Source organism: Canis aureus, chromosome 13 (assembly GCF_053574225.1).
Source record: "Canis aureus isolate CA01 chromosome 13, VMU_Caureus_v.1.0, whole genome shotgun sequence".
NCBI classification, from domain to species: domain Eukaryota; kingdom Metazoa; phylum Chordata; class Mammalia; order Carnivora; family Canidae; genus Canis; species Canis aureus.
In genome coordinates, this window is record NC_135623.1 from 9,828,021 (window position 1) to 9,888,792 (window position 60,772).

Here is a 60,772-nt window from a genome sequence, read left to right on the forward strand (position 1 = left end):
GAGACCTACTAAGTCTTTGGTCTAGCACCAAGGCCAGCATCCACTTTGATTGGCAATGCTCACGTCTGAATGGATTGTTAGATATTTTTAATGGCAGTGGTCATCTGTGGGATTAAGTAAGATGATACAGACAAAGGACTTGGCAGAGAGTTTAGTACATAGTGAAGCAACTCAGTCAATGTCAACTGTTTTTGCTTTACACATCAAACCTAAAGGCTGAGGCAGGATCAAGATCAGGGTCTCAAGTTTTATAAGCAGGTGAAGATGGGTTATGCTTGGCAGCTCAGGAACAGTCAAGACACCTGAGATGATTCATGGGCGAGGCTGCATGGGTGGTCGTACCTGGTTTAAAGAGCTAGAGCAAGACCAACATGTCCTGCTTCACCAACTGCCGCTTGCCTGCCTTCTCTGGTCACCTGGGATTCCTGGATCCCATGCTGATTCCAGGGTCGGGGACCAGGAAGTCAGGGGCAGCCACACTCTGGCCCTCTTGCAGTTCAGAGGAGCTTCTTTTTGCTTTCATGATTACCAGCTCTACTATGTCTTGACCACCTCAGAGTCAGAGAAGCTGTTCCCAACAGGTTGGGCTTTGCCTTTCTCATGGCTTGGAGGATCAGCAAAGAATATTCCAAACCAAGGTTTCTGCACTTAAGGATTTGAAAAATCTTAAGGAGAGGCACTATTGTTTTCTGGCTAGGAGTGTGGGTTCTGGAGCAGATTGCTTGGGTTCAAATCCCAGCTCTGCCGCTTTACTAGCTTTGTGACCTTGGGCTAGTCGCTTAAATGCTCTGAGCCTCAATTTCCTCATCTGGTATATGGGGATCATAATAGTATCCATGTCACTGTGAACAGGGGTGAGTTTTTGCCTATCCCTAGGTCTCCGGGGCCCACAGCAGAGAAGGTGCTCAGGAAGTGACAGTGTCAGGGCTTTCGAAACACCTGTTCCTGTGAATCATCAGCCAAGGGGCCAAGGAGGTGCCAGCTAACTGGAGGCCCAGGTACTGCTGTCATCCTGTGAGGGCTCCAGAGAGAAGACAGCCTGCAGCCGGGAGAACGCCACCGCAAAACAGGTTCCAGAGGGAATGGGACAGTTCCTTTAAAAAAAAAAAAAAAGACGTCGGCTGGTTCCTCCCCAGGGAGCCTGGCCCCGGGGGTTTTGTCCACCCTTGGCTGGCCTGTCCTCATCCCCCATCGTCAGGACCATCTCAACTTTTGCTCTTTGGCCAGTTGCCGGGCCTCTTCCCGCCGCGGCGCTTCAGCATCCCAGCTCCCATTGGACCAATCCCCAGACGCCCCGCCCCACTTTTGACAGCGGCCTAGAAGTCCCTCCCCCGCACGTGGCTCAGTCGGGGAGCGACCTGCTCTCCTCCCCCTACCCCCCCAAGCCCAACCCCCCCAAGTCGGAATCAAAGGGTTCCTTCCCGCCTCCTTGGGTCAGGAGTTCCCAGCTGCCAGAGCAGCCAGGGCAGCCCGGCCGGGCTTTGGGGAGACCCCCAAGTGCAGGGAAGAGGTGTTCCCGGGGCCCTGAAACCTTCCAGACCCACTCAGTGTAAACCGCCTCGGGCTTGTGTCAACATCCGAGGCCGGAGACTGGAGACTGGCGGCGGCTGGGGACCGGCTCCGTCTGCGGGACGGGAAGGTGGGAGGGTGGGGAAAGGAGGGTCCGCGGGGCAGGCAGCGGGACCCTCTGGAGGAGATCCCGAGCGGCCCCCCTGGGGTGGGGGGTCCGTGAGCAACAAGCAAGGCCTGTCTGGAGAGGACGGGCGTTAGGGGCTGTCGGGGGCCCACGACGAGCGTGGGGCCAGGTAGGGCTGCGCTCGGGCGCCCCCCACCTCCGCCCCGTCCCGCGGTGCAGCGGGTGTGCTGCGGGGGCGATGAAGGCGTGGGCCGCCCCCCCCCAGCTCTCCCCAACCCCGCTCCGCTACTCGGCAGCTCCTCGTCGCCCTCCTCCCGTTTCGGGTGGGACACGGAGGGGGTCCCATCTTGTGACTCATCCCCTCTTCCATCCCCACCCCCGGCTGGGGCCCTGGAAGGGAAGGGCTTAGAGACTCGGCTGTGGCTCTCCCGTTTCCACAGCAACCGTGCGGTTGTTTTCGCGAATCCACTTCAATCATCACTTTTGGCCCCAGACGGCGGCCCGGGCCCTGAACCCCAGGGCGGGGCACCGCTGGGGGCACAGCACCCCTCCGGCCCCCGCCGCCACTTCCTCGCGACTCGGAGAAGGTCAGCGCGGGCGGGCGGGGCGCGCTCGGGCAGCCGGGCCTCACTGGCCATCCCGTCCCCACCTGAAACCCCGCCTGCCACTCCGCCCCAGCGGAGCCAATCAGCGCCCGACCTGCCCGGGGTGAGGCGGGGCTTATGCAAATCGTGTCGCCTCCGAGAGACATAGTGATACAAGAGCTGGGAGGCGGCTCCGGAGCGGACCTCGGAGAGCCTGGCCGCCAGCCCGCGAGCCAGTCTCGGTCCTCGCGGCCCGCCGAGGCTCACGGCCATCCAGCGACCCGGCGAGCGGCCTCAGGTAACGCGGGCGGGCCGGGCAGAGGCTCTTGTCCCCTCCCCCTCCACTCCCCGTTCCCGCTCCCCTCTCCTGCCCCCCTTGACTCCCGGTTCCCCCACGGCGTCTGGGGGGCCGCCCCTGGGCAGGGGATTCCCACCCCGTCCAGGTCCCTCGGGTGCCAGGGCGGAGGCACAGCCGCCTCCTTACCCCCAGCTCAGGTAAGAACACCCCCTGCTCTGACCCCCAGCACACACACCCACACCCACACCCACACGCACACACACACCTAGGGGTGTGCTCGAGGAGGCACCGAGCACCCTTCCTCTCTGGAGATGGGTAGTGGCCCAGCATCACGGCAACCTCCCACCTCCACGGATAGCCCCCACCCACACCATCCGGTCCCACCAGCAGCTAGCTGTGCACTTCACATCACCAGGCCCCTGTCCCCCAAGACGGCCCCACCTCCACAGAGGGCCTATTCCCACCTCCCGTTGTCCCTCTCACTGTCCCCACCTCCCACCCCTCAGGCGGACAGAGCTCGCAGCATATTTGGGGGAGGAAAGAAGCTCCCCCCCTCCCAGTTCTCCTCCTCACGCTCTCTCAACAGCAACACCCCCGCCCCATGGTCCCAGGGCTAAGCAGAGGCCCCCTGTTCGGATGAGCCAGGGGCACCACCCCCCAGCACACCAGTCTGTCCCTGCTGCCAAGGTCCCCGCTGTCCCCTCTCCCTTCACCCCTCACAGGCGCCAAGTCCTCTTATTCTACCTCAAACATCTCTAATTTGGATCCTCCCTGGCCCTCTTGTGCCCAGCCGCTCCCTCTCTGTGTTCCTGCTGTTCCACAAGGACCTGCCAAAGCTCCATGTGGACTGTGTCACTCTATTCCCTAAGGTGGCCTGAATCTGGAAGGCAGAAGAGCTGGGTTAAAGCTTGCTTTTGCCTCAGCTGCTGTTTGCCTTTGGCCAAGTCACTTCCCTCTCTGATCCTTCATGAAATGGGGAAGGGGCAGGACAGAGGGTGGATCGGAGGAGCTGATCTCGAACGGCCTTCCAACGCTGACACGCTCTGGCTCTGTGGCTGAGTACGAGCAAATGGGACCATTGCACTATTACCCTGAGCCATGAGGACATTTCATAGAAGGGGCCCGAGGGCGTTAGTCCTCACCAAGGGGACATGGCTCCTTACCCGGGCCTCCCCCTCGCACATGCTCTCCAGGCCTAGGCCCCTTCTCAGCTGCTTTTAAGTCCCTCCCAGGCCACCAGCCCATGTGGCATGGACACGCTTTGTTTATCATGCCCTGCCCCTCGGTGAGAAGGAGAGGGAGAAGACCTGGCTGCTGCCGCTATGGCTGCTGCTTGGAGGAGAGCAAAGGGAGGAGAGGAAAGAGAAAATCTCCTGACCAGGGAGCTGTTGTCGCCATGGCAACCGTCTCAGCACCAGCTCCTCTGAAGCTGGGTGAGGGTGTGGGATTATCGCCTCCCTCAATCCCTCCTACCCTCACTGTCACTTCCTCATTCGAAGCCCACGAAGCCCACGACCCTGAGCTCTGCCCTCTGGAAGGAGCCTCTGAGCACAAAGGGGTGGTGGCTTTGGGGGGGGGGCAGTGCCAGCCTCCCTCAGAGCTGGAGGGCAGCCCTCCAGAGGTGGGCAAAGAGGCCTGTCCATGTCCTGCAGGGCAACAGCCCCAACAGAACATGCCATGCCCCCAAGGCCTGGGCCTTGTACTGATGGGCTGTGGTTGACCTTGGGCGACCCCATCCTTTCCCCGGGTCTGGGTTCCATTGTCTCTGAGCTGGGCGCAGTGGCAGGAGACTGCCGCCATCCCAAGGAGGAGGAAGGGGCTTCTGTCCCCTGGAATCCACCAGGGGACATTCACTGAACGTCTCTGTGCTCCAGACACGGCCTCTGGGGCTCTGCAGGCAGTTTCATGCAGGTACCGAGGGGAGAGCGGGACCGGTGTGGGGCAGCTACGAGAGGGCACACCTTGGGACCATGGGAAGAGGGCTTTTCTCACTCTCCCAGTGCACTTGGTTGTACGGGGAGGCCATGAGCCCTTTGCCATTGAGCAAAAGACTTGAAGAACTTTTTTTTTTTTTTTTTTTTGGCTTGGGCCGGGATTTCATACAAAGATCTCTCCCAAATCAGGTTCCATTCTGGAATTCTAGGGCACCAGGTGAGGGTCAGAGAGTTCTGGAGTCTACGCACTTGTGGGGCTCAGGTCCACAGCCCTCAAATACTGGATCCGTGCTGCTGACTGTCCACTGTCCAGGCGGGGGGAGGCTGATCATAAGGAAGGCCCTTCAGGCCTAAGGAGAGAGCCGCACCAGCCCAGATGGAAAGAAAGGGTATTAGGGGAGGGGAAGGCAGCTTTGCGAGAGGGAGCCAGGTCCTGGCCTGTGAGGACTAACTGGGAAGCATGTAGTTGTGAGGGGAGCAACAGGAGGTAAGGTGGGCACCTGTCCAGATTTTACAGGGTTCTAGAGTGTGAGGGGCCTCATGGGCATGTGCACCTCTAGCCTATGTCATACTTCTGGCCAAAACCAGAAATGGCCTTGCTTCAAAACAGGGAAATCAGAAGAAAGGCACTCCCTCTGAGGCAGCTGAGCCCAGGGGCATGGCTTAGCGTGCAGCATTGCAGCAGGAGGCTCTCAGTCCCTAGGCTGTGCCCCCGGCCCTGACGATGGGGAGACAGAGGACACGGTGGAGGTTCCAGGAGTGCTTCAAAGGAAAGAACAACAGAACTTGGTGCCAGTTGGCCCTAGGGAAAAGCAAGAGGGGAAACTAAAGGTAACAAAGATCACATTTCCCCCTTGGGATGAGGGAGGGGAGGAAGGAAAGGTTGATGCAGTGGGACAATGGCCACAGGTTGAGGGTGTCTGCTTGTAGATGAGTGGAGTCAGGGGAGCTGTTGGGTCACCCCCAGGGATGGATGTTTCCTAGATGTCAGATACGGTGGCCTGGAGTTCAGTAAGAGGCCAAGAGGGAGAACAGAGCTAGGGTTTTCCCGGAAGGCAGGCAGGAGTGGGAAGGTCTATTCTGGATGAGAGGAGCCATAATTTGGAGAGGGTGGCAGGGATTCAGCTTGGGTGTTCATCTGGACTCTTCCACTGACCTGCTACGTAACTCCGAGCCAGCTTTCTCCTTTCTCCAGGTTCCAGTTTTCACTAAAATAAGGAAATAGCTTAAAGGGACTGCCAGCATCCTTGTGCCCAGTGTAGCTGTCCTGGACTCCACCTCCAGGTTCCTGAAGATGGTATGCCTCCCCCTCCCTGGCTTCTCCTGGGAGCATGGAGGATTCCACATCCTCTGGGGGTGGTAGGTAGAGGAGAATGTTGCTACTCCTGCTGCTACTTGATCTTCCTCAAGGCCCCGTGGAGGAATCTGAGGCCCAGAGATATCCTATAACTAACTGGAAGCCACCTAGCAAGGGAGGGGGCATGGAAGAGACCAATCTCAGATCTGGTTGTTCAGGGCACTCCTAGCAGTAGGGATGAGAAGCCACCATGCTGGCATGCAGCGGGCTAAGGAAGTGGAATCCTTCTGCTGGCCCGACAACTTCCTTTTCTAGAGTATCTTCATGATTGGTTACCCCGGGGTCAGAGTCTGGTGCCCTTCCAGAGAGACCCCAGACAGGTCAAAGTTACCTCTTGGGCCATGTCCTAGGAATCTCAGGCTTCCTAGGAAACTCAGGATATTCCTCCCATGGAGGTCAGACGAGAATGTCCACCTTCAGGGCCTGGTAGGGCCTCGCTCCCGATATATCCTGGGGAGGTCCTATGCCTCCTGCAGAAACTGCCTCCATCACAGGCTACACAAGCGGCTTCTGTTCCAGTGGGGAACAGAACCTGCTTCTCAGCAACACCACCTCCATTCATCCAGCCCCAAATCTTTTTTTTTTTTTTAAGATTTTATTTATTTATTCATAAGAGACACAGAGAGGGAGAAGCAGGTTCCCTGTGCCTGATGTGGGACTCATTCCCAGGACCTCGGGATCATGACCTGAGCCAAAGGCAGATGAGCCACCCAGGTGCCCCCATTCAGCCCCAAATCTAAGCATCTGCCTCAACTTCTCTGTACACCCCCCACATTCAGTCACCAACCCAAGCCTTGCCACCACCTCTCCTAACGTGTCTCAATCCATCCACGTCATCCCACAGCCTCTGCCCTAGTGTCACCATCTCTCACCTGAACTATGCAGCAGGCCCATCTCTGCTCTCCATCTTCCCACCACTCGGCCGTCTTGCATACTGTAGCCAAAGGAAAAAATTCTAAACACATTCCTTCTCTCTCATCCCCGCACCTAGTTCAGGACCTGCTGCTGAAAGCGTCTGTTTGTGCACTGAATGCTATCTTCCTAGCCCTTGCTTTAAAATCCCTATAGGTAATGGCCAAGCCCCTTAGCATGGATGGAAGGCCCTTGACAATCAGCCAGCCACCTCTTTGACCCAAGTATGAGTTACTGAAGGTTGGCCCGTATCTACTTTATCCCCATCATGGAACAGGACTAGCACCCACAGTCAGCCTCAATAATTGCTCAGGGACTGAATGACTAATGAAAAGCAGGATGAGTCAAGGCCTTCAATGCGACTAGGACTTCTATTTGTACAGAGGAAGGAGGGAGAGAAGCTTCCTGCTGGGGTGGCTCCGAAAGCCTCGAGGGAGAACTTGGGAGATAATGCCGGGGGGGGGGGGGACACATGAGGAACTTTCCTCAGGTCCCTGGGTGGAGAAGAGCCTGCAGAGGTGGCTAGGGGCTGAGGGGAAAGCTCTAAGTTGCAAGGAGACGATTAAGACTCTGTTCTAGGGGTGTGGGGAGCTCTGGCAGGTGTACGGAGAGAGGGAAGGTATGCAGGAAGACTGTGCATCAATCAGCACCATCAGGGAGAAGGTGGGGCGCTGAGACCTGGGGGCGGAGATCCTAGGTGCTGGGAGAGGAAACCAGCTGTGAGGAGGGGGGTGCTGCTGTGGAGAAAGGAGCCCTTGCCATTGTGGGGTGCCCGTTGATAGGGGGAGAGATTCCCGTCTGTGTTGGGGCCGGGAGGCAGGACCTCCTACGGAAGGCGTGTAAACCATAGGGCCTAGCTCTAGGAAGGTGGGCTTGTTGAGGGCGGTGGTGACAGGAGGGGACACACCCTGCTGTGGAAGGATGGATCCTGGCTGTGGAAACGTAGGGTTTGTTATGGGAGGGGTTGTTGTGGAGAAAGGGAACCCTGTCCTATGGGGTCCTGGGGGATCGCTGCTGAGGTGAGGGCCTTGCCCTAGATGGAACTGAAGGAGGTCCTGCCCCCCAGGCCCTGCCATGGGGAAGACCAACAGCAAGCTGGCCCCAGAGGTGCTGGAGGACCTGGTTCAGAACACCGAGTTCAGCGAGCAGGAGCTGAAGCAGTGGTACAAGGGCTTCCTGAAGGACTGCCCCAGCGGCATCCTTAACCTGGAGGAGTTCCAGCAGCTCTACATCAAGGTGGGCGGGCCGGCGGCGGGGGCGGGGCCAGGGAACTCCAGGGGGCGGGCCGGGGGGGGGGCGGGGGCGGGGCCAGGGAACTCCAGGGGCGGGCCGGGCGGGTGGGGGCGGGGCCAGGGAACTCCAGGGGCGGGCCGGGGGGCGGGGGCGGGGCCAGGGAACTCCAGGGGCGGGCCGGGCGGGTGGGGGCGGGGCCAGGGAACTCCAGGGGGCGGGGCCAGGCAATCGAGGAGGCGGGCAGGGACAGCAAGGCTGGGGCTTCTCCCCAACGTTCCCTCCACGTCTTAGTTCTTTCCCTACGGCGACGCCTCCAAGTTTGCGCAGCACGCTTTCCGCACCTTCGACAAGAACGGCGACGGCACCATCGACTTCCGGGAGTTCATCTGTGCCCTTTCGGTCACCTCCCGCGGCAGCTTCGAGCAGAAACTCAACTGGGCCTTTGAGATGTACGACCTGGATGGCGACGGGCGCATCACGCGCCTCGAGATGCTGGAGATCATCGAGGTGCGCTGGGGCCGATCCGGGGAGGCCAGGTTGTGCTGGGGTGATGCCCCTCCTTGTCTTCGAGGCAGGTCCTCTCCAGTCCTCTCCAGGCACCCTCCTGTCGGCCCTCAGGAGCATCCTGGATGCACTCCACCTGTCCCCACACCCCGCCTCCCAGGACCCAGTGGCTAACTAGCGTTGGTTGGGTGCACAGTGTAGGACAGACCTTGTACTAAGTGCTTTGCCCAGCAATCCTATGGGGTAGGTACTAACAGAAACCCCATTTTACAGAGGAGGAAACATAGCAAGTGATGGTTCATGATTCAAATCCAAGGAGTCTGACTCCAGAGCCTAAGTTTCGAACTCATTATTTTTTCACCGAATATGTATTGAGTGGCTACCTTGCGCCAGGCACTGTTCAAAGTTCCTGCTTAATTATTTGGACACTCTTTTAGTGAGAAGATTTAAAAGCAACAAGAAAAAAACCTGTGCTATGTCAAACAGAAAGTGTTATGAAGAAGAGAAGCAAAGTAAGGGGAGGGAGAAGGATGGAGGAGCAGTATATGGGGTGAAATGTGAGCAGCAACCTGAATAAGGTGAGGGAGCAATTATGTAAATGTCTGTGGGAAGAGTGTTCTATGCAGAGGGAACAGTAAATGCAAAGTCACTGAGGTGAGACTGTTTCTGCAAGTGTTCAAGGAGTAGCCAAGAGGCCAGGATTCAAGAGAAGTGAATGAGGGGAGAGTGGTAGGAATTAGTCAGACAGGAGCCCAATCACTTAGCTTCTCACAGTCTGGGATTGAGACTTGACTAAATGGGAAACCATTTTCCCATTTCCCACCAAGAATAGCTCTCTATTCTTGGTGTGGAGAACAGACTAAGGGTGCAGGAAGGCAATAGAAGCAGGGAGACCAGTTAGGATGCTTCCACTGCAGGCCAATCAGGAGCTGATGGGAACAGCAACTCTGGAGGAGCCATGGAAGTGGTTGGATATTGGATATGGGACCTATTGCAAAATTTGGGCCAACAAGTTTTGCTGAAGGATTGGACATGAGGGAGAGTTAAGAAAGGTGTCGAGGTTTTTTTTCCTGAACAACTAGAAAGATGAATTTGCTACTTACCAGGACAGGGAATGCTACTGGAAGAGCGGGTTAGAGGTGAAAAGCTGGGTTTTAGACATGTATGGGAAATACCCATTAAATATTCAGTCTTAATGACCATACATCACCTTCTAGTAGCTTCACCATCTCCCAGTGTTCGCCTTGCCCATCCCCGGCCCCTTCATTCATCACTGATCATCCCTGCCAGCTGTCAGTGTTCACAGTTCCCCCTGTGCCCCCCACCCTTACCAGGCTATCTACAAGATGGTGGGCACTGTGATCATGATGCGCATGAACCAAGATGGGCTCACACCCCAACAGCGTGTGGACAAGATCTTCAAGAAGATGGACCAGGATAAGGACGACCAGATCACTCTGGAGGAATTCAAGGAGGCGGCCAAGAGTGACCCATCCATTGTACTGCTGCTGCAATGTGACATGCAGAAGTAGAGGCTGGTGAGGGGCAGGGCCCCTGGCCAGGAGGGGCGTGGCCACCTCCCAACCCGCTGATCTCTCAGGGGGAGGGGTACTCTAGCCTCACTCTCTGGCCCACCCACCCCTCTGCCCAAGCCCTTGCTCCCCTCAGTCAAGATCCTTGAGGGACCACCTCACCCTGGAAAAGAGACAGATCCTCAGGTATTCTGTGGTCTAGCCCCACCCCCAATCTTGGCCCAGAACCAACATCCACTGGGCATAGGGAGTTGGCTTTTGCCCCAAGAGGCAGGATTGAGGAAGGGGGGCTGAGGGTCTGCTTTGGAATTCTGTTCTTCCTGGGATTATGCTTTACAGGATGTGGTCTCACAGATCCCAGTTAAAGGGCCAAAGTGGGTCTGTCCTTTGCTGAGGACCTAAATTCCTTGAAGGTGGTCTCTGCCCTGCCCCCTCGACTCTACCTGGCCCCTCCGGCCCCAGCCTTTGGAGCATTCATTCAGTTCTTTCTTCACTTAACATTTATTGAGCACCTGTTTGATGCCAGGCACCTCTAGGTGCTAGGGTTATGGTAGTTTACAAGACACATTCTGTGCCCTCTGGAAGCTCCTAAGGGAAATGAGGCAATCTTCCAGTGGTCAGAGTCTCAGATGGGAACGTCCCACACAGCTGAGCAGAGGGTGTGCTAAGGCCAGTTAGTTTGAAAGGAACTATTAAATCTTTCAGCTCAGCTCCACCCAGAGCGGCAGAGGGATGAAATGAAAAGTATTTGGGTGTCTAGGAGTGGAAGGTTTGTGAAAGAAACACTGATATTTATGTAATACTTATTTTTTTAGCACCCTTTAAAAGAGCTAAAGTCATTTTATTAGTTTAGGATATTAAAGCATACTTTATATTACTGGGTTTCTTGTAAAATGGTGAAATGAATATAGAGAATGCTAACTTGGGGGGGCGGTGAGGGAGAGCTGAGAAAAAAAAAAGAGGGAAAATACCAGCAAACTTACCAACTAACACTTTTTTCTTATCAGACTAAGTCCCGAGGTGTCACCATCAGCAGCTTCTGCTGCTTCCTTTTTAATGACCTTTTTCAATTCACTGAGTAACTATCCTGCACTTGCCCTGGTTGGATGCTGACTTCAGAAACAGAAAACAAAAAACAAAAAACAAAAGCAAGGTTTGCTGAGCCTGAGACAAGGGTAGCTTCCACATCTTGGTAGTTCCTTTCTGGATTTGGTCTAGTTTCAAGGGTGGGCTTGTTCTTTCTGCTATAGAAACAGAAGGAGCTAGGAGAAGAGGACTGTTTAGGTTGCCAGACTGCGTTTATGGGACCAAATGCCTAAAAATGTGCTGGGGACATGCTCTTTCTAACCCCAAATCCTCAGCCTGCCAGGTAAATTCATCATCTTCCAGGTGCACTCACTGGCTTTGCTTTCTGCTTTCTGCTTTTGGTCAATGAGCTATACAGCTGCATGCTTTGACTGCCAGAAAATTAATCTTGCTTCTTCAAGCCTTTCACTTTATTTCCTCCTGTACTTGTGATCAGAAATTAGCTTCGATGTACAGTGACAGATTTCCTCTTGAACTGCTGATGAAAACAGTCTAGCACACAGGTGCTGTCAGCCCAGGGTAGGAGCAGGGAGTGATCACTGAGTCAGCGGTGAGGGATTGCATCTCCGGGAAAGAGACGTGACGTCTCTTCTGAGTGCTCATCTGTCCTCCCTCTCTGCAGGTGGAAACTCTTGGGGACTCTGATCTTTGGTCCCAAACTCCCTTGGACCTTCCTTCTTGCTGCCCTTGGAGTTAGCAAGGCCACTTTGTTGCCACTCTCTTTCTATCTTCTGCCTATGACTGGCCATGTGGTAAGGCCGGGAATTCATATCATCAGGCCGTAACCAGCAGATTTTTATCCAGTAATGCCTCAAGGAATGTTCCATTGCTCTAAAGAGCTGGTCATTAGATGTTCTTGTGCTACCAGTCAGCACCGCAGACACACAGATACTCTACAGTCTGGCTCAACTGAGACTTCTGGTAAAGGCTTTTTACAAAATGGGATTCCTGCGCCCCCCCCCCCAAATGTTGAATCTAACCTAACTCACAATCACACAGAACTTCAAAGCTTTCAAAGGCCTGCCAACTACTCCATCTCATCCTATCCCCCAGCCTGGAGAAATAGAGATTTTCATTCCCTCTCTCCAGACTTGGGAAGTGAGGTACAGAAAGTGGGAATCTCTTGTGAGATCAAACGGTCGGGGATGGCACGGTGCCAAGACTTGAACCCAAGGCTCGAGGAGGGTTTCTTCCTTTAGAGTCTCTCCCTCCTCATCTCTCTGACTCAGAGTCATACAAAGTTGACTGTGGGGCCAGCTAAGTTTGTTTTGGTCTTTGACAAGCTTCCTGCTAAGAAGTTTCTGAGGCGGTGGTCTTCCAAAAAGAAACAGGAGCTTGATTGAACTCCCAACATTTTCAAGCACTTTCCGTCTGCTTCTGGGCAGCTCTGCTAACAGGTCAGTGCTGTCCTGGGAAGCCTCTGCCTCAGAACCACAGAAGCATCTTGCACTGTCTTTACCACCATATTCCTCCCCAGGAGAACTATTCTTGTTTTTCTTCAGCTGGTGGGCAAGTCCTCCTCATGAGAGCATGTTTGATAATTCCAAGCTTTTAGACATATGCCGTGGGCGATATTTGCCAGTTAGGCCAAAGAGTCTCAGACAGCCCAGTGGTGTGAACACATAAAGCCAGGCTGGGACCAGGACCACCATCTTCTTGATGGGAGGAGGCCACAGGCAGGCCAGGCCTTGCTCCCACATGCTTCTGGATGTCCCAGGCACTGTGTGCTCGGGGGCTCCTGTGGTAGAGCACCAGCCCTGCTTTGAGAAGAGAGGCAGGCCTCTGATCCCTGTGCCACCTATGAGTGACTTGCCATAGAGCACAAGGTTAGGAGTCATGGAAGCATGACTCGCAGACACACAAAAATACATAGACCTTGAAAATGATGATATATTCAAACTCTCCTTTTGAAGTTTTGTATCTTCTTGCACCAAGTCCGAATTGAAAGGTTCCAGAATCTACCTCCTAACTGCATTCTATCCTCCCTCAATCTTTTGGGCTAATTGATAAGCCCCCTATTTTTTATCTCTAAAAATCATCAACAAGGTCTACGTCTGATGGCTGCTCCAGTCCTTTGAGCTGTAGTCAGGATAATATAACTTGCCTCTGAATCCAAACTTAAGAAAAAGGAAGCCCATAAGCAAAGGTACTGAATCTTTTCCTGCCAATTTCTAGAGGTAGAAATTCATCCTGCTACAGAGAGAGAGAGAGAGAGAAGAGAAAGCAAAGATAGAGAGTGAGAGAGCACGCTGGCATTTCTATAGGGGGTAGTAAGCTGACGCTGTAAATATTTTTACACAAAAATTTACTAAAGCCACAAATTTTCCTGAAGATCCACCCTGGGTGAGGTTTTGTTCTGACATTAGAGATCACTGTGGAAGAAAGAATACATTTCCTACATATTTTATTTATTATTTTTGAAAAAAAAATTCTTTAAATCCTACAGTTGCAAAGTTTCAGAAAAATATGGAATTTTCTTCCTGAAATTTTCAAGGGTTTCTTTTACTTTTGCCAGAAGGCGGGGCAGGACTGGGCCTCCCAGGGTGTAGGACCCTTCCTGCTTTGTGGAGGGGAAAAGTGGAGCTGGGTGGCAGAGGAGGGCATCCCAACTCGTTTTCTAGTGCGGCCCCCTGTCCCCTCCACATGTGCTGCTCCTGGCTGTGGCCACAGTGACTGTTCTCACTGTTCAACCTTGTGCTGTATGGTGTGTTTTTCACTGACCGTGAATAAAAGGTGTGACCATGCTGAGGGCTCTTACTCTTCCCTAAGCTGAGATAGGGCTGGGGTGTGGGACGGGGGGAGAAGAGGCCTGCGGGCAGCTCAACAGTGGGGCTACCTCAGTCACCTCCTTGGGACTGAAGGCCTTGTTCCAGCAAGGACTCTGGTTGCGTGGAACAGAGACCCGCTCGAGCTAATTCAAAGAAGGGGGTGGGCAGATTACAAGGGACCCTGAAGAGGAAAAAATCAAGAATGACTGAGCCTCGAAAGAACTGGAAATGGCAGCGGGGCCTCTCCCTTCTTCACTCTGGGCCTCTCTCTTCCCTTTGGCAATATTTGCATCTGGCATTTGTTCTTTCCTCAGTTTCTCTTCAGACTTCCTTGATTTCCCTTCAAAAAGTGGCTGCGTCCCCAACTCTTATCAAGACTTTCCAACAGCTGACAACTCCCGTCTGCATCAATTAGTTCAGTTCTCAAGTGCACGAATCTGATTGGTTGAGCTTGGCTTATGGGGGGGCCCTTGGTCCATTCATCCATCAATGACCTGATGCTGATATGTGGGCCTGTGGGCAGAGCTAATTTAGGGCAGACAACATTGGACTTAGTTTCTCCCCCTGTCCAGTGGAAGGCGTCATTGAGCCCAAACGAGTGGACGGCAGGGAGTGGGGAGAAAAGCCAAGAGCCAGGATTACAATTAGGCCATATGATGCCTGTTGTGCAAATTAGGAAAAGTCACCCTTCTGAGTGTAAACAGCCTTGTAAGTATGCAGCTGGGCCAGTGGATAGCACCTTTGGCCTAATGAGAAAAGTATACCCCTTCTTCTGAATAAATACAGCCTGCCGTGGTGCACAGGTTGGCAAGTGGAACAGATCTTGGATTTCAGTCCCACCCGCCCTGCTGGTCAAGGGGGTTGTGTAGTGCGTGACCTGGTCCACCATCCACAAGGAGACCAGCCCAGGCCCTGTGACCTCCCGGAATGGCATTAGTGTTGACGTGTTTTTCTTAGAATGCCACCCCCCCACCTGCCGTGGCCAGCGAGGCACTGTTTGTTGCAGGGAGTTGGGGGCAGTGGCAGCTGGAGGTGACTGCTTCCTCCTGAAACACTCAATTGCATTAACAAGGATTTTCTCAAGGACGCTTGGAGGGGGCCAGTTTCCTTGGCAGGAAGCAATTAGGACAGAGGAAGGAGGCTGACCTGGCCTCAGGGCAGCCATAAACCTCAGGAGGTGACTCAGGAGCCCAAGAACTTAGGGCTGCTGTTCCCAGCCAAAGCCTCACTGAGGGGGGGAGTCTTGCTCCCTGCCTACCTTGGGGAGCACAGGTCCTGGGTTACCATCTCCTGAAAACTACCCTCCTGGCCTTCATCACCTCTAACTCAGGTTGGTCTACCTCCTGCTTCCAGGCTTGCCCTGGGTGCCATTCGGCTGTCCCTAAGGAGCCAGAGTGATGTTCCCAAAGTGCAAGTCTGACCATGTCAACTCTCCAGAATCTCCACCCCGTTCCCTCCATGTGATGAGCTCCTTAAAAGTCCCTCAAGGTCCTTCATGATCTGCCTGACACCGGCTGACCTCTGCAGCCTGTTCTCCCTCCCCACCACCATCCTTCACCCTACATCTGAGCCACCCTGTGTTGCCCTCCATTTCCCTAAGGCATCTCTCACGCTTCCGTGCTTATCCACAAGTCATTGCCTCTCCCTGGGCCACCCATTCCCTGTCTCAATGATGTCCTTCTCTGCGAAACCCTCCCAAGCCTCAAACAGTTGACCCTTCATGTGGACAAAGTCCATCATAGCTACCAAACAGCTTTCCATGTGATTCCCTGTCAGCTCTGCCAAGCACATGTTTAAAGTCTTTTTTTTTTTTTTTTAAGACACGGAAATGAAGGCTCAGGGAATGGCAAGTCTTCAACTTGAACTCGACTCTTCTCACATCAAGGCTATTGCTTATTGTGTTTTCTGTGTGGGGAGAGGGTCTGGAGAAGGGTAAAGAGAGGCTTCATGGAACAAGTGGCTTCTGCTAAAGACCAGCCAACAGGACCAGGCTTGCTGGGTCAGACAGCCCCGGATAAGCAGTTCAGGGGCTGGGATCCTGGAGTCATGTGCGGAGGGCTGTGTTCCCAGCTCATCCACCTGCAGAGGAGCTGAATGAACCCTGAGGGGAAGTGTTGGCGGAAGTGCAGCATGCAGAGAGCCAGGGAACCCCTGCACCAAGCCAGTGGTCAGGGTGTGACAGAGAAGACAGAGACAGTGGCCAGAAGCCTAAGAGGGTGGAAAGGACAGTCTAGGATGGAGTTCTGACCCTTCCAAACAGGGATCTAGGGAAAGTTCTTAAAGGAACTGAACCCAGAGTCAGACAGGATCCTTAGACAGAGGCCTACTCATGTCAGTGTGAGTAAGAGGACTAGATTAATCGAGACTTGTTTGGTTTCAAAGGAACAAAACCCAATTCAAATAAGCTCAAGCAAAAAGGGAGGCTTATTGGCTCCCATAATTGGGAATTTGGGTACTGCTGGATCCAGAGGCTCAGTGTTACATCCTCTCCCCCTCTCTGCTTCTGCTTCTCTGTCTTGGTGACCTCACTGTCTGTTCCAGAGGGCTTCTCCCATGTTCTTTCACCTGCTACAAGGAAAGATGGGTTTCCAGCTCACGTTGCCCCAAATTAATAACCCCAGAGCAGAAAGAGCCAAATCTCCCCGCAACCCTATATAGCAGTGCAGGAGAGTGGCTCAGCTGGGGTCCCAGGCTCATTCCTGGTTCAACTGCTGTTCAGGTCTAGTTCACGGGCCCACTCCTGTGACCAGAGAGGTAGGGATATAGGGCCTGTTACTACAATTGACCCTTGAACAATGCGGGGTTTAGAGGCACTGACCACCCCTCTACTACCACGCATTCAAAAATACACGTATAACTTTTGACTCCCCCAAAACTTAATTACTAATTGCCTACTGTTGACTGGAAGCCTTACTGGTAAGATAGTCTGGTTAACACATATTTTGTATATGTATTATACACTATTCTTACACTGAAGTAAGCTAGAGAAAAGAAAATGTTTTAAGAAAATCATAAAGAAAAAAGTCATAAAGAAGAGAAAATACATTTACAGTACTGTACATATATCTATTGAAAAAATCTGCATTTAAGTGGGCTCATGCGCTTCAAACCCATGCTTCACAAGAGTCAACTGTAGAAGAAGAGGGTGGGACAGGTTGCCAGTCAGACAAAACCAACAGCCACCAGCTTTTGGGGGAGCAGTTGTTAAAGTGACATGGAGAATCTCATGGGGCTTTAGACACGGACAGCCTCACCTGGGGCTTGGGAAGCTGTCTGAACCGGAGGCGGCCCCCTGTCAAGGCAGCACGGTCTCTCTTGCAGGGCGTCTCTGCTGCCCTCTGCACATCTTTTCCCATCTTTTTCTGCTGATCAGCTCATTCTGCTCACAGAGTGTCTCCCCAATCTTAGCCATATGGTGCCCATCGCTGCAGCCTGCGAAGGCTCATCCAGGTCTGTGTGACCAACTCACATCGCCAAGGGGCAGGCACACTAGAGAGAGTTGGGGGCCATCCATGGAAACAATCTATCGAATCTGGAGAAGGACAAGTCTAAACACACTTACCCCAATCCTAAAAGTTTTTATTGTTTCCCCCTTCCTCCCACACGAGGTTTGGTTGGTTCCCCCCACCCCAGGACATGGTGGAGGCTGGGCCTATGCCTCCATTCTGTACCCCCTTCCAGCCACATGCCCTCCAGTATGTTCTGCTGCTCCCGTACACCTGTGCCGACCTCGAGGCTCCCGCAGAGACGCCCCTTCTGCTTCCTGATCTATGCCTCGGTGGCATTACTGGCTGCACCGCGGGCTCCGCACCAGGAGGGCACAGGGATGGTGGTCCAACAGGCTTTGCTTCCCAAGCCCCTTTCCTACCCTCCCTCTCTAAGCCGCTTCAGCTTCAGAACCGCCCGAGCTCTGCAGGTGGAACCTGTGAGCGCGAGCCCCCTACTGGCCGTCAAGGGGCCAGCAAGAACGTGGGTTCAGAGTCCCCGGGTGTCTCCCCGGTAAGGGTCCCCCGCCAGGCCGAGGGGCCCCGGTGTCGCCACTGACTTCAAACGTCCTTCCGCCTTGGTGGGGAGTAGCTGCCAGCTGGGCCCGCTGTGGTGCGGCGGGCTGGGCGCCGGGTCCTGCTCGAGGACGGAGCTGTCCACCCGCCACCCTCTCCCTCCGCAGGATGGACTAGGGTCGGCCATCGGATTCCCAGGGACCCGGGAAAGAGGCGGCTTAGCTTTGGGCGGGTGGGGGGAGGCTAAGGTTTCCATTTTCCCCTTTGAGGATCACCATCCTGGGAAGAAAAGTTGTCAGGCCTCTCCTCTGTCGGTGCCCCTGATCCCCGAAATCCCGAATCCGCCGCAGCCCACAAGCCTGCTCCGGGGCCCCTCCTCCTGGGAGCCCGACACGCCAAAGCCTCCCTAGTGCCCGCCCCCCGCCCCGCATTCACTTGGGGACTCAGCTGCCCCGCAGGGCACATCCAGCGGCAGCAGCACGCCCGCAGCGGGGAGGGCGAGTTTGGCGAGCCCCGGCCCCCGCCCCCCCGCCCCCCGGCCCTCCGGCCCCCGCCCCCCCGCGGCCCGCGCGCGCGCCCTCCCCGCCGCGGCCCGCCCCCCTTCCCACGCCCGGGACGCGCCTCCTGCAGCAGCGCAGCCCCGCCAGCGCCGCGTCCCCGCCGCCGCTCCCGCCCGCCCGGTGGCCTCCGGAGCATGGAACCCGGGGAGCCCCGGGCGCCCCGCGAGCCCGGCCCGGGGGCAGAGACCGCGGCGGCCCCGGGCTGGGAGGAGAGCAAGACTTTCTACGACAACCTCGCGCCCAAGAAGAAACCCAAATCGGTAACAGCAGGGCCTGGGGACGGAGGAGGGCAGGGGAGGGGGCTCCGCGGGAGGGGCGGCAGCCCCCGGAGGGGCCCGAGGCAGCGCCCGGGGGGGACGCGGCTCCTCCGCCCCAGAATGTGCCGGGCCTTTGGCGCCGGCTCGCGTTTATTTTGGGAGCTGCGCGCCGGTGTCTTCTTGTCCCCGGGGCTCGGGTTCCCCGCCAGGGCCCCCTCCCCCACGCCGTCCTCGGCCCGGCTCCTGCGCGAGCGGGCGGCCGGGGCGCGCCCACTGCACTTGGCGGCGGAGCGGGTGCGCGGCCCGGGCTCGGGTAACCGACTCTGGAAACCCGGCCCCTCGCGGGGCGCTCAGGTGCCCCCACTGGGCTTCGGGCTCCGGACCCGGCGCCTGCGTTCGGGCTTCTGGCTCAAGGCCCTGCGCTCCGGCTCCGGCTGCTGCGCCGCCTGCGTCCTCAGGGAAGGAGCGGCGCTGGGCTCTGCGCCACAGCCGGGGCCTCCGCGCCCATCGCAGGGCGCATCAGCGCCCCCGGGCCCCCCGGCCGTCTCAGCCCTGGGAGACCCACACAGAGGCGAGAGCCCCTCTTGCCATCGGTCAGATCCCTGATGTCCCGGCTGTCCCTGGGCCTTGCGCATTCCGAGCTCTCCGAGCTTGGGAAGGGGACTGAGCAGGAGGTTGGCCCAGAGGCATCCTCTAGACGGTTCCCGCCTGACCTTAAAGCATCCTGCTGCTTCCCTCCAAGGGCCCTTCCCCAGGAAGGGGGCAACAGTCACTCCACAGTCATTCCCTGCAGCATCTCTAGGCTCTGCTCAGCAGTGGGAACTGGGAGATGAATTTGGTTGAGTCCCTGCCTCAGGAGCTCACGGGGGCTGGGGGAGACCGGGACATGGTGAGCACTCAAAGCAAACACCCTACATGCAGCGGAGGGAGCAAGCAAGAGTGAGTGACTGCCACTGAGGAAGGCTCTGCAGACCTAGCCTTTGAGCTCCTAGCCTTTGAGCTCACCGTGAAGCCTGGGTATGCAGCATTTCCCAGGCAGACAGGGAAACAAGCCCCTAAAGCCTTGGGGCTGACTTTGAACCTGAGTAGGAGAATGCAGGATCTTTGGAAGACACATGGGAGGGATGCCAGAGATCCCACACAAGGCCTTGAATGCCATACTAAGGAGCCTAGGTGTTCAATGAGGTTAGGGGTTTTAAAACGAGTTTCCATTAGGGCCCCATGTTTCTGGAGGTCTGCACACTTATGGATCCAATTTATTTTCCTTTTTCTTTACCCCCTAAACAATTAAAAACGTGTAATAAAACTCAATTCACTCTAACGCGTTAGATGGACATCTTAGCACCTTCGATTGATTACACCAGTATACTAATTTATACTGCAGGTTGATTAGGTGTTTTTGTTGTTTTTAGTAAACTTCAGATTAAAGCTTTTCCTATAAACTGTTTACTAGAAGTTTATCTTGAGATTGCTGGCAATTATTGTTGCTGAGTACCTTGAGGCCCGTAGTTTAAAACAAAGCAAAAATTTTTTTACCACTTGCAACCACTTATTGGTGTGACTCAGGACTTTCTCAAGACTGTGTGCACACACCAACCAACACCGGAACAGATTGACTAGACGATGAAGTTTAAGTCTGCACGGGCAGCCTAACCCCCAAGTTTCAAATTTATTACTTATACAACTGTGCTGTTTCCATTGGTTGACAAAATAAACATAAGTAAATAACAAATAAGTAAATAAAATTTTTTGTATGAATGTATGAATGAACTAGTAACATACATTTATGCTAAGAAACTATAGCAATATCTAATTTACATATTGGGGTTCTCCCAGGAGTCCATTGAAAGAAAAAGTCAACCTGCTTTTTAAAAAGGAAGAAAACCATTAGTCCCATTTCATTCGAGCAAGATCGCTCTGGGGCCCTGTAAGGGAGGGATGGGAGAGTGAGTCTGGCAGCAGGCAGACCAATGAGGAGGCTGGTCTCTGCCTGAGGAGGAAGTTCGACTAGTGTCCTGGCCGTGGCCCAGGAGATGGACACTGGGGCTGGGGTGGTGAGTGGAGCTCACCAATGCATCTCCATCCCAAGTAGGGTGGAACCAGGGAGCTCAGGCCTAGTTGTCAGCCATGACCCCTGAGGCCTCATGGTCCTCCCAGCCCCCACCCCTTCCTGCGGTAACCCCTCCTCCCATAGGCTATTTTGGGGCCTTAGACCTCTTGGGCCCCATTAGAGCTTATTCTCATTCCCAGGAGCCTGAGTGGAATATTTCAGCCCTGAAGGCCTGTAGGAGCCTCTCACCTCAAGGGGTCAGACAACTCCTCCGTTCAGACCTATCTTGTCCCTCTCTCCTCCAGCAGCTCTTCTCCCATAAGACTTTTTAGAAATAACAGCTTTTGGCTGCCTTCCTCTCTTGGACCTGACAGGAGGAGAATCATGTTGGCCTACATGAGAGCTGGCTCTCCTCCATTACCGCGCCCCCCCCACCGGACCCCCAGCCCTGGGGAAAGGCAGAGAATTGCCAGGACCCTAGCTCCCTGGAGCCCACTGTTCCCAGGCTGAGTCCCTGCTCTAGGAGAAAGGTCCCCCGACCCAATTCCCACTCTGGAATCCAGATTCTTTCTGTGTTCTGGAGAAGGTGTTCCTCGGTGAATGCCTGACAACCCAATGAGGGGGTGGTCTCCCTCTGCGTGTAGGTCTAGGGGCATCTCCAAGGGGTCCAGGGGCATCTCCAAGGGCTTGGCTTTCCCCCAGCTCTGGCCAGCCCTTTACCTGTCCCTTCAGCTCTTCCCTGGAGCCTGGAAAGGCCGCTCTTTCTGTATCTGTCACAGCAGTTCATGCCTTCTGGACCCTACTTGTCCAGGGTCACAGCAGGCAGAGCTGAAAGAAGGGTCCTGCCCTGGGGGCCTCCACTCTGAGGAGAGAGCCCTGCCCTTAGAGACCTCAGACTGAAGGCATGGTGTTCCCTCACCATTTCTCCCAACTCTGGAGGGGGAGGGGTGCATGGGGCCAGGGTCCCAAGGAAGTGTCTGAAATGGAAGAAGGGGTTGGAGTCATCTGGGAGCTATCAAGGAGGGGCCTAAGCGGGGTGGGGTGCTGCTGTGTGGACAGAGGCCAGAGATTTGGGATCTTAACCTAACTGGATCGGCCTTGACTTTGCTGTGTGATGTAGAGCCAATACTCTGTCCCTCTCTGAGCTTACGTCCCCATTTGTAAAAGAGGGAAATGGAGACTCCTGGGGCCAAGGCAACTGGGATATTTTTCTTGGGATGGCCAGCAGTGGGATGGGATGGGGTCTAGGTAGGTCAGCCAGAGGGGAACCAGAACACAGCAGCCTGGCAGGGACTGTGGTTCAGCAAGTGAGGAGTGAGACCTTGGCTGGCTGCCTGGGCTGGAGCAGCTGGCTTGGGCACCTGCCTGAAGGGGCTGGGAGGGCAGCTGGCTTTCTGTCCTTGAGGGGTGATGGGCCTGTCCCTGGGGCAGTAAGCCCAGCGGGTGGAAGGCCAGCAGGCTTCCTGTGTTTATGAGAAGGGTCTCCCCACTCCCCCGACCCCACCCTTACCATCCCTGGCCAGCCCTCTGTCGCCCCTTTTCTTTTATTTTCCCTTCTTTCCTTGAAAGCTCACAGTTGCTGAGGGGTTGGGAGGTACCCAGCCTGTGATCCCACAAACTGGGGTGGTTGGCAACTGGGAGAGTACTTGGGTTGAGCCCAGAGCAGAGGCACCTGTCCTTCCACTGCCCTTCTCTGACTCTGCTGGCCAAATACATCCTCTTGATCGGAGTAAAAGTCGTATGTAAACTGAGGCTTACCACATCTGCTTGGGGAACTCTCTGGTCTTCCATTTACTACTTTGAGGTCTAAAGCTTCATTAGCCACTAGCCACTCATAGCTACTTAAATCTAAATGGATTAAAATGAAATACAATTAAAATTCCAGTTCCTCAGACTCACTAGTCACATTTCAAGTGACTGAACGTGTCTATTATCACAGAAAGTTCTGGATAATGCTCTTCTAAAAGAGGGCACAAATCTCGGTCTTAGAGATAGATCACAAGCTCCATGGGGACGAGGATCATGCCTATATTGTTTCCTGCCATGTCCCTGGCACAGTGCCTGTCACATGGTAATCACTCAGTGTTGTCAACTGATTGGGTCCCGGCTTGATTCCAGAGAGAAGCAGTGGGGTGGAGTATGTGGCCAGCAGCGCTGTCAGGAGCAGGCCAGCATCAGAGGTCCAACTTGAGCCTCTGTTTCCTCACCTGCAATGTGGGAATCGCCGTTCCAGGGATGCACAAGTCACAGAGGTGTATTGGGACCCTGGGTGCCTGTGTACCCACAGGCAAGCCCCACGTTCTGATCCTCCCCAGGGATTATAAAGGGTCCAGCTGCTGTGGTGGCATATGGCCTCTCCCTATTCCACTGCAGGTGCTGAAGGAGTTCTGAGGCCCTCCTGGGCCCTGGGGAAGGCCTCCTAGCACCTGCCCACTCATCTGGGCTCGCATATACCCACTCCCTCTGCCCTGTGCTCTGCTCACCTTTGTGAATGCACCAGGGCATGCTCACCTCCTTAGGCCTTCCTGCACCTGACTCCTCCTTCCCAGCTCCATGAAAATGCCCCCCACAACCTACTGTGAACCCCTGTCATCAAGACTCTTCTTTCACCTGTGTCCTAAGTACTGATTCCGGCCCCTTTTGTGTGTGTTTTCACTGCCCCTTCTTCCCCATCAGCTTGTGACTCTGAGGGCAGGTGCCAAGTCACTTACCAGGACCACTCCCAGGCAGAGTCCAGGGACCTGGCACAGAGAACCAGTAAATGTTCATAAACTTTGCATCAACCAAAGAAGTGTTCCAGGAGCACCTACTATATGTCAAGCAAGCTAAACAGATTAGGGGACCGCCCTGAGGCTTCCAGTTCATGTTAGCTTTGTCATGGCAAGTACTGTTTTTCTTTGAACTAGATTACTTAGAGTTCGGAGGCATTACAAATTTACTGAGCACCTACTGTGTGCTCGGCACAGCTTTAAGAACTGTCGATACAATAAATGAACAAGACAGTCCCGGTTCATGCTTCCTCCGAGCTTAAGCATGGTTCCTGCTTCCTACCCAGAACTCTGTCTGGAAATAGTTAAATAAGCAATCAGGCCTGTGCTAAACTTTTTTTTTTAAGATTTTATTTATTTATTTATTCATTTATGAGAGATACAGAGAGGGAGAGAGAGACAGAGACACAGGCAGAGGGAGAAGCAGACTCCATGCAGGGAGCCTGATGTGGGATTTGATCCTGGGACTCAAGGATCACGCCCTGGGCCAAAGGCAGGCACCAAACCTCTGAGCCACCCAGGGATCCCAAGGCCTGTGCTAAACTTAACTAAAACGGGAAATGTATGGGAGAGGTAGCAAGCCCATGACTAGGAGCGAGGGAGGACTTCCTGTAGGTGACGTGTAGTTTGAGATCTGTAGGTGGGGGTAGCTGGATGAGGAGCTAGATGAAGAGCTAAGGGAAGAGGGCACATGGAGTGCAAAGGCTCAGGGACAGACAGGAAGGTATGGTCCCACATGAGAAGGGTCAGATTGAGCAAAGTGGGGTAACAGGAAGGTGACTGCGCAGAGAGGTAGGGCATCAGTCTCGAAGGGCTTCTTACCCCATATGCAGGCCCGTGGAACAGAGTTTGTGAGGATTGAGTACCAATGAAAGGGGGTCATCAGATTTGAACTTGAGAAACATCCCCTGACAACAATATGGATGACCTGGGGCGGGAGATGGTGACAGACTGGACCTTGACAGAGAAACCACAAAGAGGTGGATGGATTCTATAGTGTTGACAGGTTTTTGTGACGGATGGATGGAAGGGTGGATGGATGGATGGATGGATGGATGGATGGATGGATGGATGGATTGGTGTAGGGAGGGAAGTTGAGGAGGGGGAAGGAGTTGAGGTGGACTTCTGGGCTCTAACCTCAGGGTTGAGTCCATGGAGATGAGGAAGGGGGTGGAGGACCAGGTTTGGAGGTGCAGGGGGTGGTGGGACCTCAGCCTCGAGCATGTTGAGTCTGAGTGTCTGTTAGTCAACTGGGGCAGTTAGATATAGGAGTCTGGATCTTAGAAGAAAGATCTGGGCTGGAAATAAAACTTCCTTACATAAATGCCATGTTTCTGGGCACCATGTCTTCCTAAGGGGCATGTAGCTCTCATTTTATAATGGAAACCATCTGGAGACCATCTGGAGCATCAGTCATACTCTGGCTACACACCCTGTGTTCATTTTTCCACTGTCCAGATGGCCAACTAGATTGCAAACTCCCTGAAGGCACGTCTTCCCACCAGATCGTGCTCCTTGGCAAGGAGCCACCATCTCCCTGAGCTCCTGGTGGGGTCCTGCCCGGAGGGGGTTCTGATCCAGGGCCACCTCTGCCCAAGGCTGAGCCATCTGAGGGCAGGGGCTGGGCCTGGGTCCTCTCCCTGTCCCCAGCACCCAGACAGGCTGGCACCAGAGACCTGCATCGGGGAGGGTGAGTAACAGCCCTCCTCTGGCACCTCCACAGCCCAAGCCCCAGAATGCTGTCACCATTGCTGTGTCCTCCCGAGCCTTGTTCCGCATGGATGAGGAGCAGCGCATCTACACGGAGCAGGGCGTGGAAGAGTATGTGCGCTACCAGCTGGAACACGAGAACGAGCCCTTCAGCCCCGGGCCAGCCTTCCCCTTTGTGAAGGTGGGTGCCCTAGGGTGCCTTCGTTGGGGGAGCAAGAGCATTCCTGGGGGTCTGAGTAAGGAAAGGGGCAGATGCACGGGCTTGGCGTGGGGACAGAGCCACTGTGGGAAGAAGCCTCCCTGTCCTCTGCGCCAGTGCAGCCCCGCTCCAGGCAACTAGCTCGGTGAGTGGAGCTGGTGGATGGGGCCCCCACTCACCCTTCAGTGAGGCGCCCCTGTGCAGCAGTCAACCAGCACGACGGCTGACGTTAGGTCCACGCATCTTGCCCCTGGCCAACCCCTGACCATCCCTCTCTGCCCCCGTTAGACTCCAGCTCACTCCTCCTCCACGCTGGTTACCAACTCCAGACATCAGGTCCTGGGGGCCTGAGTAGAGGTGGGGGGTCCTCTCTCCCATCCAGGCTCTGGAGGCTGTGAACAGAAGGCTGCGGGAGCTGTACCCCGAGAGTGAAGACATCTTCGACATCGTCCTCGTCACCAACAACCACGCTCAAGTGGGTGTCCGTCTCATCAACAGTATCAACCACTACGGTGAGCATCAGGGGCCTGGCCCTGGGACGCCCCTATGAGACACCTGGGGATGGGGCCACACGTCTGCAGGGGGGTAGGCAATGCCAACTAGAGCCTGCAGCCCAGAGGTATGCTGGTAAACTGGGTTTTTTTAAGAAAACCAAACCAAAACAAAACCAGAAAGAACAACCCTGATCGGAGTATGGCCATCTTAGGGTGTAAATACCTGGCCGTGGCTGATTTAAAGTTATCAACAGTTGAGCAATCTTGCTTGGAAAAAAATCCCTGAATGTTTAGCATCTGACTCTTACAAGCCGGTACAAGTTGGCTCCAGTATGCTGCCCAGGCCCCACTGCCTATGTATTGGGCAGGGCACTTGTTGCCTTTGTGCCTCAGTTTCCCCATCTGCAGTGAGGCTCACAGGCCTCACAAGGCTGCTAGGAGAAGCGGGTGGAGTTGTCAGAATGAAGGGACTTTGTATCTTCGTCCAAACTCTTGACTGAAAGCAATAGACCCTCCAGAGCTAGCTTATGCTGACAAGAATATGGTAATTTTGGGATCCCTGGGTGGCGCAGCGGTTTGGCGCCTGCCTTTGGCCCAGGGCGCGGTCCTGGAGACCTGGGATCGAATCCCACATCGGGCTCCCGGTGCATGGAGCCTGCTTCTCCCTCTGCCTGTGTCTCTGCCTCTCTCTCTCTCACTGTGTGCCTATCATAAATAAATAAAAGTTTAAAAAAAAAAAAAGAATATGGTAATTTCTTATTTTTTAAAATATTTTATTTATTTTTTCATGAGAATACACAGAGATGAGAGAGAGAGAGAGAGGTACAGGGAGAAGCAGGCTCCACGCAGGAAGCCCCACATGGGACTCCATCCCGGGTCCCCAGGATCACGCCCTGGGCTGAAGCCAGCGCTAAACCACTGAGCCACCTGGGCTGCCCAATTTCTTATTTTAGGTTAAAAAAGTGTCTCCTAGAACCACAGGGCAGGAAGTACAATTGGGCCCACCACAGCCTGAATCCAAGTACTGGGGACCTCTCCTGGGCTTTTTCTCTTGGGCCACGTGAGCCCTTATTTCGGCTCCTCTCAGCACGTCTGTTTCCATCCGCCCCATCCACGTGTCTCTCCCCAGACTAGGTTTCTCTGCTTTTCCTGAACGTGGCCAAAATTTGTAAGTTACAAACCCTTGTTTTAAGCAACCAACGGAGTTCAGTGGCATTTTTTCATCCTAACTTCAGATTGCTGGGAGCAGAGATGATATTCAAAATATTTAACTCCTTTAGGATGTAGGTAGGGAGAAATCAAGAGACACCACCCACAGGACTGGAGCAGGGCCCTCCAGGGCCCCTGGTGCACCAGGGATTACCCCTTGCATGTGGATTGTCCCACTGGTGGGGCAGGGGGAGCGATGGAGTAACTGGGGGGTCAGAGCAGCAGCCACTGACCAACCAGCAAAGCTTTTCCAACCTGTGCACGCAGGGCTTCCAGGTGACCATCAGCCGAGGCCTGGAGACGATCTGATTGGCCCAGCTTGGGTCACGTGTCTGCCTCTCTCTAATCAGCTATGTATGGTCGGAGGGTCAGATCTTGGCTGGAGACCCCCCTTTTATAGTACCGTGATTACCTGACAAGAGCTATTCCAGGCAGTCAGTCCTGCTTGATCATCCATATTTTGTGGGTGAAGGATGGAGGGGCTCAGAGAGGGGAAGGGGGGCCTAAAATCACTCGGAGAATCCCTCTGCTGCCCCGTCACCACTCAGAACCCAGAGGGCTCCCGCTGGACATGGAGGGACCACTCTGAGGCCCTGAGGGTTGCCTCGGTGTCACCTGGGTGCTCTCTACCTCCTCCCCAGACCTGTTCATCGAGCGGTTCTGCATGACAGGTGGGAATAGCCCCATCTGCTACCTCAAGGCCTATCACACCAACCTCTACTTGTCAGCTGATGCAGAAAAAGTGCGGGAAGCTATCGATGAAGGTGAGTCATCCTGGGGAAGGAGAATCTGGGGAGTCCGACGAAGGGGTTACCGAGGCGGGGGGCCTGGTCCTAAATCTCTGAGCAGGTGCTCAGGGCAACTGTGGTCATCGGAGAGGGAGTGCCTTCCTTAATTCCTACGGCCTGTCCTGTGAGCTCTGAGAATAAGGCCCACCTACTCCACCCACTGGCCTTCTAGTCCACTCTCCCACCTCCGACCCTACCGTGTGAAGGATGCTTTTTACTCATTGGCATTGCACAGCCTTCTCTTTCCATAGAAACCCTCCTCACAGCCCAGAAAGCTACTCCCTTCTAAGAATCCTCCAGGTTCTGAGGCCTGTGTGACCATGAGCAGCCTCTGCCTGTCTGGGCTGGTGGGGAGGAAGGTGGGTGTCTAGCTCATCCTGAGCATTGGGGTCTGGGAAATGGCTAGCATTCCAGCAGCTGGTGGCCCAGTGCTGAGGTCGGGTTAGGAGACCCAGCCGCAGGTACTGACCAAGAGAATTTCCCTCCAAGTGTCTCTTTCAAGGGGCGGCTTGGGGAGGTATCCACAGTGTTGGTGCTCCTGACGGGGTATGTATCTGTCTTGCTCATGGAAGAAAAGAGGCCCACAGGGGAGGAAGGGCTGCCCCACTGCATGTGTGCCTTTGTATGTCTGAAATCTGAGCTCAGGCCAGCGAGCAGGGAGGGTCAGGAGGGAGGTCTTGCCCAGAGCTGGGTGGTCCTGGTTCACCTCAGCCCCAGTGTTACAGGCACTGAGAAGGTGCCTGGCCTGCTGCCCAGGGCCCGGCCCTACTTAGAGCAGCTTCAGGCTGCTGAGACTGCCTGGCACTGCTCTCTCTCCTCCCAGAGTTCCGCTCTAGTCCAGCCCTTGTGAGCCTAGAGTCCCAAGAGCAGGGCAGAAGCAGGTTTGGAGCGATGACCACTAGAGAAGAGAGCCCCAGGCCTCCAGCCTCCTCGGGCTGGCTCTGCTGTCCAGTGCAGCTCCAGTCTGGGGCATCCTGACTCCTGGAGAAGCCCAGGATTGCAGAGTCTGGGTACATAGTCAGATGGCACTGGTACTGCCCTTGATGGTCATCCTCAAGGTTGCCCCAAGGAACCCTGAGTGGGGCATGCGTGGTGTCATTGTGGCAGTAAAGCAGGGGTGCCTTCAGCCTGGGATCTCAGCTCCAGACACACTTAATCTTACCTTGGTTCAGAGAAGGTGATGGACTTGCCGGAATCAACAGTAGAGAGTAACTGAGGCCAAGCCAGGATTGGGGCTACTTCCCAGCTGCCCCCCATAGGTCCACATCAAGTGCCTATGAGGATCTCCTAGAAGGATAGCAGTGGCCTGGGGGACCCTTCCTCCCAGTCAGGACTGACATTCAGCTGGTCCACACCAGGATGACCTTGCTAGATATCAAAGAATTGAAATTCCTCCATACTGTTTGATAAACAGCTGCTTTCCTGAGTCCTCTGAGGGACCCCTGTTTCCTGGGGGCTCTCCTAGAGCTTCCTGCAAAGCCACAACAAAAGGGGGACCCTGACATGGGCCAGGACCCTCAGAGCCCTACTCAGAGCAAAGCCACCGTCCATCTGACTGACCAGTTTTTCAATATTCTGAATATGAGCCCTCATGAGCCTCTCGCTGAGTCCTGGGTGAGGCCCGTAGGGCTAGGACAGCTTGAGGTAGCCTCCTATTGGCCCCAGGCAGCTGAGACAGGTGTCGGGGGGGGACCCCTATTGCGGGATGAAGGCAGACAACACTTGCCTCTCTCTGCCCAGGGATCGCCGCTGCCACCATCTTCAGCCCCAGCAGGGACGTGGCTGTGTCCCAGAGCCAGCTGCGCGTGGCCTTCGACGGGGATGCTGTGCTCTTCTCCGATGAGTCGGAGCGCATCGTCAAAGCCCACGGGCTGGACAGATTCTTTGAGCATGAGAAGGCCCACGAGAATAAACCTTTGGCTCAGGTACTCCACACACTCCCCAGGACCCCTGAGAGAGGCGAGGCGGGTCCCCAGAACTTGCCCTAGGCTGGAACTTCAAGCCGAGAACCAAACCCCAAGCTCAGCCCAGAATCCAGCCCCTCACCAGGGGTCAGCTCTCACCTGACCCCCGGCCTCCCTCAAAGAGCTTCTTTTCCTTCACTGAACTGCATCCCCTTTACTATCTCCCACCTTTGAAGTGCCCCCCCTCTCTCTAGGCTCCCCGGGCCTCCCTGAAGCTTCCCTCCCCTCTCCGAAGGCCTCACCCTGTCTCCAAAGCTGCCACCTTCTCTCTGGACTGCTCATCCCCTCTCTGAGACTACCCCAGCCCTTTGAGTCATCTCCCAGGTCCTCAAGAACCCCCTCGTTTCCCTCCCCGGAGGAAAGGAAAAGCCTGGCAGCTCCTTAGGGAGCAGGGAGCCCCAGCTGGGGGTGGGGTCTGGAGCAACCCACCTGCTTTGGGCCACCCCTTCATCCATCCCTTGGCTGGGAGGCTCGGGGACCCTCACACTGCTTGGGGTCTCCCTGAGAGTAGAATATGCCCTGGGGCCTGGAGAAAAAAACCAGTTGGGATTGGAGGTGTTGGGATTTGCAGGCCTCCTGGGAGCTCCTATTTGTGCTTCTCACAAAAATCTGGGTGCTCAATTCTCTTTCTCCAAGAGCTCAGCGGGCTCCAGCTGTGGCTCCTGGATATATTCATCTGATATCAGAGGGTTCCTGTGGAGTCCCTCTGAAATCCCTAGGAGTGCAGGGCAGGACAGTTTGATCACTAAGTGGTCAGTAGAGGCCCAGGAGACCACTCCGTGCTCCGGGTCACCCCCCACTAATGAGGGGTCTCTAAGATTAGAAGCCCTGATTTCCAGCTACTGATGCAGTTTGCTTCTTTATTCATGCATCCCCATTAAGCTTTGTCGTTCCAGGCATGGTAGAGAGTAGATCTTTCCCCTGACCCTAGAGAACTGGAACATGACACCCCGAGCCACCCATGTCCAGTGGGCAGGGTCGATACCTGGCAGGTGCATGTTGGTCTGTCTGTCCCAGTTGTTTGCAGCTGGCGTCCATTGTGATTGGAGGGTTGCCCATTCCACAGGTACCAAATATTTTTAATATCCTCCCTGCTGAAGAACACAGAAGGCCACAATCACACAGCCTCACAACAGACACCCGTGTACCTGGTGGGCACATGGATGGACATACGTGGTAACCGCTGTCCTGCTATGGTTACTCTGACCCAGGCATCCCCACTCACCGCAGTAGGGACACCCAGACCGACATAGGTACCTACAGTCCCATTGATACACACAGTGGCCCTAGCAGGTGTAACAGACCTGGGAGATTTAGGGCTCTCGAGAGCTTTCCCACCCCAAACAGCAAGACACTAGGGCTTTTGGAAGGAGCCCATCTGGAGAGGGGGGTAAATGTTTGGGAGACAGAGGAACTCATGGTGTTCTCTTGCCTTCTCACAGGGCCCCTTGAAGGGCTTTCTGGAGGCACTGGGTAGGCTGCAGAAGAAGTTTTACTCCAAGGGCCTGCGGCTGGAGTGTCCAATCCGCACCTACTTGGTGACAGCGCGCAGCGCAGCCAGTTCTGGGGCCCGAGCTCTCAAGACGCTGCGCAGCTGGGGGCTGGAGACGGATGAGGCTTTATTCCTGGCAGGAGCACCCAAGGGCCCCCTCCTGGAGAAGATCCGCCCACACATCTTCTTTGATGACCAGATGTTCCATGTGGCCGGGGCTCAGGAGATGGGCACTGTGGCTGCCCATGTGCCTTATGGTGTGGCACAGACACCCAAGCAGACGGCGGCTATGAAGCAGGCCGCATCTGCACCGTAGCTGAGCCACCAGCTTCACTGGCCCACGTTGCTCCAGCTCCCTGTCGTACTTCACCATGTCATCCCCTGGACCCTTCTAGCTCCTCACCACTCTGTCCCTCTCCACGTCTGCCCTCATCCCCATGAGTGAGGTACTTGCAGGGACTTAGGCAGACTGAGCCCGCATCCTCACCAGCCCTCCTTGTGGGCAACACTGTGCCATGATCCCACCTAGGAGAGTAAGACTGCAGAGTAGCCGGGTTGCAGGGAGCAGTTGACGAAGGAGGGTGGCAGTGTCGGAGGAGCCATGGTGTCTCACAAGGGGCTGGGGATGAAAACTAGCTCCGTGTGGTGCAAAGAACATGGCTTCGAGAGAGAAGCCTGGCTCCAAGCCCTGTCCTGGCATTAGCCCATGACTTTGGGTAAGTCCCTCCCTTTCAGGGGCCTCAATTCCCGGATCTTGGGGGTGGTTTTCAAACTCGCCACCGAAGCAGCTTGGTTTTAATAGGATTGCCCTGTGCCGCGCTGCTGCTGAACCATATGGTACCTCAGTGCAGTTAGAGAGGTATGCTGTCCCGAGAATGAATTTCAAAAAGTCAGCCCGGTCCTGGGCCTGCTCAGCAGCACAGAGCCTGGATGTCAGCCCATTGCTCGGGATCCCCCAGCTCCTCAGCTCAGAGGCCTGTGTCAAATTGGCAAATCGTCCACAGCAACCCTACCTCTAATTCTGCATGTTTGGAAAGCACTGGACAAGATGACCTATCTGCTTCCTGTGGTCCCCTACCCGGAGTCACCCATCGGGTCAGCAGCAGCCAGGGGCCGGGCTCCTGGAAGGAGAGAGAAGTGAATTTAACCTGCTGCAAACTCTGCTTCCGCCAGCAGGGGACACTGCAGGCTCTTCCCCAGGAGGCGCTTTCACCACAGGGGCCTCCATGCTTCTTTGCTTTTGCTTTTAGCCCAATTTCAGTAGTTCCTGCCTGCCAACCCCCTCACTCCAGGCTTCAGCCGAGCAGCTTTGCCAGTGGGGAAGAGGGGAGTGTTGGGCTTCACTATGGTGGGCCCAAATGCAGGGGAAGAAGCTCAGTGGGTGCAGTGGGAGGTTGTCCGGCCTGTCCTGCCTTCCTGCCTGCACCCGAGGGAAGGCCTGCCCAGGGTGACGGGGGAAGGTCTGGTCGGAGGCAGTGAACAGTTGGACGGGAAGGAGTGCAAAGGTGCACTGGCAAGATTCTCCAGCTCTGGGACTGTGAGTGGAAGTACTGAGCTCCCTGTCACCGGGTTGCTGTGCAGGGGGCTCCAGGATGAGGTCACCTCCCCCTGCAGCGCACCAGCGAAGCCTCCCCCTTGCAGGAGCTTCTGCAGCCCCGTTGTCACTGCTTCTAGGGGAGAACTCTCTTTGATGAATCAGCTTCCTCTTTTGCTAACAAGCCAGGCTCTCTCTATAAAGGAGGGTGGGAACACTGATGGCTGGTCCCTCAGGAAGACCCAGAAAGGGGAGCCGCCGTCTGTGTGGGCCACAGATTGCCCAGGCCCCGGGGAGTCCCGCTGTGAGCAAGCACCTTGTAAGGAAAGCCCAAGGTACTGTCATAGGGAGCAGGAGCCTGGAGGTGTGTGCAGGAGAGCTGGACTGCTGGTGAGGGCGGAAGAAGGGGGTGAAGGGCCACCTGGGGTCTGACTTTTGTCATTTTGAGGACTCAGCACAGGGTCTGACTGAGTACATGGTCTGGACAGTGTAGGGCAAGATAGTAGTTGCAGAAAGATAATCCAGGGTGGAGGAAAAAGTGAGGAGACAGAGGTGGCTCTCAAAATGAGCAATAGTTTAGGCTGGAAGAGGAGAGCTGGGCCGGGTTTTCACTCTCTGTGTGGGACACTGGGCCTGGGAGGAAGGTCAAGCCCGTACTGAGTGTCTGGGGCAGACCCCACCACTGACTGCCTTATCATGGGGGGGGAGGGGGGCACGTGATGAAGATGTCTTCGTACGGGTCTTTCCACCCACAGCCGGGATCCTTCTGGCCAACAGAGGAGGCCTCAGGGCAGGGGGCCTGGTTTTGAGTTCCTTCCTCTGTTCGGTACCCGGCCAGAGATACTGGGAGACCCAAGAACAGCCTCTACCAAAGAAAGTGAGAGAGTCATCTTTGATCTTGGCTAAACCCCAGAAGGCCCTCTGTCCTTCCCCAGTCTCAGAATCACCCCATTGGACGAGCCTCTAGGGCTCACAGAGCCAGCCACAGCCACCAGCAGCCTGCACGCTGGCACAGCCGAGGTTCATGGTATGAGGCTGCATGGCCAGAATGGACATGTGCGTTGGGCACCAGATGGCGCCTAATTAAGATAAACCCCAGGGATTCTGAAACCAGGAGGTCCTGCCTCCAGGACCTAGTGATAAAACAGCCCTGATTCTTCTGGGTCTCTCAGGAGGCAGAAAAATATGATGCTGGAAGCAGAGAGATAAGGTGCAGTAAAAGCCGTGCCTTTCACTGGAGCCGCGAGTAATAGACGTAGACAGCCCTGGGCGTGAGGGGCACTAGGGTCTGGCTCTATTATCGAGACTGTAAATGAGCATCTCAGGCCTGGAAAAAAGCTTTCAGTGGCTGAAGTAAAAGGCCAGGATCCCGGGGGCAGGCGAGGCAGCGCCAGACGCACGTTCTGATTCTTTCCAGGGGCAAGGAGGAGCCCCGGGTGAGGAGCACTGCTTCTGGATCACTGGGCAGATTGGAAGGCCAGGTGAGCATCACGGCCCGCACTGGACTGCAGGGCTGGGCCAGAGGAGCTGCAGCTCCCGAAATGCTGGGCCCCTGGAGCCCAAAGCACAACTCCCTGACAAGTACTGCAGGGCACTTCCCAGGAAATGCTTGCCGACCAAGTCCCCGACCCAATGGAAACTGCCAGTTGGCGGAAAAACAAGCCCTGCCACTCTGCCCTGAGCCTGCTAAGACCATTGCAGAACCACTCTCTCCTCGTCCCCATCAGAATGGTGGGGATGGAGCAGGAGATGCCAGGAGAAATCAAAACCAGTGAGAAGCTCAAATCCCAGATGGATCCAGCATCATAATGATATTCAACTGGTGTAACTGGTGTGCGCCAGTGCACCCAGCTGGTGATTAAAACATTGAAATACCTCTGTAACAGCTGGTAAACAGCACTGCCCTGAGCCCCTGAGTGCCCCTTCGTGGCCTCAACCTCCCTGGCCCCTCCACTGTGACAATTCCGTCTTCCCACAATTCAGCCAAAGGGGCATCCTGGAGGCTGCACCAGCACGTTGGCCATCGCCCACTCTGGTTGCTCGTTTAGAGAGAGCAACTTGCCCAAAGTCATGCAGCTAGCGAGTGGCAGCGCTGGCACTGAAGTTCCCGTTGGGACCCAGGCTCTTAGCCATTCTCCGGACAGCCTGGACAGCAGAGAGGAGATGGCAAGAGAACCTTTGTGACGAATGAGCTTGCTCAACGGTGGACATGTTGACGTCCTTCACGTCAAAATGCTATAAAACACGTGAGCGGGTGCGGTTTTGTTGTAGTGTCTTACATAGCTAAGAAGAAGTGAGAGCCAAACATTGCAGAGCTCCTGAGGCACCACCCAAGTTCTCCGGAACCCCATTTGAAGACCCTTGTATGGGGCTGATGCAGGGTTTTGCAGTTTATGGGCCAAATCTAGTCCACCACCCGTTTTTGTAGAGACACTTTTGTCGGAACACAGCTATGCCCGTTGGTTTGCATATGTCTGTGGCTGCTTTTGCACCCAGCAGCAGGTTGAGTTGTTTCAACAGAGACCAAGGAGCTGAAAATATTAATCTGACCCTGGGCAGAGGCAAATATCCCTGGGTCTACCCACCGGCGGGGAAAGACCAGCTCATATCCACCTAAGCACTGGAGGCAGAGTCTGGTTTCACTGCCAAGGGAGCGGCCTGCTCTGGCTTCTGCGGCCATCTGTGGGCATCTTTAGGGCTGCAGAAAATTGCAGGCGCTAGCTACGTGCCTTGATGTCACACACGACAGATCCTTGGCATCTGAGGAGTTTAGATTTCAAGTTTTAGCTATTTCCACGTGCCCCGCGGCCTGTTGTAATTTGAAATGCTGTTGACTCTTAAAGTTGAGTTGAGTGTGCCCTCCTAAGCGGATGGGTGAGGGGCAGGGAGCAGGACCCCTGGCTAGGCCTGAGCCCAGCTGGCTGTTCGGCACCTGCTCAGCGTGGCTTTGTTGTTCTTGACTCCTCATTGTCCTCATGGGGCCTCTTGGGAAGTGACAAGTGCTGGTAGATGGATGGGCTTTGGCTAAATCTTAGTTTTGGGTAAAATGGAGTGCCCAGTATTGACTTCAGCATTCTGATCTAACAACAAGTCATCCATATGCTCTCTGTGGAAGGAAGAACCAGTTCTTCATGAAGACAGCTCCAGCGAGGGCTTCAGCTGGCCCAGAAATTACCGAGCGAGCAAGAGAGAAAACTCCAGTGATAGTTAGAATGGCCATTTTCTGGTCCTAGACGGGTGTGAGCAGCACATGTACCCTCATGGTGAAATTGTGGATTAGGAGAAATCTAGGACCCTGCAGATCTAGTTTACCAAGGTTCCAGGATCCACTGCGAGAAAGGCAAAGTGAAGACATGGTCCTACCTATAGACAGCACTTCCACCAGGATACTCTTGTCCCATGAGCCCAGACTGGGCCTCAGAATCCTTCTCAACCCAGCCTTCCGGGCAGCCCCTACCAGCGAGTTGGAGTTGGAAGATGAAACCCTGTTTTGACATCCCGATTGGTGTTGGGTACTGCTTTCCAGAGGGCAGGCCAGGCCCTGATTGTTCATTCTCTAAATTCAAGATGGGGGGGGGCGTCTCACTCTACTCCGACAGGACACAGAGAGGAGGGAGGATGGCAGCTTCCCCGAACTAGAGGCGCCTGGGAACTGGTGTTCTCTGGGTTTCACCGTTGCAAGGCCTTTAAAGCCTGAAAATCGCTCGCATCGGTAGGTGGCGCTGGAGGCCAGGACGCTGCCGCTGGCCCAAGTCCGGGGACTTGGTTCCTTTTCTGTCCCATGGAGCTCTGTGCTGTGCTGGGCCCCCGCAGGTAGCTCAGCCTAAAAGCGCCAGAGGGGCCCCGAAAACCTCCGGTGAGACAAGCTGACTGCTCTCACCCGCAACCACTGTGATTGTGTGTGTGGACACCTTCATATGAGTGTGCACAATGGGATATAGCTGCATGTATGCATGTTTACATGGGGGGGGGGGTTATGGGTCAGATATCTCTGCTGACAACGTGTGTGTGTGTGTGTGTGTGTGTGTGTGTCTGTGTGTGTGTACAGATGGTTATATCTGTTAACCTGGGGATCCTGGGCCCCCCTACTTATTCTGGCCAGCCCTGTTTCCTGGGACTGCTTCTGGCCATTCCCGTCATCTCAAGGGCATTTGCACATGTGCAGCATGGGGGCCGCTGAAGCCAAGCTCCTTATCTTTCTTTTCAGTGTCTGACTTTGGCCAACAAGGTCTTGGCTCCTAACCCTCTGCCTCCCAGCCCTACCTCCCGCAGCTTGGAAAGGAAGTGGCACATCTGTGCTAGGACACCCCGTTTGGTTGTACCTGCCTCATCATCTCCACTTGTTTCTTTGCTCTCGCTGTTAGTCCCAGGGCCAACATGTGCAGTTGGGCAGATTTTATGCTGCACAGATCCAGATGGAGTCGTTCACACTGTGACTTGAGTGGAGCTTTCTAAACACCCGCAAAACCTGCCAACCTCACCCGGCTGCCCTGGCCATGTCGCGGTCATGGCGAGAAAAGCTGCCTTCTTTCCGGCCCTCCTTGGCCCAGCCCAGCCTCAGCTGGGATTCCTTCCTCTGCTTGGGTGTTCTAGTCTGGCCCAGAAGTGACTCACCCTTGACCTCGATCTCCTCGATGCCTGTGGAATTGAGTCTGTGCAAGTGGAGGATGGCTGGCAACTTTTCAGTGACTGGCCTTTGCAGAGTTAGAGGTCTCTGTAAGACATGTGGGAGTTCTACAGGCGAGGGTTATGCCTCCCACACCCCTGGCCTGTGGGTGAATATGCCTTCCTGGGTCCACTGCTAAGATGGGTCTGCCATGGATATGAGGGTAAAGGGCTCAAGACTAAGGCCTGAAGGCTTGGAGCTGCCACCAAGCAGAAAGTCACGAGGTCACTGCAGACTGGATGCCTGGCCCTGGTCACAGACCCTGATGCCTCCCTGAACCAGGCAGGAGCCGTAAGTGAGCAGAGAGATGAGGCCGGGTCTTCAGGGTAATGGAGCACAACACATGCTGTTGTCTGACTCGGTGGCTGCCATGTGGGAATGTGTGGTGGCCTTCCCAGATATTCCACCCCATTTTTCAAGGGAAGCTAAAAATCTGGACTTTCAAATTTGGCAACTATTTTGAATTCGGAGAGCATCGTGCAGGCCAAACAAAACACATCTTGCAGGCCAAAGCCAGTGCTGGAGTCTCCCGTCTGCACCCTCTGGCCCGGGCCCAGTGAATTGAGTCGTTCAGAACCCACCAGCTGAGTGTGCAAGGATGTGATCCTTAGGCTCACGGGGCCTGGGGTCTGTGAGAGGCTTCAGAGATAACCTGGTTTGTCCTTGGGTATTTTAAACTGTGTCCATACAAAGTTCTTGATTAGCACACGTATCTTTAGCTTCTGGTTTCTACTTAAAAGCATCTCAGTCCCGTCTCGTACAGAACAAGATTTAAAGTGAAGCCTTACCCGTCGTGTGCTTGTATTTACCTGTCAGAAGCCCTATTTATATCTTTATAGGTCTATTTATATCTTTTGCAAACATAGGCTGCCCTGGTCTTCCTTACAACCTAACCTCCTCGAGTTGCTTTTTATGGTAAATCTCCTAAGTGCCTCCTTAAATGGTTGGAGCATGTGCTTCTTCATCTACGTGAGTTCCCTCGTCTGAGGAGGGGTAAGAGAGCCCCTACCTTCTCAGCTCTGCCCCCCCCTTGGTCTGCGATCTGCCCTCCCCACGGCCCAGCTGCGTCTGGCTCATGGCATTTACCCCATCATGTGACGAAGGGTGCTGTGTGCTCGTCCGCCTGGGTGCCTCTCATCCCTCATGCTTGTTCTGTAACTGAATTTCACCATTTCTGGGCTTCTGCCTCTTGAAAGCCATTCAGAGAAATAGAAGATGTTTAAAAATAAACTCGTATTGCCTGGTTTTCCCTCCTCACAATCGTATTCCCTAACTGACTTACAGACGCCTCGGGAAATGGCGATGCATGCAGTGAACGGGCCTGAGATCACTCCCACCCTTGGGTGCCAGGGTGTCTCTGTAGACATTCCTCCGCAGGAGGACCACCCTGGGGGCAGATTCCTCAGCCTGCATCCATCAGGAAGCAAGCTTCTCCCAGCAGGGCTCTCAGGGACTCAATGTTCCCATCTGGAACTAGCAAAGGAGGATGGGATGGAGTGGGAGGAAGAAGAGGAGATAAGGGAGGGTGTGAGGTGGAGGAGGAAGGGGGTGACTCAGACTCCAGCCTCAGCCCTCCCGTTATGCCTCCTCTTGCACCTCGGCCCCCTCCACAGTCTGCCCGACGTGGGGCCCATATCTCAGCACCATGTGTCCATCCCCTCGTGTCTCCCGCCACTCACCTTCCCCTCTGTCTGCTGAGGCCCTGTTAAGACTCATCTTAAAACAATTTCCTCAACTAGGCTCCCTCAGAACCTGGTACAGCGTGAGGGACGGGTCACTTTCTCCCATGCATGATCTTTAGGTCCATGGCTCTTTCTCCCATAGCCCAAAGGAGAATCTCCTGCTTTATTTTGGTGTCTCCCTGTCCCCTGCCCCCAGTGGGTATTGATAAATGTGCCTGTAATTGGGGGTGCCTGAGTGGCTCAGTCAGTTAAGCCTCCAAACCAGGACTAGACCGTGGTTTCGGTTCAGATCATAACCTCGGTGTTGTGAGATCGAGCCCCATGCTGGGCTCTGTGCTCAGCACTGAGTCTGCTTGGGATTTTCTCTCTCTCCTTCCCCCTCTGCCCCTCCCCTCACTCTCTCTCTCTCTCTCTCTCTCTCTCTTTCTCACTCTTTCAAATAGAATAAGTCAATAAATAAATAAATAAATAAATAAATAAATAAATAAATAAAATCTTTTTAAAAATTTAAGAATTAGGCCTATCATTGAACAATCAAATTCAGAGCTGCTAGGACTGGGCCAATTGTTTGCAGCTCATGTCATTGCTGAACTAGTCGCAAAATATTTTGGATATGTCACCTAAAAGGATCACCAAAGGATCACCCCTCTGGGTAGGAAACCAAAGGCATGGGAGTCCTATGGCACATTAGCTATCTGTTGCCGTGTAACAAATTGCCCCAACTAACTTAGCAGCTTACAGCAACAAACATTTATAATCTCATAGGTTCTGCGGGGCTGGAATCCAGCAGCAGCTTGGCTGGGTGGTTTTTGCTCAGAGCATCTCATGAGGTTGTCCCCCCTCAAGCCCAAGCTGTCGGCTTGGGCAGAAGTCACCTGAAGGCTTGGCCGGAGCTGGAGGATGTGCTTCCAAGGTGGCTCACGCACATGGCTGTTGGCAGTTAGCCACGGGGTTGCTCAAGTGTCCTCACGACATAGCTATGGCTTCTCCCAGAGGAATAGAAGAGAAAGCAAGGCAAGCTTACTTTAAAACTCTCTTTGGGGGGGCAGCCCCAGTGGCTCAGCGGTTTAACGCCGCCTTCATCCCAGGGCGGGATCCTGGAGACCCCAGATGGAGTCCCCACATCGGGCTTCCTGCATGGAGCCTGCTTCTGCCTCTGCCTATGTCTCTGCCTCTCTCTTTCTCTCACATGAATAAATGAATAAATAAATAAATAAATAAATAAATAAATAAATAAATAAATAAAATCTTAAGGAAAAAAAAAACCTCTCTTTAGGGGCACCTTGGGTGGCTCAGTGGTTGAACGTCTGCCTTCAGCTCAGGTCGTGATGCTGGGGCCCTGGGATCGAGTCCCACATTGGGCTCCCCGCAAGGAGCCTGCTTCTCCTCTCCCTCTGCTGCTCCCCACTGCTCGTGTTCTCTCTCAAATAAATAAACTCTTTAAAAAAAACAAACAACAACAACAAAAACTATCTTTGAAGACCCGGCCTCAGAAGTGACACATCATCATCTCTACCATGCGCTGTGGATCACGCACACCAGCCTGATCCAGTGTGGGCGAGAACTACGCAGGGTGTAGACACCAGCAGGTGGAGACAGACCGGGCTGTCTTGGAGGTTGACTCCCACGTATCATTATAGTCCCGTCCTCCTGGCCTCACGAGAGGCCTCCAAGGGTAGCTTGGCCGTTCCCCGGCCTCCAGGCAGGACTAGACCCAAATGTGCCTCCTTGGTTCTCCTACCTGAAGCTCCCCACCTTCCCAGCCAGTCACCAGGCTTCTCATCCACATCCATCCTCATGCCTCCGGTCCAGCAGATTCTTTCAGGGGCCCTGCAGTCACCTACTTGGGAACACCATGGAAACTTGGTGTTCTGAGATGTCTCGATCTCACTGTGAAGCTCTTGGGATGTCCGTAAGGCCGGCGGTACCAGAGCTGCTCACACCTGGTGTAGCCCATGGGCCAGGTCTCAGGCGAGGGAAAGGGCAGGGGTGCGACGGGTGGTGGGACAGGGGGTGACCCCACACCTTCCTGCCCGGGCCTCGAGCGATCGGACTCAACCTTCTGATGCCATAACCGAATCCTCCACTTTCTGGCAGGATCTCGGACTGGATTTGGGAGAAAAGAAAAAAAAAAAAAAACCAACAACATGGAAGAGACATGGCTGTGCCTCAAAACAAGGGGATGGAGGAAACACAGACCTAATCCTCTTTCCTCTGTTCTGCCCTCACTTGTCAACATGCAAAGCTGAAAGAACGGAGAGCTGAGGCCCGCGGACTGAGCATTCTCTTTCTTTGCCTTTCTTTCCTCTTCCTTACTGGTAGTCAGCTTTATTTGCCAGTAAGCCAGTAAAAAAAAAAAAAAAAAAAAAAAAAAAAATTTAATAAACAGGTTATTCATGGACCAAATGACCAATTTATGTCGTAACAGTAAACAGAATAGATTGTTCTACACACTTTCTATAAATCAATGTATTTGATCCTCACAGTAACTCTATGAAGTGGGCACTATTATTATCCCACTTTACGGAGGAGGAAACTGAGGCTCAGGGAGGTAAAGTAACTCACCCACGGCCTATAGCAGAGTTTGATTTAGACTCAAGTTGTCTATATATCTTCAGTGCTACACTAGAACTGACTCTCTCTCGTGTATAGTTTTTGGATAAAACACGCATAAAATTTGAGCTTTCTTTGTTAGTTAGATGTCCCCCCAAGCCCCCGAAACCTCAAAGGCAGTAAGAATGACATTCTGCTCCTGGGGTTACACCAGGGGGAAAGTTCCGGGGTGGCCTTTGATGGGCTCCTCTGTAGGAAGCAGAGCCGGGTTTGCAGAGACAAAACCACTGGTCCCCACTTGCCCCTGTGGTTTTTGGATCTGGGCAGGGAGGCGTGAGCGAGGCCGGCTCGTCCCCACCTTGCAAGGGTGAAAGCCACGTGTTGGGAGCAGCCGCTCATCTGAGGACACACGGTGGCAGATGCGGAAAGGACCTGTAATGCCAGGCTGCTGCTTTACACTCAGTTTGGAACATCACGTGTGCACCTCACTGCCTCTGAATCTTCATTCTTTCATTCCTCTGGCAGCCCCCCACCTCCCCGCACCGAAGCCCTGTGACGATCCAAGTGGTTTATTTATTTTTTAAAAAAAGATTTTATTTATTTATTCATGAGAGGCACAGAGAGAGAGAGAGAGAGAGAGAGACAGGCAGAGGGAGAAGCAGGCTCCCTGTGGGGAGCCCAATGCAGAACTCGAACCCAGGACCCGGGGATCACGGCCTGGGCCGAAGGCAGACGCTCAACTCCTGAGCCACCTGGGTGCCCTTAAGTGGTTTAAAGGTTAGGATAGGACGGCCACACCCCAGGAGTGTGGCCTTGTCACCTGCCCGCTGGCTGGGTGACTTTGCAAAGCACAGAGCCTCTGCGGCTGCTGGGGGGGGGTGTGGGGGGTCCATCACTTCGTCATGTCCTCAGGAGAAGCTGCTGCACGGCATGTCATCAGCCAACAGCCCCCAGCTGCTGTCACTTGGCTCCATTGTGACTTTTGGGAAGCAGATGGATGGCAGGGTCTCCATGGGCTGCTCCCGGTTGATGACTGGGCACCATGGAGAGACCAGAGCTGTCTCTGCTCGCACAGGGACTCCCCTGATGGGTAACCTGTACTCCGGGCTTGACCAAGACCTTGTCAGAGCTGCAGGGCAGTCTGAGCTCTTCTGGCGTAATCTCCCCTCCTGCCCGGTCTCCTTCACAGGTGTCGGGCCTCCATGGAGCTCAGAGGCTCTTCCCACTTACTCCTGCTCCCTCCCCTGATCCCTCCCCAGTAAATCTGTACCTCTACATTACCTCAGCACCTGCCTCCTGGAAGACCTGAGACAACATACCCTCTGTGGGCCACAGGGCCACTCAACCCAGTGGGGCCCTGCAGGCCTGAGCCCATTATTACTTCCCAGCTCAGAACTCCAAGAGGGAGTTAGGGGTAGCAGGCAAAAGGGACTTGGGGCCTTAGCCTGGGGTGGGAGCCCTGAGTTCTAAATGCAGTCTTTACTGCTAATTTCTTTTCCCTGGACTTTAGTTTTCCCCATCTGTACAGTGTGGCTTTGGCTTGGCTGCCCTGGGTGGGGGGAAGGGACACAGTGGCTGTTTCCTGGGTGTAAGAAATGCTTTGGCAGCTGGGAAGGACTAAGCTGCTTTCTCCTCCTGTTAAGACCAGACCAGTAGAGATGGGTAGGAAGCTCCACCTGGTAGCATCAGGGTGAGGGCCAGGCCGAGAGCCACGTCCTGATTATACTCCGACACCCGCAAGTTGTGGACGCCCTGCCTGGGCTCCTGAGCATGGCCATCAGCCCCAGGAAGGCAGCTTCCTAAGAGCCTCATCGGGGAGGTAAATAGACAGTAGCTGTTTGGGAAGATCAACCTGCCGTAGAGGGAATCATAGGACCACAGAGAGGCAGTGCCAGTGCCCAAGGGAGGCTGGACAGGCTTCTTGGACAGGGACTCATCTGCTGGGTTCTGAAGGCTCAGTAGGAGTTTTCTGGATAGAGAAAGGAAAGGGCTTTCAAGCTGGACAGGATATGGACTCAGAATTATGAACCTATGTTATGTGTTGTAAAACATATGAGAAAGGGCAGGACCAGGGTGGAGGTCAGGGGAGTGGTGAGAGAGGGAGCTGTGCCTGGACCATGAAGGCTCTCCACCAAGGGTCAAGATGTTATAGCCTCCATATTACACTTAGGAGATAGCTGCTAGTCTTATTTCCCTTTTACAGATGAGGAAACTGAGGCTCTGGAGATGGCAAGGGGCTCTGATGGGAATGCACTGGGCTTGGGAGTGAGAGGCCAAGTCATCCTCCCCTTACTGGGTGGGCTCTCCCCCAGCCCCACTCCCCACGGCCATGAGACTTCAGGGAGCATAGCCTCCTCGGCTCCTCTCCACCCCCAGTGTCCTTGTCCTGCTGACATCATGCGCACATGGAAGAGAAATTTGTGGAGATTCCAGAGGCCGGAGTGTGGGAACCAGGACAGATGCCGCTGGCGCCGCCCCAGGGCTGAGACTCCTCTGGAGCCTCAGGCGCTGCCCAGGGGGCTCTGGAATGTGTCTGAGGCCTCTGGCTTCCTCCCTGCAGGCCACCCCCCAGGGGCTGGGAAAGAAAGGGAGGTTCTGATCACCCAGGCCGCCATCCTGGACCTCTGCAGCCTGGGGCGGGGGGGGGGGGGGGGGGGGGGGGTTGGACTTGGGCTGACTGCACACAGGGGCTCTGGACCAGTCTAGTCAGTGTGCCCTCAGGGACCCCAAGCTGGGACCACTGGACCCCCATAGAGGGAGCATGAATGCTTCAGCCCAGGAACAGAGAAAGGGACCAAATGGATACTGTCCACCACCATCCTTCGAGAAGAAGGTCAGGCGTGTGTGTGTGTGTGTGTGTGTGTGTAGTGGATGGACCAACAGACACAGACAGATGGTCCCACCCCCCACCCCCGCGAGGCCCCAGGGGTAGCCGCGCACTGCCTGTTCCGCACATGTGGCTCTCAGCAGCTGCACATTCCGTCAGGGACCAGCTGTGGTGGCAGCTGTGGAGGTGGAGAGTGAGCGCTGATAGGTCCCAGGGGAGCAGGGGAGGAGGGCAAGGGGAGGACAGGAAGGGCCTGGGACTAGCAGGGGTCAGGGAGGGGGTGAGGCGAGGAGGCTCAGATGGTTCTCAGGACCAAGCAGCAGGCAGGAAAGTGGTGATGGGGACGCTTGACATCTGGGCTGAGAGCCCTGTGCGTGGGGACCTCGGCACAGAGAGCCCGGGGAGGCCCGGGCAGGCCCAGCACACCCCGCTGGATCTTGGAACATCAGTACACCAATAGGAATAGAAGGAGAAAGCCTCTGGGCCATTGGATATATGGGTCCAAAGCTCAGGAAAAAAGGTCTCTGTTAGAGATACGAATTTGGGGACCATTGGCTTATAGGAGGTAAAACCCCAGAAGCAGGTGACTCTCCCTGGGAGGAAATGCACGGAGATAGAGGCGTAGCCCCAGTGCTGACATTGCCAAGCGAACACCAGGCTCTGTTCTATGCATCTTACCTCATTTAACCCTCACAACCAGCCTAGGCAGTGAGTAGCTTCGTTATCATCCTATTTCACAGATAAGCAAACCGAGGTACAGAAAGGCCTCACCTCCTGCCTCACTGCGAGACTCGAGGGAAGTTTCTGCCCCTCTCTGGGTCTCGGAGTCCCCAGACACAAAGCAGGGGGGCAAGGCCCTACAGAGGGGAGACTGAGTGGCACCTGGGTGCTCCAGCCCTCCCTCATTACCATCTCCCCGCCAGGCCCTGGCTCAGGATCACGCCCACTGGGACTCTGCTGTTTGCCAAGGAGCCAGTCATCACCTCCTCTACAAAGAAGGTAGAGGACCTCAGGAGCCCCCCAGCTCCCCTCTCCATCACTAGACACCCCGCCAATATTTACCAAACACCCACTAAGTGCCATACATTGCTAGGCACTGGAGAGGTGACGGTGAGCAAACCTGACCCGGGTCCTGCCTTTATGTCCCAGAGCCTGACAAAAATTACCATCCAACTAGCAATTCCCAACTGCCACCCTCTCCTTTGGGAGCCCCCTCCCGAGATACCATCACCCCCCAATAGTCAGGGGCTCGGTGCCTGGCCCAGCAGAGGTCTCATGCAACCCAACTAATTGGAGGCCGGGCCATGTCCACTCAGGAATCTGCATACCAGCCCCGAGAGGAGATGGGGGGACTGCTGCTGGAGACCAGACATTGAGCTGGAGCTGAAACCTGCTTCTGGAAATCTCCCTGCTTGCTCCGCTCTGGGGTAAGGGGACTGGGGGTGTGGGGAGAGTAGAGGTGCCCTCTCTGCCTTGTTGCCTTTGGACTGAGGCTACTCCTGGGCTCCCCAGGGCTCACCCTTCTGCCTACTACTGACCCCCCTGAGTCACAAGCAAATTCTCCTGAGGCCTTGTGGGGGGCTCTCTTACTTCTTCTTCAAAACTGCCTCTATACCCCTCTGGCACTTGCCGATCCTGGCCCCTGCCTTGCCTCCTCCATTCATGCCAAGGCCTCTGTGACTTTGTGATTGCGTATCTTCCTCCGAGTCCCAGGACTGGTGACCGAGGGCTCGTTCTTGGCCTTCTCTGGCCTTGGCCCCTGGGCCTGATTTTCCTCCTTCTTCCCAGAGTTTCTCTGGCTGTTGTTCCCCAGGGCTCTATCCTGGGTCTCTTCCTCTCGCTTTGCTTCAGTCTCTACTCCAGTCCAGACCTCTCTCTGACTTCTCCTCCTGGGTTTCCATGGGTCTCTCGAACAGAATGGCCACACTAGTCCCTGGCACCTTCACCCCCTCAAGTTACCCAGATGGGAATCCAGCATCCCTTGGGTTTGTTCCTTCCTCTTCCCCCTCAAAGCCAGTCCCTACTGCCTGGCCTAACGCAGGAGCCTACCTCACACTAATGCAGGATGCAGTGGCTACCAGTGTGGATTCGGGCACCAGCCTCCCTGTGTAGAATCCCAGCTCTACCCCTTACTGGCTGTGTGACCTTGGGGAAGTTACTTAACTTCCCTGTGCCTCAATAAGATGGGACTGTAACAGAAAGTCATAATAACCTCGATTATTGGGATTGGGGTGAGGTTTATTAAATGAGTTAAGAGATGTCAAAATAGAACGTATGGTGCCTGGACTATGGTGAGTGTAATAAAATTTTGTTATCATCATCATCATTATTTATTTTATAAATAATGTAGGATGCGTACCATGTGCTGGGCACTTTGTAGTGCACATGTCCCTAGGTATGAAGGGACATGGTCCTGAACAACAAAAATGATTCCTACCTCCGGGAACTTCACAGTCAAGATGGAAGCCTTTTCATAAAAGTTCTTGCTGCTGGATCCATACCCCACTCTTTCCCATCTTGAAGTAAAATGAAAACAAAAGCAAGCAAACCCTGGATACTACATCTCCCTCCAGCTATTGCCCAAGCTTAATCTTCCGCCAACCAGTATTTATTTGTTGCAACCTACTACATGCCAGGCACTGTGCTGGGCCCTGGAGAGTCAGCCTTAAACCAAAGGGACCCATCTCTGCCCTCAATGGGTTTATCATCTGGTTGGGGACACGGACAATAAACAAAAACATCAACATACATAATATATACATAATATAATGTCCATGATATTAATAGATGCTGTAAAGTAAGAGAGAAAGACCACAGAGCTACTGTGGAGATTGGTGGCTATTTTGTTTTATTGTATTTTTAAAGATTTTATTTATTTATGGGACATCTGGGTAGCTCAGCAGTTAAGTGCCTACCTTCAGCCCAGGGTGTGATCCTGGAGTCCCGGGATCGAGTCCCATATCAGGCCCCCTGCATGGAGCCTGCTTCTCCCTCTGCCTGTGTCTCTGCCTCTCTCTCTGTGTCTCTCATGAATAAATAAATAAAATACATTTTTTAAGATTTTAAAGATTTTTAAAATAGCCCCTTGGTGGCTATTTTAGACGGGAGGTTAGGAGGGGCGTCTCTGAGGATGGCATATTTGAGCAAAGTCCAGAATGGAGTGAGGTATCTAAGAAGGTGTGGAGGAAGAGGGGTCCAGGAAGGGGGAACAACAAATGTAAAGCCCCATGGTAGCAACAAACATGAATCCTGATGGAATGGCAGGAAGGCTCTAGTGGCTGAGTGACCAAGGCAGGGCCAGGGGCCAGCACTTAGGGTGACCATGCACATCCCAGTGTCTTTCGGCTGTCCCAGCATAGTCATTACTATTGCCTCCTTTCGCTCTCAGGGGTGCCCCAGGTTTAGATGACAAGTTATGTAGTCACCCTACATAGAGACTGCGGCTGGCAGTTGGCATTTTATTCCAAATGTGATGGCAAACCTATGGATGGTTTGGAGCAGGAAGTGACATGAGTTGACTGGTATTTTAAATGATCATGACCAAGTACTTGAAACACTCTTCTGGCTGCTGTAATGCCCCCCTTGGGCCTCCTTCACCTCCCTGGCTGTTCCTTCTCAGTCTCCTCTGACACCTCTTTCTCTCCCACTCAACACCTAATGTTGGGGTTTCCCTAGACCAGGGGTTTTCAGCCAGCAGTGGTTTCTCCTCTAGGGGGACATATAATCTAAGGACATTTTTAAGTGGGGCAAGTACTACTGGCATTCAGTGAGTAGAGAGGCCAAGGATGCTGCTGAATATCCTACAATGCACAGAACAGCTCCCACAGTAAAGAATCTTCCAGCCCCACATGTGCTGAGGTTAAGAAACTGAACTAGATTAGCACTATTCAAAAGAAATACGAGAGTTGCATATACAAAAATTTTTCTAGTAGCCACATCAAAAAAAAAGAAGTTAATTTTAACAATATTTTATTTAATCCAATATGTACAAAGTATTATCATCTTAACATGTTAATCAATATTAAGAATATCAATGAAGGATGACTGGGTGGTTCAGTCAGCTAAGTGTCTGCCTTCAGCTCAGGTCATGATCACAGGGTTCTGGGATCGAGCCCCTCATCAGCCCCTCATTCTCCCTTTCTTTCTCTCTCTGCCTGCCCCTTCCTCTGCTTGTGTTCCCTCTGTCAAAATAATAAAATAAAATAAAATATATCAGTAAGATTTCTTTCCTTCCTACCTTCCTTTTCTCTCTCTCTCTTTTTTAAATTTATTTATTTATGATAGTCACAGAGAGAGAGAGAGAGAGAGAGAGGCAGAGACACAGGCAGAGGGAGAAGCAGGCTCCATGTACCAGGAGCCCGATGTGGGGCTCAATCCCGGGTCTCCAGGATCGCACCCTGGGCCAAAGGCAGGCGCCAAACCGCTGCGCCACCCAGGGATCCCTCTCTCTCTCTCTCTCTTTCAATTCTGGTGTGACTTCACACTCGCTACACTCAGCAGTTTAGACCAGCCACATTTCAAGTGCTTAGTAGCTGTGTGTATCTCATGGCTCTGGTATTGATGGCATACCTCTAGGCTCAGTACTGGGTAAGAGAACCTAATGTTCAAGAGCTATACAAGTACACCTAATGGTTTGGTTCTGGAACCCAATTGTCTTGTGGAATTCCAGGCCTTCCATTTAACTTCCTGTCCATTTTTTAAAAAAAAGATTTATTTATTTATTTTAGAGAGAGAGAGAATACAAGCAGGGGTAGAGGCAGAGAGAGAGAGAGAGAATCTCAAGCAGACTCCCCACTGAGCATAGAGCCTGATGCAGGGGCTCTATCCCAGGACCCTGAGATCACAACCTGAGCCAAAATTAAGCATCAGATGCTCAGCAGCTGAGCCACCCAGGAGCCCCTATTCCTTGTCCATTTTGAGTAGAGTTACTCCACCTCTCAGTGTCTTCATTTCTCATTTGTAAGATGGGAATGATATAATATTACTACTTTATAGAGCTGTCCCAAATTAAATGAGTTAATACTTACAAAACATTTTCAGGGGTAATAAGCACCCAGCTGTTAACTGTTTAGCTAGACCCCTCCTCTGTCTCCATCCACACTTACTCTCTGGGTAATCCGTCTACCCCCGTAGTTTTAAGTGCAACCTATTACCTAATGACTTCCAGATTTAAATATCCAGCTTACACCTTTTCTGCGCTCCAGTTCCCCTGTTTAACTGTGCATCCCATTTTGATGATCTGGGGCATCTCACATGAACATGCCCCTCACCTTCCCCTGCAAATCTGCTCCACTGCCAGGCCTTGCCATCTGAGTCATTACACAGGGCAGGTATCTGGTGGCAACTTTGATTTTTGTCTTTCCAGGGAGCGCATGCATTGTGCAACTTCTGTGTTGGTTGAGATTGCCACTCCACTGGTCTGTGCCCACAGTAGGTGTGTGAGTGCTACGGGCATCTGGGATGAGTGCACAGGTGCAGCTGGGGTGACCACCAGGGCCTCCCGAGGAAGCTCAGTCTGCATGCAGGTGCTGACTGCTCCTGCTACCCACGTATCAGAGCGTGTATGTGTGAGTTTTACTTGGCCTTGTCTGTGGACATGTGGGGGAAAGGGGCAGAAGAATGTTATTTCACACTACTGTAAGCGAATGTCCCCAAGCAGGTCTTGAAACTGCAGTTATTCTCAGATGACCAACCGTATTCTCCCAAGCGAAGGGGTGGCTTCCTCTGTGTCCTGGTGGGCAGATGAAGGGGACAGACTTCTTTGGGGTCTGACCCACCACATCAAGACCTTCCCCTGTCCTCCCGGCCCTTATGGTCCATCTTCCAGGCTGCTCCCATTGTGCTTCCTTCTGAGCCCTAGATGCCTCCCTGAGGTACTGGGCCAGGAGGATGGCTGGTGAATCCCTGAGAATCTTCCTTGAGTCTCCCTTCCCAGCGGGAGTCCCCCCATCCAGTGAACAGCTTGGTCTGTTGTGTGAGGGGACCCAGGAAGGGAGTCTTGCCCCTTCCCCACCCCCTTTTTTGAGGCTTTGCCACAGCTTTGGGAATGGAGCCCTCTCCTGTGTCCTTGCCCACCCAGGTCAGCACCGCCTCTGGTAACTGGGAACTGATTCCCAGGGACACCCGCCACCCCCATCACCCAGTCTGGTTCTCTTGGCCAGAGCGGCTGTGCTGCGGCTACTCCTGCCGTCCCCTGGGAGGGATGATAGCCGCCTCTCTCATGTCGGAGTCTTTCCTGCCCGCTCCAACACACACGCAATTCCACCCCTTCGGACCCCCCTATGCTGGGGGACTCTTGTCAAGGATCAGGCCACGGCCACCCCACCAACCTCACCAAACCCGATGTGTCTGCCTCCCCCAGAACCCCAGGAGGCAGGAGCTGGCCGCCTCGACCCTTGCAGAAATTGGGGCATCGCGGGGCCGGGGCGGCGCCCCCACAGACCCGGGCGAACCGGGGACAGACGGGGACCCCTGGCTTCCCCAGCGGTGTGGGGGGGGCATCCAAGGGCACCTGCCCAAGGCCACCCAGAGCGCGGCGGCCAGGGCGGCGGAGCGGAGCCGGACCTCCCAGCCGTCGGAGGGGGCGGTGACCGCCCGGGGCCTTCCCACGGCTCGGCCTGCGCGTCACCGCGGGGGCGAGGGGGCGCCGGGGCGCCGGGGGCTGCGGCGCAGGAGAGGGCCCTGGGAAAGGGCGGCGGGGCCGGGGCGGGGCCGGGGCGGGGCCGGGGCGGGGCCGGGGCGGGGCCGGGGCGGGGCCGGGGCGGGGCCGGGGCGGGGCCCAGCTTCCCGGCCGGGAGCCCGCACCGTCCCGCGGAGACCCAGAGCCTGCGCTCGCCATGAAGCGGCCCAGGGAGCCCAGCGGCTCTGACAGCGAGTCCGACGGACCCATCGACGTGGGCCGCGAGGGCGAGCTGAGGTGAGGGCGGGGACGGGGCACCGGGAGTGCCCGGACGGGTTCAGGGGGGCCGGGGACTAGTCCTCCCCAGGGCCTCAGGAGATGCAGGTGTGGGCGACGGCCCGCAGGTGTGTGTGGGCGGGGGGGGGGGGGGGGGAGTGGGGGGCGCGTGGGCAGCGTGGGCCACCACTCGCACGAGAGCCTGGATCCTCTGCGCCCTGGGCCACTTAGGCTCAGGGGCCCGGGATGGAAGTGGAGTTCAGCTCTGGGGTCTCACTCCCAGTTGGTGACCGTCTTTCTATAGATGAGCCAGGTGGAGGCTATTGGGGAGGAGTTTTCCCTGAAGATCTTAGGAAACCCCCTGTCCAGAATCCGCTGAGAAAGCGGAATAGCCATACTTTCTCTGTTCTACCCTGGCTTGGGTGCACTGTCCATGGAGTACACAAAAGGGGGAAGAAAAACCTCCCCTCCCTTGAGCCAACTGGACTTTGGAATTAAGGTTTTGGTACCAAAGAAAATAATAGCTGACTTGTCAGTGCAGGGGCCTAGACTCCAATTCCAACACTCTTTCTAACGCACACCCTGCTGCCAGCGTCTTTCAGCTCTTGGTAAATAATTCGACTTGCTTCAAGCCTGTACAACAAACTCTGCTGGTACAGTTCTGCTACTTCACCCAGTTCTGTGAGCAATCTAAGCGTCACTTTCCTCATCCGTGAAATGGGTATAAATAACAGAACTGATCTCATAGGTTTATTGGGAAAATCTAATAAGATGATGTATGTCACGGGGTTAGCACATAGCAAATGTTTAATTCATGTCAGGCACCCAACATGTGATACCCAGAGCCCTGAAAGAGCAGCAAGGACTGAGTGGGAGTCTGCAGGGCTGAGTCCCAGCCCCAAATCTGCCGGCAACTCACCATGTAAGCATTGGGACATTGCTTTCTCTTTCAGAGCCCGTTTCCTCACCAATAAAATAAAAGGAGGACATGGAGTGGGAAAGACAGGGGGCTATCTGATCTCCCTGGTTCATCCAAACCTGACTCTCCAGAACAGATTTGAAAGGGGGATTCGGCTCATTCTTAGGGATGTTTTTGAGGAGATTTCATAATTTCAATGACTCCAGTTTTCTGAGACCAGGAGGAGATCCTACCTCAATCACAAATCCTAGTAAAATGCCACCAGCTTCCAAGTATTTATGCTTATAACAGGAGATGAGGCAATAGGTATCCCCCTGCATCTTGTACATTAATTAGTTTTGGGGGTATATAATAAATTCCCCATGCAACTTATTAGCATTCTTAAATGGTTTAGCAGAAACTACTATTTAGAGAGGCAATTCTCTGAGTCTGAGCCTGCTAGGGAGAGCGCCTAGCACCACATGCTGGTGGTGGAGAGGGGCTCTCAAATTCAATGTCATTGGGTCTTCATGAATCAGAGGCACAAAACTGATCCCAGAGAGCTGGCTCTGTCTTCCAAGAATTTGCAGTTCAGCCAGTGACCCGCCAGGTCAAAGACCATGGCAAAGGATGGAAGATGGAAGGGGAGACAGATTGTGGGCTGTGAGGGCACCAAAGCAGGGAGAGGTCACTTACAACCAAAGGCATCAGGGAGGGCTTCTTGAAGGTGGTGGCATTTGGGCAATGGCATAAAGGATCAGTGGGCAGATTTTTCCCATACGGCATTTTGTCCTTTTAGCCGAGCCCATTTTTAGAGACTGTCTAGATTCTTAGAGGAGCAGACCCTCTCAGAGCAGAGAAAGCCGTTGGACATCTGGCAGAAGCTGACTTATAGACCCCTCTTTGTAGCACTCACCAAAGGGCCCTCCCCCCCAGCAGACATCAATGCTTCAATTCAGGGCGTGCTGAACGATGCCTGCTGTGGCCCAGACCCTGGGCTGGGTGTGGGGGGCCCAGATGTATCCTGCTAAGCCTCTGCCCTCAGGGAACTCTCAGAGAAGAAGAGCTTCATGTACAAAGAAAGCCAGATAAACAGTGGCAAGGGCCACGGGACTGGGGCAGCCGGCCTCCCTGGGGTCAGAGGCAGGGCGCAAATCCCCCACACTCAGAGATGTGAGAATAAGGAGCAGGGCATGTTCCATTGTCACTGCGGGCATCTGCCCGATGGTGGCATCTTGGCCCATATGAGAAAATCACCCACAGATCTCCTATCTGAACCCAGCCCCCCTCTGACACATGCTGGGTCCCAACCGAGAGTACAGCCTCTCTCTCCCCTCCCCTTCTGTGAACATTCAGTGAACACCTGTCATGTGTCAGGCACTGGGTGGAGATCTGTGGGTCTTTCCTACAGGATTTAAGGCACATGGTGGCCTTTGAAGTCAGATAGACCTGAGTTTGAGTCTCACTACCATTAACTTGGGCATTTCTGAACTTGAATTTTCTCCCTTATAAAACAAGGATGCTAATACCTACCTCACAGAGTGAGCCTTCCATGAGGAAATAAATGTACCTAAAGTGCACAGCTCCCTGATGTAGCCCAAGGTAACTTCCAACAAGTGCTGCTCTTGAAGGGGTCACCATTCAGTGGGAGGGTGTCATGGTCACAAGGCAGCATGATCTAATGAAAAGACTAGAAGCCCAAAGACTTGACTTGCTGGGCACGATTCTTAACTCTTTGTGTCTCTGTCACTCCATCTATCAAATGGTTATTTTTTTCCTAATGTGAAATAGCCTCAATAATACTTAATTCACAGGGCCGTTGTGCAATAAAGGAGACAAGTAAATGTGGAAGTACTGTCTAGAACAAGGAGTACTGGCTATGTGACGATTTGGGGTGCACTGGGAAGAGCACTGGATTAAAAGTCAGTAGACTTGGCTCCAGTTCTAGAATTTCCTCTAATTTGCTGTGTGGCCTGGAACAGACCCTTCCCCTCTCAGTTTCTTTATTTTACAAATGGGCTCAGCACTCCTGAAAACCCTTCATTGGGAATACCATGATTTTGTCTTCGGTTCATGCAAAATGAGAGGGGTCATCTGCAAGGGTTCCATGGGGGGAGTCCCTAAGGGGGAGCCTGAGGATGAGTGCTGAGAGCAGTCAGGACTGGCAGCCAGACCACCTAGAAAGCTGCCTCCCCCCAAAGAGACCTCCCCAGAAATCTGGCTAGGGACCACTCGAAGCCCATGGGGCAGATCTTGGTGGTCGGCATATCTTCTCTGGGTCCGTGAAGATGTGCCTTATTTTCAGACTCTCAGACAAGAAGCTCTCACACCTCCCCCCAGTGTCAGGGCCAGATCACAGCCTGGAAGTGAGCTCTGGTTGAGCTCTTGGGAGCTTTAAGGATAAGGGGACTGGAGGGCTATTCAGACAGACAGGAAATAGGAATTAGGAGGGAAAACAATGCTGAATTTGGAGCCAGAAGACATGGATTCCCATGCCGGCTTTGCTCCTCAGCAGCTACGTAGGCTGGGCAAGCTGCCTTGAGTCTCCAAGCCTCAGCATCCTCATCTGTAAAATGGGGTTTTTGTTAGGCTCCGAGGAAGGAAATATACGCAGCAATGCCAAGACAACTGTGGAATGAGGTTTACCTGTGAGATATGGGAGTCAGAAAAGAGGGATAATAGTGCAGAAAACAAGTGACCAGAAGAATGGAAAAAGGGATAGCAAAGCCACCATGCCCTACAAGGGGTGCGTCAGCCTCCAACAGATAGTCCCCGAGGAGGGATCAGGCTGAGGGGCAGTGACGTGCGCAGTGCTAACCCAATACCCCTAGAGACTCCTTATCCAGCCCAGGGGGGACAAAGGCCATGTTTTAGTATCCCTTGGCTCTTGGGGCTTGTCCTGAGTGTAGCTTTGTAAACAAGCTGCCCTACAGATCTCAGGATCTGGCCATCTGAGCCCTGGGCCTAGCTCGCTGCACCATCCCTCTCAGGAGCTTCATAGGCCTCTTACCAGTCCTTCTCATCCAGATGTTTGGAAGGAGGCCCCCATTCCACAAAGGCCTAGGAGGTAGGAGGTAGCTTTTGTGGTGTCACTTCTCTGTTCCTCAGTGACGCCAAAGATGGGGCAGGAGGAGGGAGCTCAACATGGGCCCTGCTGTGCTCCAAGTACTTGCTGGGTGCTGGGGCTACAGTGGTAAATGAGACAGACATGGTTCGTGACCTCAGGGAACTTACACACTTGGTGGAGAGAGAGACATTAGTCAAATAATCATATAAATAAAAAACAAAAATATAAAGATAAAACAACAAACGGGTATACATGCTATGAACGCAGGATGCTAGGAGAGGGTAGAGCAGGGGCTATCTAGTGGGAGGGGGAATGTCAGAAAAGGCCCCCCTAGGAAGGTGACAGTTGAGTTGAGATCTATACGGTGGTAGAAAGTACTAGGCAAAGAGGCTGGGACTAGGTGGGTAGACAGGCTGCACCAGAGAATTCTAGGCGAGGGAAATAGTATGTGCAACCACACGAAGAACTTAGTGCATTCATAGGCTGGAGCACAAAGAGCAAAGGTGATTGGAGTCTAGGAGGTGACAGGAGCCAGCTGAAAGATGGCGGCCTTGATCCTTAAAGCATGGGGAAGGCCCTAGGGAGTTTTAAGAGATGGACAAAATCAGATGTGCGCGTTTAAATGATCACTGTGCCTGTTTGTAGGGGTTTGGGAAAGGGGTGCAAAGGGACCCATCAATAGACTCTTGCTGCTGTCCAGGTGAGAGATGATAGAGGTTTAGTCCTCTGGGCAGCAGTGGAAATAAGCAGGACAGAGGTGAGATGTATCTTAGACATGGAATGGGCGCGTCTGGATGAGGTGGGTGAGGACAGAAGAGGACCCAAAAGTAGTGGTAGCCAGGTGGCCCCGCAGAACTGAGAGAAGGAATGCTTTGGCTGAGATGGGGGCCCAGGGGAGAGACCAGGGGTGGCAGTGGAGGCGGAGGCAAGCTCAGGTCCCTGTTCAGATGTGTGGCATCTTGCATTCTGAAGCAGCAGGGGAGTCTTGTCTAAAGTTATTTGTTGGTAGGGCATGGCCCCCTGGGAGCTGTGTGGACGGCTGGGGCCTGGCTGCCGCCTGCAGTCCAGCCCTGGAGCGGGGTGGGGGCCTCCGGGGTGCTGGCCGGGTGAATGGCCCTCAGTGCCACCCCGCGAATCCCCTCCACTCCGGGAGAACCTCTGAAGCAGGAACCGTTAGCGGGGCGAGGGCTGGGCTGGAGATTTCATTCCGGTCAGTCTGGGCAGGAAAGCACCCCCCCCCCCGCCCCCGCCCCGGGGCTGCGCCTGGGTGATGGGGACTCGGGGTGCGAGCAAACCCGGGCCAGGCCTGCGGGGGGGGAGCCGGGGCGGCGGCCCGAGGGTCCGAGGGGGCCTGTGACCCAGATGCGCCCCCCCCCGCCGGGCCGCGCTGCGTGGGAGGAGGCGGCAGCTGCCGGCGGGGCGGAGGGCGGCGGCGGGCGCGCCCGGCCCGTGGGAAGCGGCGGCATCTGCTCTTTCCACGCTCTTCCCAGCGGCTCCCTCTGAAACCCAACCCGCCGGCCCGGCCCCGCCGCCGCCGCCCGTGCCCTCGCCCGCCCCGCCCGGGATCGGGTTGCAGGAGCGCGGCGGCCGGCTGCGGTTCCCCGACGCCCGCGGCGAGGGACGGGGCGGGGTGGGGGGGCGAGGGGCAAGGGGCAGGGGTGAGGGCCGGCAGGCCAAGGGCCCAGCCCACCCCACCCTGCTGCCCCAGCCGCTGCACGATCCTGGGGTGGGACACTGAGTGCAGGGGAGACTTAGAGGGGGGAGCGATGGGCCCCCACCCACGCCTGCCCTGCGCTGCTTCCCTGCCTGGGAGCCTGGGAGTCCTCTGCAGCCCCATGGCCCTGGGCGTGGTGGGGGGGGAGAGCACGGCCTGCCCAAGAGGGGACTGTGCCCGCCCACATCCCAGTGTCCTCCAAGGTCAGCCCAGGCCAAGGAGATGGTCCCTGAGCTCTGAAAAATCAGCCTTTCTCTTCTTCTGCAGCCAGATGGCCAGGCCACTATCCACCCCCAGCCCTTCACAGATGCAAGCCAGGAAGAAACGCAGAGGGGTGAGTGATTGTTCCAGCAGAGCTGCCCAACGGATCTTTGCCCTGAGTCCCCAGAGGCCTGGCCCGGAGAACCCTGGTCAGAAACATCACCCCCATCTAGACTGCCCGAGTGCAAATCCTGACTCCGCCAGTGGCCAGCAGAGAGACTTTGCACAAGTCCCTTAACCTTTCTGTGCCTCATTTCTTCAACTGTGTACCTGAACCAATGAACATGCCTACCTTACAGGGCTGTTTTGAAGATTAAATGAATTAATGTAATACACTCAGGACAACACCTGACACACAGCCCTTTCCCTTCATCTCTCCCAGTGAGCCCAGAACTTACATTTCCTCTGGGGTGTGCTGCGAGATAGAGGAAGGGGTCAGAAGAAAGTGGTTTCCCAGCTGGGTCTTGGCCACCTCATCCCAGTACCACCTCTTCCCCCAGGATGCCGCTGTGCTTCTGCCCTGGGCGTCCAAAGACCTGGAATGTGGCAGACACCAGCCCTGCCCCTCACTTAGACAAACCACTTCCTTCCAGCTCCCGTCTTTATCTGTAAAAATGGGGGGGGGGGGTCATAACGTCTGCCCTGCTATCAGCATTCTGCTCCTAGTAGGTGAGGTGAGAATGAGGTCGTGTGAATGAGACGCCTTCCCAGCTGGAAGCAATGCCTCTTCCCGACCCAGCCACTGAAGGGGTCATCTTGGCCTGCAGGCGTCTCCAGGGCCTGCTGCAGGGCTGTGGCCAGTGTCCCTGTTCTTTTTTTTTTTTAATAATTTTTTAAAAGATTTTATTTATTTATTCATGAGAGACACACACACAGAGAAAGAGGCAGAGACACAGGCAGAGGGAGAAGCGGGCTCCATGCAGGGAGCCCGACATGGGACTCGATCCCGGGTCTCCAGGGTCACACCCTGGGCTGAAGGCAGCGCTAAACCGCTGAGCCACCCGGGCTGCCCCAGTGTCCCTGTTCTCATTGCTCAGTCCCCTGCTTGTACCTGTGGCTAATCATTTGGAATGTCACTCCTACAGACCAAGACAAGAGATCCGAATTCCACCCCCAGCTTTGTGCCTCCCTGCTGTGTGTGACCCTAATTGAGCAAGTCACCACCCCTCTCTGAACCTCGGTGTCCTCCTCCATAAAGTCAGAACAGATTTCTCTCCCTCACAAAAATATGATGAGGGAAGGTATGAGTCAGTGTCCATCAAAGCCCATTGGAAGCTGGCGAAGAGCCCGTGAGTAAATTCCTGTCGTTGTGTTGCAGATCATAGAGAAGCGGCGCCGAGACCGCATCAACAGCAGCCTTTCTGAGTTGCGGCGCTTGGTCCCCACCGCCTTTGAGAAACAGGTATGTGACATTCCTGACCGCGCTGGAGGAAACTCCGTGCAGGTGGCAGATAAGGTCCATTCTGCATGGCGGGGCGTATTAATTGGGAGCAGCTGCCTGAAGTGCTGGTGCCCCGTTTGCTAATACCGGTCACTGGCTAGGGAGAAAGGGAATGGAAAGTGGTGTTTACCCTGGTGTCTCACATGTGGTGGCTTTAGGTCCATCATCCCACGGAAAGGAACTCTCAAAATGATCCCAAAGGTAGGGATGATCATGCCCGTTGCCCAAGTAAGGAAACTGAGCATGGCCCAGCCATGGCCTAGGCCTGGTACCTGCCCTCAGGAGCTCGTGTGGAGAGTCTGACTCTCAGGTTTCACCTGCAAGACCAGGGTGCTAGAGGCATAGCAGACATTGCTTGAGAGAGAGAACAGAGGAAGAGCAAGTGCTTTGGGGCTAAGACGATGAGCTAGATCTTGGGTGTGGTGAGTGTGAGGTCGGATTCCCAGGAAAGCTGGTCTAGGAGGCGGTGGGTACGCAGAGCGGCATTCTGGTGATGGTGCACGGAAGCCACGGAGGTAGCTGAGACCTCCCGGGGAGAATGTGCCGAGCGAGGAAAGGGAGCCAGCACCCACTGGGGAGCAGCCCCATTTTAAGGGACAGGCAAAGCAAGGTGAATGAAGAAGCCAGAAAAAGCGCTGTCGTGGAAGTCCAGGGAAGGAGGGGTTTCGGGGAAGGATGCTCAGCAGTGCGGTGGGCATGCAGACTAAAATGGGAGCGAAGAGAATCTGTTCGTTTGGGAGATGTTGGTCGAAGCAGAAGCCCAACTGCAGGCAGTGGTGGGGTGGGAGGAAGACGGGGACATTGAGGCGATAAGGGCTGATGACACCACAGGGAGGTGAGTGAGAGGCCCGCTGGAGGCCTTCACTCTCTGTCTTCTATACACACAGGGCTCCTCCAAGCTGGAGAAGGCCGAGGTCCTGCAGATGACAGTGGATCACTTGAAAATGCTCCACGCCACCGGTGGGACAGGTACCAATGCTCTTCTCTCCCGGGAGTCATTCATGAAACAAATATTTGGGGGCGAGGTCCTGCGGGGCCACTAGTGAGCAAAGTAGCCGTGGTCCCTGCTCTCCCGGAGCCCATGTCTGTGGTGGGGCTGGAGCAGGGCCCAGGTGCAGCAGTCACATAGCTTGTCTCCTCTCTCAGCATCGCCCTCTCCACTGGCAGTGTCCCCATTGGTCCCAACCGTGTCCTCAACTCCGCTCCTTCTAGCTTTAGCCCTTGGAGGAGCTCTGTCCCTGTGTGGGGTCCCCCACCTTAGTCCCCACCCTCCTCAAGCATTGGCCTGAATGAACTCATTCTCACTGGGATCCCCGTTGAAACCCTGGGAGGGGCCTGCCTGAGTTGTTTAGCCACAGCTGTCCAGTGGTGTGCCTTCTGAGCTGGTGCTGGGGTCATACTGTGTCCTGAGCAGCGCTGAGATCACGTGTCATGCTCACGGTTGAAGATCTGTGGTGGGATCGTAGTAGAACACAAATGTTAACTCGTGCCGTTATTTTGAGCTGGTCTGTTATAACGAAGTCATGAAACTATGGCTTTAAAAAGACTTTGGGACAGATGGAAACTCTGTGTACGTGGAGCCTCGCTGTATATTTTGGTGATTTCACAATTGAGAAATCTTGAAAGCGCCACAGACCTAGGCCACAAAGACCAAAGTCCTGAAACCTTAACTTGGCCACCTTTGGAGGGGACAGGTGCATTTCAAGTGACCCAGCCTGGTGCCTCTCAGGCTTCAGTGAGCCGCAGTATCTTCCGGGGACAGACAGCCCTGGGGCACACCCCAGAGATTCTGAGCCAGGAGGCCTGGCCTGGAGGTTAGGAATTTGCAAGTTTAGCAAGCACGCCTGATGACCCTGATGCAGGTGGTCACTTTGAGAACTTCTGCCAAAGGAATGCAT

General features: G+C 54.6%; 3 protein-coding genes across 4 annotated transcripts in view; all 3 read left to right on the forward strand.

Moving 5' to 3' along the window:
- Positions 1-2,359: 2,359 nt before the first annotated feature.
- Positions 2,360-13,820, forward strand: HPCAL4 (hippocalcin like 4). 2 transcript variants are annotated; one of them, XM_077844631.1, is made up of 4 exons: positions 2,360-2,518; positions 7,788-7,957; positions 8,246-8,461; positions 9,793-13,820. In XM_077844631.1, the coding sequence occupies exons 2-4, from the start codon at positions 7,796-7,798 to the stop codon at positions 9,988-9,990; spliced, it is 576 nt and encodes a 191-aa protein (XP_077700757.1). In that variant the 5' UTR covers positions 2,360-2,518; positions 7,788-7,795; the 3' UTR covers positions 9,991-13,820. The 2 variants fall into 2 exon arrangements, with proteins under 2 accessions (XP_077700757.1, XP_077700758.1); XM_077844632.1 differs by having other exon boundaries at positions 2,381-2,518; positions 7,759-7,957.
- A 4,674-nt stretch (positions 13,821-18,494) lies between these two features.
- Positions 18,495-38,796, forward strand: NT5C1A (5'-nucleotidase, cytosolic IA). The gene is made up of 6 exons (XM_077844633.1): positions 18,495-18,665; positions 25,204-25,371; positions 25,772-25,901; positions 27,734-27,856; positions 29,621-29,805; positions 31,287-38,796. The coding sequence occupies exons 1-6, from the start codon at positions 18,540-18,542 to the stop codon at positions 31,650-31,652; spliced, it is 1,098 nt and encodes a 365-aa protein (XP_077700759.1). The 5' UTR covers positions 18,495-18,539; the 3' UTR covers positions 31,653-38,796.
- Positions 38,797-51,364: 12,568 nt separating this feature from the next.
- HEYL (hes related family bHLH transcription factor with YRPW motif like) overlaps positions 51,365-60,772 on the forward strand; it is a 14,543-nt gene continuing 5,135 nt past the window's right edge. The window contains exons 1-4 of the mRNA XM_077844634.1: positions 51,365-51,514; positions 57,440-57,506; positions 58,752-58,835; positions 59,762-59,843. Coding sequence (XP_077700760.1) covers positions 51,435-51,514; positions 57,440-57,506; positions 58,752-58,835; positions 59,762-59,843 — 313 coding nt within the window. The 5' untranslated portion in view covers positions 51,365-51,434. The remainder of the gene's footprint in view (positions 51,515-57,439; positions 57,507-58,751; positions 58,836-59,761; positions 59,844-60,772) is intronic.

What these genes read in the sequence shown, in the direction of transcription:
- HPCAL4 (XM_077844631.1), top strand. Translation starts at nt 7,796, where the DNA reads ATGGGGAAGACCAACAGCAAGCTGGCCCCAGAGGTGCTGGAGGACCTG. An exon ending in TCCAGCAGCTCTACATCAAG is followed by an intron (nt 7,958 to 8,245) that starts GTGGGCGGGCCG and finishes TCCACGTCTTAG; the next exon opens with TTCTTTCCCTACGGCGACGC. An exon ending in AGATGCTGGAGATCATCGAG is followed by an intron (nt 8,462 to 9,792) that starts GTGCGCTGGGGC and finishes CACCCTTACCAG; the next exon opens with GCTATCTACAAGATGGTGGG.
- NT5C1A (XM_077844633.1), top strand. Translation starts at nt 18,540, where the DNA reads ATGGAACCCGGGGAGCCCCGGGCGCCCCGCGAGCCCGGCCCGGGGGCA. An exon ending in CAGCCTTCCCCTTTGTGAAG is followed by an intron (nt 25,372 to 25,771) that starts GTGGGTGCCCTA and finishes TCTCCCATCCAG; the next exon opens with GCTCTGGAGGCTGTGAACAG. An exon ending in GCGGGAAGCTATCGATGAAG is followed by an intron (nt 27,857 to 29,620) that starts GTGAGTCATCCT and finishes CTCTCTGCCCAG; the next exon opens with GGATCGCCGCTGCCACCATC.